Genomic DNA, 72,089 nt, shown 5'->3' with positions numbered 1-72,089 from the left:
CTGAGATCCGGACAGATCCATCTCCTTGAGACATGGAAGCGTCTGTAGTCAACAAAAGAAGGAACAAAACACATGAGCTCAGTAGAACATGATTGTCATCCAAAAAGTAAAATATAGATTATAATCTCACTACTGATAACATAACAAACTATTATCAAAACTTACCAAAATCCCTTCCCAGAGCTTCTCGAGCTTGCTATCCTCCATTATGAGCTCGACGAGGTTTTCAGGACGAAACTTAGAAGGCATATATCTCATTGGAAATTCATCCCAATGCAATAATTTAAGTTTAGGAGGCAAATAGTCAAAGTTTCCGTGTAGCTGCAATTTACCTTCTCTGTACAATCTCAGTCTCGAGTAAAGTTTGAGGAAACGGAGATTGCGCATCCTTGTGAAAGCACTCTTATGCACATAAAACTCATCTATCTCATCAATATCCAACGCTATACCTATAACCTTTTGAGTACCCTGAAAATTGCAAAATATCAACAAGAAATATTAATTTTTTTAACAAATGCTAACTATTTGTTTTCCTCTAAAATAAATGAAAAGATTACGAATATATGAAAAAACTTACAATGCCTTCACTGAGTACATCAGAAATATCTTGTGAATCCATCAGAAATTCCTGGTTTTCAGGCTTCTCAAGGCGAACATCTTTTTTACCCATCTCTTGTAGCAAACGGTGCATTTCCACATGACCCTTTCTTAAATGAATGAGAGACCTATCAGCTAGGTTTTTCAGCCCAACATTAACATTCAAGCCACTATCTGCGAGCAACAACTTCAGGTTTGTGACTTTTGCACCATTGAAAAGGCATGCGACATGGCGAAATATAGCTTTATCTTCGCTGCTTAATCCATCATAGCTGATTCTCAATGTTTTCTCAATTTTCCCATCTATACCATTCTGAAGCCTTGGCAACAAATCTATCCAGTACTCCATATCCCTTCCTCGTAGAGATGAACCCAAAACAGTAAGACCTAAAGGAAGACTACCAACAAGTCTTGTAATTTCAACAACAAGCTCGTCGAAACCTTCAGGTGGAGACTTTTTCCTGAAAGCAGATTGACATAACATCTCTATAGCAATGTGTTCAGATGGGAGACAGACCTCGTAAATGTGTTCAATCCCAAGTGCCCTTAAAAAATGCTTATCGTTTGTTACCACAATGATTCTGCTCCCACTTCCAAACCATTGAATTTGACCAATCAAGGCATCTAGCACAACTTGATCCCTGACATCATCAATGAAAATAAGAACTTTCTTGTTCTTCAGCCTCTCCTCAACCGCACTCAAATGATTTATCTTTATGTCTCCGTTCCCTAGGATTTCAGATAGGAAATTTTTTTGCAAATGCAACTTCATATTGTAGTCGTCCGGATTAGCTCTGTTGAAAATTTCCATACTCTTAGATACGAAAGCCATGTCTATGAAAATGCTACCTTGAAAGTGTCGAGAAAGTCGGTTGAATAAAACTCTTGCAATAGTAGTCTTTCCAATCCCGGAAGAACCCCATAAACCAACCATCCTCACTTCCTCTGCTTCCAACTGCAACAACATACTCAATTTTGCAATATGATCTTCGATGCCGACAAAGTCCTCAGAATCCTTTGCTGGAGTTAAAAGTAGTTTCTCTATAACATCATTGACAATTTTTTCAACCATGTCTGCTTCGTTACCCCTAACAATAAAAAAATATAATGTCAAACACAAGTAACAACGTTGATTCAAGAATCAAGATATATAAGAAGAAGAGAAAAAGAATGGTTCATAAAATCGTACCATATGACAGAATGATATCCAAGGATATTAGCTACATCGGTCAAAGCTTCACTCCATCTTATCTTCACTTCCTCTGTTTCGTCGTGGCATGTCTTTTCAAAGATTTTACCAAATTCACCGGTTTGTTTCCTCACATGGGAAGGATCTAAACGGTAGAAAACAGGTATCACCATTTGACCACACTCTTCCCTGCACTTTACTATCTCCAGCAACTCATTAAGACACCAGCTTGAAGATGCGTAGTTTTTGGAGAAGATAACCACCGCGATCCTCGAATCTTTAATGGCCTGTTTAAGCTCGGGTCCGATGGAGTGGCTTTTCTCGATCTCACTGTCTTTGAAAGCAATGATCAGTTTCCGGTTAAGCTCCTTACGAAAGTGGCTGAGGAAAGTAACACGAACGTCTGCCCCACTGAAGCTTGGGAAAACATCGTACACCCAAGTGCGAGAAGAGGAAGACAAAGCTAATGGGAGAGCCATATATATATATATATATATATAGAGAGAGAGAGAGAGAGAGAGAGAGAGAGAGAGAGAGAGAGAGAGAGAGAGAGAGAGAGAGAGAGAGAGAGAGAGAGACTTGATGATTGATATGCTGAAGAATGTTTTAAGACTTTATAAGTAGTATAACTTAGCAGAAGTTTCCTATCTGTTGACTCTAGTCAAAAAAAAAAAATTGGTGGAAGATTCCTATTTGTTGACTGACTGCACGTTCACACACATATATTTCTCTTATCTTTACATTATTATCTTTCTACTTTTTTCAGTATAATATTTAGAGAATATTTATCGACCGTCAATGCTTAGACTTTTCAATGTAATTGTTTTGTTCTCCTTTTTTGTGTACTTCTGCTAGTGCTCCAAGACTTTCTGGCTGTATTTACTTAACAAAATCTTATTAAGATGTATGCAACTAATGTATATTCTTGCTATACTCACGAGTTTGCTGAAGAGAGGTTTCTAAAGGCTACTGAAGAATTTTCTTTTATAACTGTACAGTGGTTTTACAACCTTTACTGAAGAATTTTGATTCCACTACCCAGAAACTGAAGACTGAATATTATTTCCATTATTGATTCCACTAAAGTGTTCTAAAGACTAAAGACAAGTTTCTATAAAACTGTGCCCCTAAACAGAAACTTTTTTTATAGATTATATTATACAAGTCGCAAAGTTTTCTAACTTTTAACAAGGTTACTTTCATGGGAAAACAGAGAGGTTGCAATTAGTTTTAAGCTGATTCTTTAAAAACTCACTCGGGACAACATCAAGGCTCAACAAAGTAACAAACCTTGTATCAATCACAAAGCACACATATGTGAAGTGAAACACGTGCCCGGCTTAAAAATTATGTGGACCTTGTGCAATATTTTCTTACCTATGTTAGTGAATGACTTTAAAATTTGGACCCTTAATGTAAAATAATTTCAAAAATAAAGACCCTAAATAGTAAACAAATATTCATGAAAATATGAAGACCCTGTGCTCTTGCACCTCTAGCACTACCCCAAAGCTGACACTATTACTTGAGTGAGTGTGCATGTTATAACTCTTATCATGAAACACAGACGACAGAAACAAGTTTTGGATTGGGTAACAAATTGTGAATTCAGCTTTCAGTATGAAGACTACATGGCTTTGGTTCAAACAATCAAAATGTTAGAGAGGAAGGAAATAAGATACTAGAAGCAAAAGAAGGTTGTTAGGCACACAAAAAATGACAAAGTGAAAACGAATTTAACATACTTACTCGCCATTTTCGTAAGGCCTATAATATATAGTTAAGGTTCGTTACCTCGTTGAATGATATCTGCACATAAGGCATGATAAATTAAGAAATTTTTTAATGAGGATCACAAATTATATACCATGAACTTGAACGTATCATCGCATCTATTTTAGTAGAAGTACATTTAGAAAATGTTTGAAAACATAAATAACAATAAAAAAAAAGAAATATAATATTGTTTGAAAACATGGATAACAATATTAAAAAAAAATAAGTAGTGAGATTATTTTATTAAAAAAAAAATTAGAAGTCCATTATATTATTCAAAAACTATATATTTGGACTAGCATTAAAATATACGAAAATAGTCCAATCTAATTAACTAAAAACATCATTTGTCTAAAATAATTATAAAACAAATTTAAAATTTATATACATATTTCAAATCAAAATATTAATTTAAAGTTAATTTATATAAAAAAATTGATTAAAAATATCCATATATTCAAAAATATTTACTAAAATATTTTCCAATTGCAATTATTAAAAACATGTTTTAAATATATATAAGAAAAATAAAATATGATCGTACGTATAAAATACTATTAATTATATGAAAATTAATAGTATTTTAAAATTTTAAAATATAATATATATGATATATTTATATGATCGTACATATAAAATAGGGAAATACTCTAGGATCTCTCTAAAAACGTTTTTGTCACAAATATAGACCCTAATGATCAAAATCACTAAAATGTTTCATTAAAGAGGTAAATATACATATATACCCCTAGGGTTAACTAATCCAAACATTAGGGTTTAGAGTCAATGGGTGGGGATTTGAGATTGAGATTTAAAATTTTATAAAACAAAAAATAAATATTAAAAATTTGAAAAAAGTTTCAAAAAGTATTTTCGAATTACAAAAACAGAATTAGAAAAAAAATTTAAAAAACAATAAAATAAAATAAAAATTTATAAAAAAGTTGGAATTTGAAAACATATATTCTTAAACTATAAAAAAATTTTTTTTTTTTTAGTTTTTATATATATATATATCTAGAGTATTAGGATCATTTTACCTATTAAATGAAAAAATTTAGTCATTTTTCTCCTTGGGATCTTTTTTTGTGATCAAAACTTGAAAATGGTTTATTTAATAGAATTGCCCAATAAAATACTATTAGGAGTTTTTGCAAATATGACTAAAAATTTGAAGTCAAATACAAAACTAACCCATGTTTTTTTTGGGAACTTTGACTTGTCTCTTTAACCCCCAAAGTTCAGATTATTCACGAAAATGCCATTACTTTTTTAATTTTTTTTCTTTTCAAAAATGCATATTTTACTATATCACTCTCATCTTCCTCAAGTATTCACAATATTACCATTGCCATCAATACACCAACCACCATGAACAACCAATTTCAACCTCTTAATGCACCTAAGAATCGATTTACACTCTTTCTTTCTCAATTCTTGTGAACTAAAAACAACATCTCTTTCACTTTCTCTCCATATTCATCCAAAAAACTCAAGATTTTGATTCTAAAATTTTTATGGTTCATAGAGCCATTGAAGCTTACGATTCTTGGTGAGTCACTTTTGTTAGAGATTATGGGTGCCTGGAGAAGATTTATGTGTGCTAAACAAGTTATCTCACTGGTTTAAACTATGAAATCAGTTTTTTTTTCCAGATCTGTTTGTCCAGATGACTTAAATAGAAATCTTCTGGTCAATGCAGAGGTTATTTTTGCAATTGACTTTTAAAAGTGTTTTTATAGACGACTTACATAGAAGTCGTCCATCTTTGTTTGTTAAAAAAAAATTCGAGACGACTTACACGGGTTAGTTTTGCATTTGAGCGTATTGTGTCAGAAATTTGATTTTTCTTGGACGACTTACACGTAAGTCGTCGAGTAGAAAATTAAAAAAAATCAATATTTTGTTATACCGGGACAGCTTACATGGAAGTCGTCTCATGTTAGTTTTGCAATTGAAAAATAAAACAAAAAAATATATATTATTTTTAGACAACTTACACGGAAGTCGACCGTCCGACAACTTACATGGAAGTCGTCCAAGATAAGAAAGGTTTGACCAGAATCTCAGAATAAAATCATGGACGACTTCAATGGAAGCCGTCTAAGATAATTCGTTAAGGAAAAGTCAAATTTCTGACACAATCCGGTTAAATGCAAAAATAACCCGTTTTCCCTAGACGACTTACATGTAAGTTGTCTCGGATTTTTTTTTAACAAACAAAGATGGACGACTTCCATGTAAGTCATCTAGGTTAAAAATCATTTGCAAAACTAACCTAAATGGATGACTTCCTTGAAGTCTGCCAGACGACCTCCATGGAAGTCGTCTGCGTTAATGTTTAATAAACTTTCATTTTCTCTAAAACTATAAAGAATTTTTAACATTTTCTTGTTAATTCATGTATATTAATCAATATTTTAGCTAGTGAATGAAATTTATAACTTAATTTGTGATATTTATGAGGTTACCAACATTCATATTTATTAAAGTTTCTTGCTGATCCGAGAAGACTTCTGTGGAAGTCTTCTACGCTAGTTTTTGAATAACTTGTATTTTTAAGATTATTAAGTAACTTCAAGATATGTAAAACTCATATTTTCAAAATATGTTTTCTCCCTTAGTTTTACTGAATTTGACTAAGTTTTTCAACACAAACTTGTAAAAATTGTGATATGTTTTGACTAGTTACTATTGTTTGTATCCATCTCTTAAGTATGCACCAATGATGATTATTGTTATGAGTGGATAAAATAATTTTTTCTTAAAATGTTGTATCAATGACTTAAGTATCATTATTATTATATGCATCAATGATTTTTTTTTGCTATGAGTGAGTAGAATGGTTAAAATGATTCTTAATATGTTGTATCAATGACTTAAGTATCATTATTATTATATGCATCAATGATGATTTTTGCTAGAAAACTTCCCAAAAGACTTCTAATGAAAATGTTATATCTTTGGACTTATGTAATGGTTTATCTTTTGTGAATTTGACTAAGTGTTCTTGAGAATTTTTTTTCCCTTAGTTGTAATAAATTTGATTAATTTTTTTTTATTATTCTGCTTTGATATTGAAGTTGTATCAATAACTTCAATTATGTCAAGTAATTTTGGCAAGACAATATTGTGGAATATGAACATATTAACCAATTTTTTTATTAATATCTCTTCAAATTTACAAAAAAAAAATCACAACTAAAGGAGTACACATGCAAATCACAAAACATACCAGAAACAAAACTATTATAGATCATTCATCTACAAAGACAAGTTTGGACTCCACTTGATATGGAAGAAAACTCCGTCAGAAAACTTCCAGGAAGTCTCCAGAACTCTTCTAACACATTATATTTTAGAAAACTTTGGAAGACTTATGGGAAGTCTTCTCGAAAATCTTCTTAAATATAATGTGCTAGAAGACTTCCAAGAAGTCTTCCATAAGACTTCCGAGAAGTCTAGACTTTCGAAAAGTCTTCTAGCGCATTATATTTTAGAAGACTTCTTATAAATCTTTCAAAGTCTGCTCCACATCTGAAAAACATGCATTTTAAAAAAAATTGTTCAAATGGCTTAAAAACAAAAAAAAAAATGAGTGGAAGATTAAATAGATCTACTTTTATAGAACATACAAAGTATATATCCAAATGGAAGATGAGAACCATCTGGTTAAAAACGTGCAACAAAAAGATAGATTAGTGAAAAAGACATGAGACAAAAATGAAAAATTCATATAAAGTTTGGTGTTTTCAAGTCAAAGAGATTAGAATGGGTTTGGAGAGTTTTAGTTTGGGAAAAATGTAAGAACTTTATACAACATGAAGTTACCAAATGAAGAAAAATCAGACATAAAAACTTACCAAAACGCTCAGATCTGTTATGAAATGGAGACATGTGAGAAGACTCCATCAGAAGACTTTCAGGTAAGTCGTCCTGGAAGTCTTCTAGCCCATTATATTTTAAACGACTAACAGGTAAGTCGTCCCAGAAGTTTTCCAGATCTGAAAAACATGTATATCCAAATCCAAATCTGAAAAACCTGCATATCCAAAAACGTTCAAATGGTTTTAAAACAGAAAAAATGAGTGGAAGATTAGATATATCTACCTTTATAGAACACACAAAAAAATTACATATCTAAAATTAATAGATCTACCTTTAAATTAATGGAAGATGAGAATCATGTGATGAAAATCCTGTAAAACAAGATAAACTAGTAATAAAGACATGAGACAAAAACATAAATTGATATAAGTTTGGTGTTTATAAGTTCAAAGAGAGAGGTTGGAGAGTATTAGAATGGGGAACATACCATTTTTGTTGCAGCCATTTGAGAGGAAGAGATAGACTGTGTAAATTTTTATTTATATATGTTGACAAGAATTCCAATAAGGTTAAATATTATTGATTCAGAAGACTTTCAAGTAATTCTTCTAATAGAAGACTTACTTGTAAGTCGCCCAGAAGATTTCAATATTTTTAGCGGGAAACTAAAATATTTTTAGCGGTAAACTAAAATATTTTTAGTGTGAGTTTGAAGACTTTCAAAGAAGATTTATAATCGCTAGACGACTTACTTGTTAGTCGTCAAGACCCTAAACATAATCCCTAAACTAAATTAACTAACTAAACACTTCATAAAATCAAATTAAACTTAAAAAATATTTACTATACACAGAAATAAACACATATAGGTAAAATTTAATTTTTCAAAAAATATTTAAGCTTTCCAAAATCTAACCCTAAGAATACATACAATACTACAACATATGTTGTCAAACCCTAAACCAAAGAATATCACGATTAACTACTTTCACTTATCTATGCTGAAAACTATTCAATTTTTTATATCTTAATTTATATTACTTAAACTTGTTTATAATTACATGATTTTAATTTTTCATTTGTCAAAATATTTTTTAAAAAATTTAAAAATTATTTTTAAGATCAACTACACCAAAAGACTTCCGTGGAAGTGAAAGTCGTCTAGACGACTTACAGTATATAAGAAGACTCAGACGACTTTCCAGGGCTATATTTATAAAAATGAGTTCTGTTTTTTTGTTTGGTCACAAGGGGTTGGCTGTAATTTCACAAGGCTTTTAGGTTAGTTTTGCATTTGATTCAAGTTTGAGTATAGTTTTGTATTTAGAATCATGTTTTGAGTCATATTTGGCAAATCCCCCATACTATTAATTATATGATTACTTATATGATGGTACATATAAAATACAATTAGTTATATGATGACACATGTATGATATACTATATAATAGTGACACCAAAAATAAATAGCAACATATTTTTGAAACAAAATATGAAATATTATATAATACTTATAAAAAAGATATTTACTATAAAACAATAATATAACACTGTCTACTTAAAACAAATATATACTTATATAAAAGATAAAGTAAACATTCGTGTGGGTGCATGGGTCAAAATCTAGTAAGACTTAAGATTCAAGCTCAACTTCTGCATCATTTGAATGGTTTAATATGTAATTGTATCTGAAAACAATCCAAACTAAGGGTTTGGGTATTCCAGTCCAAGCAAGATTCTCAAGCTTAATCAACAGTATAGGATAAGATCAGAGAGAAAGAGATGAACGCAGCTGGTGTTTAACTTCATAATGATTTCACGCTGTTAACTCATTTGTACACACATCCATTATCTCAGCTTAGCCAACTGTACATTTTGTAACAAACTGCAAGATCTAGGCTCTATCTTGGCAGAGAAGTACCAGCAATAGAATAGGATTTAAGCCTATAACTAGGTCTTCTATTTCATAAGGTTCTAAACAATCGAGCAAGCAAGGAGAACTTACTCCTCACTGCACTGAACGAGCTCACTGCACTCGGATTGAGAAAAAGAGAAGGAAGAAAGTATGGTAATCAAACCAGACTCCTTTTTACCATAAAGAATAGTAATCATATTTCATTCCTTGTTACCAAATCTCTTGCCAATGATAGGCCGAACATCATCAGCAACAGCCAAAGTCTCCAAGAAAGGAACTATAGTAATCAAACCATCATCAGTTGGATGATCATATGAATAGTAACATGTCAGGTATGAACGGAGATAAAGTCTTACCAGTTTTAAGAATGATATCCAGCAAGATGAAGATGCAAGTGGAGCTTGTAGATGTCAATAGTCTTTCGTGACTAACTAGACGACGAAGTCACTGATGCTGGATGCATTAGTCGTTACTACATAAGGCATGCGGAGTGGTGGGTTACCATGTGGATGCAAGATATGCTGAGATGGAGAAGGATAAACTGAGGGTTTATGTCTTGACGTAGTCGTTGACGTAGTTGCTAAGTCAGTGTGTGTCAGAGAGTGAACCAGGAGGCATGCGGAGTGGTAGAGACCATGTGGATGCAAGATGCTGAGCTGGCGTGGGATAAACTTGAGGAGCAAGTTTATACCATAGAGAAAAAGGCAAGAAATAAACTTGGGGAGCAAGTTTATGCCTTGAAGAATAAGTTCATTTCAAGAAAACGAAAGTGTACTTATTGATATGGAAGTTGTCCATATTCATGTTCCTTGGAGACTAGGGTTTCAGGAACGTGGAGATCACTATAAAAAAAACTATGGAGTCGTCTGTATTCCATAAGACACTGGCTATTATTATAGAGGAAGGGTGAAAATATCTTAGGAGTGTTCTTGGGTCTTGCGGAAGCAGTTGCTGAAATACTGACGAGAAAGAGACAAGTTTGGGTAGATTAGGAATCTTTCAGTAGCAGCTGTTAGGGTGTTAACAGGCTGTGTAAAGCTGATAAACAAGTCTTGTAATAAATTGTTTAGGCGATTTCTAATAAAGCATAGTTGGTTGCTTGTATCTATTTTGTCTCCTTGATTTATCTTCTGCATTACCCATATTCTGATAAACTAGCCTCGAATCTCTAATGGCTAGTTTAAGCTCGGGATCCAGTGATCGGCTTCTCTCGATCTCGTCGTCTTTGAAAGCAATGATCAGTTTCCGGTCAAGCTCCTTTAGAAAGTGGCTGAGGAAATTAACACGGACGTCTTCCCCACTGAAGCTAGGGAAAACATCGTACACACAAGTGCGAGAAGAGGAAGAAGAAGAAGAAGATAATGAGAGAGCCATAGAGACTGGGAGAGAGAGAGGAGCAAGATAATTTGAATGAAAAGAAGGAATTGGTGATTGATCTTCTGAAGAATGTTAAGAGCATATAACTTGGGAGATTGGAGTGTAGCACAACTTGACGGAAGTTTCCTATTTGTTGTCTTAGTTACGTCCACACACATATGTTTCTCTTCATCTTTTCTACATTATTGTATCTGTACTGTTTTCAGTATTAACATTTATTGGCTGCAAGTCTTGGACTTTTCAATGTAATTGTTTTTTCTTCTTTTTTGTGTTCTTCTACTAGTGCTCCAAGACTTTCAGTCGGGACAACATTAAGGATCAACATACATACTAATGAACCTTGTATCAATCGCAAACCACACAAATTTGAGGAAAAAAACCTCAGAAATTGATTAACAACCTTACTGAAATTGAGATACACATTGATAATCATCTGTGAGTGTGTCTGCTATAAGTCTTACTATCATCTACATGAATATAAACAAGCTTTGGATTGGGTAACAGATTATGAAACAGCTTCCAGTATGAAGATTACATGGCTTTGGTTCAAACAACCAAAAGGTTAAGAGAGGAAGGAAATAAGAAACCAGAAGCAAAAGAAGGTTGTTTAAGCAAAACAAAATGACTAGTAAAAAACGGATTTTAACATACTTACTCGACATTTCCTTATAAGCGTATAATAAAGTCAAGGTTCGTATACTTCGTTAGATGAAGTACCTGCCGGCAGTTGTCAATTATAGCCACTTTGGCTAATTCAAGACCCAGAACAGTTAAATTCTTCGTGTAAATTCCTTCGGAAAGAATGCATGAGTCACGATAAAAAACGCTGCGATATGAACTTTCCATTTGGGTCCAATATATCTAGAAGTTGTGATGCATAGATGATGTGGCTCGCAGTGAAGACAAGGACATGAAACAATTCTACCACCCTCTCTAAGAACTTGTAAAGGTGTGGCCTTTGTTTCACGTAGACCGCGTTCTCTTGCGTGTTGAAAAAGACTCTGAAGGAAAATCTGCACCATTGCAAGAGTCGAATGGACCAAAGTTTCTAAATTTGAAACAAAAATATATTTAGTTGTGTAGTGTTCTTCTACCTTTGATGATTTCATTTAAAAGTATGCAATTGATTTATTGCTAGGTTTCTTGCGAGTGATCTATCTATATATCTATCTATCTATCTAGACTCTAGATTATATTTGCGAAGTGATTTTGCTACATGTCATTTCTACAATCAATTTCACAAAACAAATATGACATGGCTACTAAAATTGATGACATGTCGTATAGCTTAATATGACATGGACAATTGCATTTAATTTTAATTTATATTTTTGGTAAACTTTTAAAATATGACAATAACTCATATATTACATTTAATGTCAATTTTATATTTTTGGAATTTTTTTTAGAATATGGGAATAACTCATAAATCATCATTAAAATAAATATATTTAAATATGGCATTATAAATTTCGAAATATAATTTAATTATATATTTTTAAATTATACAATTTTATTACTAAAATTTTCAAAAATGTATACAATTTTTTTTAGAAAAGTACAAAAATTTAATCGTAAAATCATTATTTTCTTATATATCTACAAATCTGAAAAATATTGTTTAATTTTAATTTTTGGTAATTATGCAACGTTTACAAATATAATTAATATATTTAATTAAAATAAATAGATAGAAAAATCTATCTAAGATTATAATTTCAAATATATACATGCATATTCTTAAATATAATTTTTATGTTTAATTAAATCAAATTTATGTTAAAATATTGATACAAAAATAAAATTTACAATATTAACCAAATTTTATTTTAAAATAAAATTTATATTTATCTGTTGAAAAATATTTAAATTTTTTTTACTGCACATGGTGCAGGAAGACACCTAGTCTATCTATATAAAAGATAGTTTATTCCCTTTCCATACGGACGAAACTCAGCGTTTCATTAAAACGCATATAATGGGCTTTCTTTGTTTATTGTGTGATGGGCTCTGAATTTTGGGCTTTCTTTGTTTATTGCGTGATGGGCTCTGAATTTTGGTCCCTGTGATGGCCCTCTAACCCTAATTGCTTGATCAGATATTTGCAGATGTCTCTTGCTTCCTGAGACGGCAATGGTTGACGTCTGAGCTTCCTTTCCTTGACTGAAATGGCCTGAGTTATGTAATTTTGTGTTTAATCCTATTAAGTCCATCGCCCACTACGATGTCTTCAATGCGTCATTCTTATCTCTGAGGCTGTGAATACTTCTCATTCCGAATTCATCCTCTCTTCGTATCTCTTACAAAATATCAGTTCAGGGTAGGTCTGGGCGTTCGAGTACCCGTTCGGGTTCGGATTGGGTATTTCAGATTTCGGTTCCATTTTGTAACACCTCCTAGGTCCCATTCTAATAAATTTACAAGTACGGATCGGATTCGGATATAACACTTCGGTTTCGGATCGGTTCGGATATATCCAAAGTAACCATATATCATTCGGATTCGGGTTATATCGGATCGGTTCGGGTATATTCAAAGTAAAATTTAAAATTTAAAAGTAAAACATAAGAAATATATCATTCTTTGTATATAATGGAGTATTTAAGGTGTTTATTTAAATTTTCAATACTTATTGTTAGATATCATATCCAAATAAATATGAAATTGAATATTTGAAGTACATATTTATGTTTCAAATATTTATATTATATATTAATTTGGACATTCGGATCGGTTTTCTTCGGATACTTTTTCGGGTTTTCGGGTTACCCATTCGGGTTCGGATATATTTTGTAACACCCTATAAGATCCATTGAGGTATTTTTTACATTTCGGATCGGATACGGATCGGGTGTTTCGGTATTTCGGTTTTCGGATTTTATGCCCAGCCCTAGTTCAGGGTGTTATGGCAAAAGCATTGAGAAAAGAAGATGCTATCATGCTGTTATGGTTGGAATACTTGCTGACAAAGAGGTAAGAGAGATTCACTTCTTCCCTTCTCTGGAACAAGTACCTACGAACTGATTTTGTTTTACTGCGCTTGAATATTTAGTACTGTCTATTAACTTCTATCTTTGGCTTTAATCTTATGTATTATTGGTTTTCTTATAGAGGATCAACTTGCTATTGCCAAATAGACTCCACATAGGCTCGGTTTGGGGTAAAACATGATCCATCACCATCAGCTTCTCTACTTGGTAATCACTAAGACAAAAGCCTAGCTGATGTTCCCGTTGAACAGTTGATTGAGAAAGCTGATGCCTTTGCTGCTGTCTTCCCAGGTTGGTTAAGAAGAGTTTTTTTTATTCATAAACATGCTCTCTCTCGACAGAAATGTTTTGGTTTATGTTTCAGCTAGAGCAGAAGTACGAGATTGTGAAGAAGTTGCAAGAACTGAAGCATATATGTAGGATGACTGGTGATGGATGCTCCTGCTTTGAAGAGAGCCAATATTGGTATCACTGTTGCTGCTGCTACAGATGCTGCATGAGGCGCTTCTGATATTGTTCTCACTAAGCCTTGACTGTATCTTTTCCCAAAGAATGATGAGCTATACAGTCAGATCTCTCTTTTAAGCTATAGTTTTCACTGTATCTTCTCTCTTCTCCAATCCCACTTTGTTTCCCATTTTGTTTTCAAACAGATTTATGCAGTCTCAATCACCATTTGTATAGTGGAAAGTGATCAACCTTGCATGAACATCAAATCTTCCTGTTTACTTTCTCTTTGTACCTCTTCTATAGTTTGGGTTCATGCTCATTGCTTTAATATGGATAGTGAGTTCTTTTCATTTTATAACTTCCTCCAAGTTACTTTTGGATTATATCTGGTCCGTTGTATCTTTGGTTTCCTGTGCTAACTAATGGCTTCTCCTGAGAGAAACTGGAATTCTGGATTTGTGCATTTTTAAATGTTAGGTATTTAGGCGTCGTTGTGTAATCCATTGACTTAAGTTTTGAGATTTTTAAGATCACCATGTCTTAATTAGGATGTGTTCTACTCTGAGCCTCAGAGGTATGCTTACACTTTCCAGAACTACATGTTCGTCACGAGGCTGATGCAGGAGAAAGAGTTTACTTCTGGGGTTAAGCCTCTTAGGTTGATGGAAAGGAGTGTCTTCAGTGACAGAATGGTAATAATTCGACAAAATGCGTTTCTTTTTTTAGATTATGTTGTGAAGTTAATGTGTTGTGTGTTTAGGTGTTTGTGAGAGCGGTTCATGAAGCGAAGTGGATGAACGAGATGGAGATAAGCATATACGACTGTTGGTTTGATCATGTAGTCTCCGCTTTACCTGGAGTTGTACCTGATGGGTTTATATACTTGAGGGCGATTCCTGACACTTGCCACAAGCGGATGATGCTTAGGAAACGAGCGGAAGAAGGTGGAGTGTCGCTGAAGTATCTGCAGGATCTGCACGAGAAGCATGAGAGCTGGCTCCTACCGTTTGACAGTGGAAACCATGGGGTGCTCTCTGTTAGTAAACCGTCTTTGCAGATGGATAACTCTCTCCATCCTGATATCAAGGACCGTGTCTTTTACTTGGAAATGAATCATATGCATTCTAGCATCCAGAAGGTAAAAGTTATCTCATTTTGTTTGTGTGCTAAATGTCTAAAGATAAGAGTTTGCTTATAGACTGGTTAATAATTGGTTTTGTAACAGGTCCCTGCTTTGTTTTTGGACTGTGAACCAAATATTGACTTCAGCAGAGATATTGAAGCAAAGAGACAGTAAGTTCTTACTAATATTAATGTCATCATAACTTGAGTTACTGATATGTTCTTGATTGGTATTGTTGAAGGTACACACGTAAAGTTGCTGAGTTCTTTGAGTTTGTGTAGAAGAACCAAGAAACGTCGCAAGAGCAGTCACCGTTGCTGATGCCTCCTCATAATGGAGGTCTCTGGATGGGACCAGAAGGGAAGCATGTCCCGGGTTTAGAACTCCCGTCTCTGGGTTTCAGGAAGGCCGTCTGCGTGAGACTGTCCCCCACTGTTTTGTTTGCTCGGAAGGAGCATTGTCAGGGTTATCATCGAATGTCAATACGTATGATCGGCTTTATGTTTGGTTTGTTTAAGGAAACTTCTCACTACGGCTTTTATACTCTCTCTTAGTTTAGTTATTAACCCTTTTGTGTAGAGAAAGATTTGATGATGTCTGGATAATTTTTATTCTTAATGTGTTTTGTTTCTTGAAATCTCTTATGGTCTGGAGTTTCATTTGTCTCTATATTAGTCCCTATCACAGCCAAACAAATATACATCAAAGGAGTATTTAAAGAAAAAGCGAAATGTGCTTGGTCGTACAAACACTGCATTTTCGTCCTATCCAGGTAAGAGGTCCGAGGTGGATCATGGTGTTACAGCTGCTTCGTCTTTGTAATCTCTTAGCGCAAGAAGCTTGAAACCCCTTAAGTGACATCACATGCCCTTTAACAATGTATGAAGTGTAGAAGCCGTAAAACCGGTTCGAGTTAAACGATAAATACGATGTTAAGGAAAAAATAGACGATTCAAAACCGAAATGGAAACGAAACCATGGAGTCGAGACGAATCTCTTTCCTTAACTCTTAATATTCACTCCGTTAGTGCGACGGATCTGTACGAATATGAGTCCAAGGATAAAACCATGTAAGGTTATCACGCAGCACTCGTGAAGAACCTCTACGAACTAATAATCTACGAAACACTCTCTAGACTTATGCGTAGGAGTTTTTGCTGGTATTTTGCTGGTATTTTGCTGTGAAAAAGTTAAGAAATGAATGAAGATGAGAGGCGATATTTAAAGAGACGGAGACGACCCACTTCCCGCAACAGCTGCTGCACGTGGGCGAGAATCTCGCGGAGATCGAGGGAAGTTGAGTTCCGAAACTTCTTCCTCAAGACTCTCTCTTATCTCGTTTAAAAACTTTCGAGAGGATAACATGCATGACGTTTTTATTTTCTAGACAAACTACTTGTCGTTTTAAATAAAATTGTATGCTGTTTTTTCCCGAAATAAATGGCAAAACGTTGGGCTTAACTTGGTCCAAAAAGAATAGTTCTTATCGGGCCAAAGGCCCTCCACCCAAGCCCAAGCCCAAGCCCAAGCCCAAGCCCAAGCCCACGCCGAGCCGAGCCGAGCCGAGCCGGCCGGACGGCGGCGGCGCGCGCGCGTGGGGAGCCATCTCTTCCTCTAAGCCGTTTGAAACAAGATAAGTGTAATAGCATATATATACAACTCATCCTTGGCTCTTGTAATCGATGTGGGATGTTTCCCAATCCTTCATTAACTTATATCATTTGCTTTGATAACAACTGGCCCATAGGCCCATTTCTTTTCACACTTTCATTAAACCCATTTGGTTTAAATTGATCCAACAATCCCCCACATGAATAGAAATGACTCTAAACATATAGACTAAATGCAGACTCGATAGACTCTAAAAAATATATACTTATTCTAATCCTGACTAGACTAGACAGACTTATCGAGAGTGTTTGCGAAAATTCACTGTGTTTGAGTTGGTGGCATTTTTAAGCCTTGAACCACTCATAGTTAATATCTGTCGGGTTTACTTTACCAGAAGGTGAACATGATGTCTTGAACCAACCGGTGTTTTATGTAAACCGAGACAACAGGCATAACGCAGCTTCATTTTCTCGTAGAACTTAGTTCTCTATTGTGTTCATTGTGGCCCTGAACTATTCCTGGTTTTCATGAGTGAACTTAGAGAATATAGCCTTGCATTCATTCTCCTAGAAACGGCCCCATTTCACACTCATTAGGTGATTGACCATGAAAAGTATTGAGTAATACTCCGCTTAGAAGCTATGGAATCATTAAAAGCTTATGCTTATCCTTTACACATTTGTTAGCACTTTTATCATCTTAGGAGCTGGGAAGAGACTACTTTGTCTCAAGTGCTTTGGTTAGATTCTGTTTGATTTTGTTTTCCCTTTGAACCTACGTCTTGGGATCTCCAGTCATGATAGGTAGGGTTGCAGTCAAGCATCCTCATTCGTTATAGGCTTTAAACCCATTCCTTTTGATGATTTAGCAACAACATCTCGTGGCAAACCTTTAGTAAATGGATCCGCTAGGTTGTCAGCCGATTTGATGTAGTCTATTGTGATTACACCAGTTGAGATAAGTTGTCTAATGGTTTTATGTCGTCTTCTGATGTGACGAGATTTACCATTGTAGAGATTATTCTCAGCCCGAGCTATAGCTGATTGACTATCACAATGTATGCGTATAGCTGGCACAGGTTTCTCCCACATAGGAATATCTTCCAAAAAATTTCTAAGCCATTCAGCTTCTTCTGCTGCTTTGTCTAAGGCTATGAACTCAGATTCCATGGTTGATCTGGCTAACACTGTTTGTTTGGTAGATTTCCATGATATTGCTGCTCCTCCTAGTGTAAAGACATATCCACTCGTGGATTTTGAGTTTTTAGAATCTGATATCCAGTTAGCATCACTGTATCCTTCTAAAACTGCTGGTTCTTTACCATAGTGAAGCCCAAAATCTTTGGTGTAGCGCAAGTAATTGAGTACCCTCGTTATAGCTTTCCAGTGTGTATGACCTGGATTACTTGTATATCGACTAAGTACGTTTACTGCATGCGCTAGATCTGGTCTAGTACAATTTGTCAAGTACATGAGACTTCCGATCACACGTGCATACTCGTTTTGTGAAACCGCTTCACCTGAATTCTTTGTCAAGTGCATTTGGGGATCTAACGGAGTTTTTGCCGTACTATTAGAGTAATTTTTAAATCTCTCTAATATTGTTTGAGCATAATGAGATTGGGTTAAGATAATTCCGTTTGAATTTCTTGTGACTTTAACCCCGAGAATTACATCTACTAATCCCAAGTCTTTCATCTCAAATGTCCCTTTGAGCATGTTCTTTGTTTGATTGATAATGTCTTTATTGCTTCCAATAATGAGCATATCATCTACATATAGACATAGCAAAACATACGCATTTTTGGTAGTTTTGTAGTATATGCATTTGTCACATTCATTTATTTTGAAACCATTTGACATCATTGTATTGTCAAATTTTTCGTGCCATTGTTTAGGAGCTTGTTTAAGCCCATAAAGTGACTTTACAAGTCGACATACTTTGTCTTCCTGTCCGGGAATGACAAAACCTTCAGGTTGTTTCATGTAAATTTCCTCTTCTAAATCACCATTTAGAAAAGCAGTTTTTACATCCATTTGATGGATTTCTAGGTCTCTTAAGGCTGCGATTGCTATCATCAGTCTTATTGATGTTATTCTCGTCACTGGAGAATATGTATCAAAATAGTTAAGGCCTTCCTTTTGTCGGAATCCTTGAACTACAAGCCTAGACTTGTATTTTCCACCAGGTTTGCGTGTCATTATCCATTTATTCCCTAATGCTTTGCAGCCAGGTGGTAAATCCGTTATGTAATACGTATAATTTTGCATAATCAAATCTAATGCACTCCTGACAGCTTCGTTCCAAAATGGAGCTTCTGGTGAAGCCATGGCTTCTGCCAAAGTTTTCGGAGCATTTTCTACTAAAAATGCCATTAGGAAATCTTTTCCAAAAGATTTTTCCTTTCGAGCTCTTTTGCTTCTTCGAGGTTCATCTTTTTCTTCATTTTCTGAAATATCATTTATAGAAATCTCGACGTTTGTCTCAGTTTCTGAGTTCTTGTCATTTTCTCTTTCTTCTCGAGTTCGTTTTGAACCTTGTTTTTCCTTATATGGAAAAATATTTTCGAAGAAATATGCATTTCTTGATTCCATGACTGTATTTTCATGAATATCTGATATTTCAGATTTATGTACCAGAAATCGATAAGCATTACTGTTATGTGCATATCCGATGAAGATGCAATCCACTGTTTTAGGTCCAATAGTGACCTTCTTTGGTGGTGGTACCGCAACTTTTGCCAGGCACCCCCACACTTTGAGGTATTTATACGAAGGTAAATTACCTTTCCATAATTCATATGGAGTTTTGCCAGTTATTTTGTGTGGAATTTTGTTGAGGATATAATTAGTGGTAAGCAACGCTTCCCCCCACATGTTCTGGGGTAACCCAGATTCCTGCAACATAGCATTCATCATCTCTTTTAGAGTTCGATTTTTGCGTTCAGCAACTCCATTAGATTCTGGTGAGTAAGGAGCTGTAGTTTGATGGATTATTCCATGTTCTTTACAAAATGCATTGAATGGACCATCATACTCGCCTCCTCTGTCGCTTCTAACTACTTTAATAGTTGTTTTAAGCTGATTTTCGACCTCGAGTTTAAATTCTTTAAATTTTTCTAAGGTTTCATCTTTGCTATGTAATAAATAAACATAACAATATTTTGTGCAGTCATCTATGAAGGTCACAAAGTACTTTTTACCGCCTCTAGTTTGTAAGTATTTTAAATCACATAAATCGGTGTGAATTAAATCTAGAGGTTTATTAGTTCTTTCAACACGAGGTGATGGCGTTTTTGTGAGCTTAGCCTGTACGCATACTTCACATTTTTGTTTACTTGTTTTGCATTTAGGAATTAGATTTAAATTCATTAATCTTTGTATAGATTTGTAGTTTACATGGCCTAATCTTTCATGCCATATATTAAAAGACTCAACCAAATAAGCAACTGGCTCATTCTTATTCATTGAAACTTTTGGAGCTACAACTTTTGGAGTGACTGTCATTACATTCAACTTGACAAGTCCACCCTTAACATACCCCTTCCCAAATACATCCCATTCTTCCTAATCACGAGCTTATCCGCCTCAAAACTTGTGGCGAATCCATTCTTGCTGAGCAAGGTTCCCGAGACCAGGTTCTTCCTCATGTCAGGCACATGCTTCACATTCGTCAGAGTGACCTCATGTCCAGATGTCATCTTCAAAATCACATTGCCGCGTCCTTCAATTTTGGAGACTGCAGTGTTTCCCATCTTGAGCTTCTCCTCAGTCTTGCTTTTCTGATAGGTGCTGAACATCGCCCTATCGGTGCAAATGTGGGTGGTTGCACCAGTGTCATACCACCATTCCTTGGGGTTGTTGCTTTCAACCATGTTGGCTTCAGTCACCACAGCAACGAGATCCTCCTCAGTGAGATTTGCCTGAGCCTTCTCATCCTTGATCTTTTTGCGACACTCAACTGTCTTGTGCCCCACTTTGTGGCAGTAGTGACATTTCCCCTTGAACTTCTCCACATTCGCATTGATCTCAATACCTTTGTTCTTGAAGTTTTTTCCAGAAGCCTTCAAGGCTGCAGCAGTTTTGGAAGGCTTGGCAGGAGAATAGGCGTGTGCCTTTCCTTTGCCTTTGTGCTCAGCCATGTTGACACTGTGCTCCTTTGTACCGACCTTGCAGCAGTTCGGTTTCTGGATTCCATCTGAAGCCTCGTGATGAGCTCCTCGAGCCCCATCTTCTTCTTCTTGTGCTTCAAGTAGTTCTTGAAATCCGCATAGCTTGGAGGAAGCTTTTCAATGAAGCTGAGAGTTGTGAATGTCTCGCAGATGGACATTCCTTCAGCCGCAATTTCATGGCAAATGAGCTGAAGCGCTTCCACCTGATCCATGATGGGTTTTGAATCCACCATTTTGAAGTCGTGGAATTTTGAGACCACATACTTCTGGCAGCCAGCGTCCTCACCTCTGTACTTCTTGTCTAGTGATCTCCATAGCTCTTTCGCCGTGGGAATCTCACAGTAGACCTGGTACAATGGGTCAATGAGGCGACCCAAAATGTAGCCTTTGCAGATGAAGTCGGAATGCACCCATATGTCAACAGTTGCGAGGCTGTGAACATCATCAATCCCGTAAGGCATAAGGGGCTTGTCCTCCTGGAGGAACTTCTCTAGCTTCATCGTTGCCAGGAAGAACAACATCTTCTTCTGCCACGTTTTGAAGCCTTTGCCATCAAATTGGTTTGGCATCAGTCCTTGAGTGAACACACTAGGGACAGTCGGAGGAGTTTGAACTGCCACCGGACCACTTGCAGTTGCTGAAATTGAACCCGTCTGATAAAGACCAGCACCAAATAGGGTACGGCGAGTGGTTTCATCAGCAGCATTCCCCGCAGGGAGGAAAGTGCTTGTTGTTGCTGCAGTGGTTGACGCTGTGATGTTTCCAGCGGTTGTCACGCCAGTTGCTGCAGCGTTGAGTGGAGTCTGAATGACATCCGAGGTGTCCATGGGAGTGGGGGTGTCGTTCTCGTTTGTCATTTTCCTGTAGAGAAAACATGAAAACGGATTAGTACTCCATTCAACAATTAACATATTATTTTAGAGAAAATAATAGTCTAAAATCGATGTTCATTTTTGGTGTTTGAACCAAATCATATCGATATAAGTCTTTGAAAAACGTTTTGCAAACTCGCTTAAAAGCGTTCGCAGAAACCATTTTTATAGACTTAGAATGTTTCACAAACTCGCTTAGGGAAGCGGTTAACGATTCGTTTAGATAGTGTATCATAAACGTTCGCGATATTGCTAGAAAGCAATCCGCAAAGCGTTATGAGATAAATAGGAAACGTTTCGCGCAAGAGCTATAAAGCAAATCGCAATCTCGTTTTCAAAGAACATATAAACGTTTCGCGGATAAGCACATCGCAAATCGCAAACATCGTTTGAATGAAACCATAACAGGTTTGAATGAATCGTATATGAATAAACATTTTGCGGTAGTGCTACAGAGCAAAACGCAAACCGTTTATCAGAAAATTACAAACGTTTCGCGGAAGTGCTAGAAAGCAAATCGCAAACACGTTTCCAAAATCCGTTTTTATAGATCGTTCGTCAAACCGATAAAACGCTTTAGATAGAAAGCGAAGTAAGAGTTAAGATTGTAGAAGCCGTAAAACCGGTTCGAGTTAAACGATAATATAAATACGATGTTAAGGAAAAAATAGACGATTCAAAACCGAAATGGAAACGAAACCATGGAGTCGAGACGAATCTCTTTCCTTAACTCTTAATATTCGCTCCATTAGTGCGACGGATCTGTACGAATATGAGTCCCAGGATAAAACCATGTAAGGTTATCACGCAGCACTCGTGAAGAACCTCTACGAACTAATAATCTACGAAACACTCTCTAGACTTACGCGTAGGAGTTTTTGCTGGTATTTTGCTGTGAAAAAGTTAAGAAATGAATGAAGATGAGAGGCGATATTTAAAGAGACGGAGACGACCCACTTCCCGCAACAGCTGCTGCACGTGGGCGAGAATCTCGCGGAGATCGAGGGAAGTTGAGTTCCGAAACTTCTTCCTCAAGACTCTCTCTTATCTCGTTTAAAAACTTTCGAGAGGATAACATGCATGACGTTTTTATTTTCTAGACAAACTACTTGTCGTTTTAAATAAAATTGTATGCTGTTTTTTCCCGAAATAAATGGCAAAACGTTGGGCTTAACTTGGTCCAAAAAAAGTTGTTCTTATCGGGCCACCCAAGCCCAAGCCCAGCCGGCCGGCCAGACGGTGGCGGCGCGCGCGTGGGGAGCCATCTCTTCCTCTAAGCCGTTTGAAACATGATAAGTGTAATAGCATATATATACAACTCATCCTTGGCTCTTGTAATCGATGTGGGATGTTTCCCAATCCTTCATTAACTTATATCATTTGCTTTGATAACAACTGGCCCATAGGCCCATTTCTTTTCACACTTTCATTAAACTCATTTGGTTTAAATTGATCCAACATGAAGCACAGTTCGGCACGTTTGTTACTAATTTTTATAACAAAACACAAAGAGTTAGAGAAAGAGGCCTTTGAGCTATGGAAACGGGTAATCATCTCCTTGAAATGAGATTTTGTTATCCGTTTTACCTCTCATGGGATGAAATTGATCGGAATTCTTTAGTTTGTAGAGAAGAAACGTGTGTCTGCAATATGTGTTTACATATATATTTGAATAGGATGGTAACTTAAATAAAATATATAGTTAGATATAAGTAAGACTGGCTTGAGAGTTGTCGGTTTAAAACAAACAACTAAAAACCGGATGATCCACATATATATTTTTGGGTAGTTTGAAGGTCAGATTATCTATATATATATCCATATATAGCAAGTTGATCAAAAAAAAATCCATATATAGCACATAAAACATTCAAGGCAGAACTTAACAAATAGCGTGCAAGTAAGGAATAGAAAGCGCTTCACGCGCCCCCAGTACACGATCTCAGAGGTGAAACCCTAAAAGAAAACCGCAGCTCCGTTCCTCGACGACTTCACCGGCGTAGCCTTTGCCGGAGGGTCCCCACTGCTGACGTCCTCTCTCTCTCCTCCTCTCTTTCAAACTACCATGGAATCTATGAATGAAATCTCGTCGTCAACTCCGCCGAACTCCAAAGACAAGATGATGGAGCTTCCACCGTCGACTTCAGGAGCTTCTTTGGGATCGTCTCTGGCTCTTGATTGCGCCAGTGGTCCAAAGTCACTGCATCTCCAAGGAAGCAAAGCTGGGGCCTCTCTTCCCTGTGCTGACTCTGCTGGTCTCCAACACTCCATCGTCTCAGATTCCTTTTACCACCCCTTCTCTGCCTGGCCTTAACTCCCATGTCTCCAACCCACCTCCGCCGTCTCAGGTTGTCGTTAACTCTGCTCCTTCGTCTCAGTTTTCAACAGAAGAAGCAAGAGACACACAAGTTCCTCCGTCAAACACTGATTCTGGATCTGTTTCTATCCAAGCTGAGACTACTACTCAATTTGTGCCTTTTTTAGGTTCATGGGCTAAACCGCTCATTTTCAAACCTCTTGCTACTCCTCCTGACCCAAGTACGCCAAGAGAATATGACTCTGTGGGAAATCAGCTGGCTTCTCTTTGGCCATCTCTTAATAATGAGATCTTGAACAAGAAACAAAAAAGCAAGTATCCTACCAGAACTTAAAGCAGATTGAACACTCCGATTCCCTTGGGCTGCAAGATTAAGTCCTCAGTCTCGCAATCTGTTCCGGACCGCTTCACCTACGTACAGATTTGATGGTACACCAGAGGTATCAATCCCTTCTAAAGTTCTTAAATTAGGACATGAGAACAAGGATGAGTATATCATAGGCAAATTCCATAGGTGTTCTTTACCTCCGGGTGGACTTGTTCATGCTGTAGCTAATAAGATTTGGGGAAGAAGCTGTAAGATCTCTTGCAAAAAGCTGAGTGAGTCATCCTATATGTTTCATATCCCTCACCAACCTACTCGCCAATGGGTTATTCAAAGAGGAGTTTGGCATATTGATGATTGTTTGCTTTTTGTGTTGCCTTGGACTCCGGAGGGATCCTTTCAAATACCAAAAGTTTCAACTCTTCCGGTATGGGTCACTTTGAAATACATCTCTGATTGCTGCTATTCTAGACTAGGAATTAGTCATGTTGCCTCGGGTCTTGGAGAGCTTATCTTGACACATAAACCTCGTTTGGATCCTACAAACATGGGTGAAGCTAAAGTGCTAGTTGAGATGGAGTTGGATAGAGTTTTTCCAAAGCTTATAGCTCTTGATGATAAGCAAGGTAGTATTTATCTGGTTAAAGTTGAATACACATGGATCCCTTCCACTTGTGAGAGATGTGGCAGCTTAGGTCATAAAGTGAAGAGGTGTCTTATGTCTTCTAAACCTCCAGAAAATTCAGATATCTCAGTGGACGTGACTGCTGACATAGCAATTGTTGATATTGATCACATCTTGCAGCAACAAAATGATGAAACAGTTACAGGAAGTCTCCCTATAACTTCTGCTATGCCTCATGTTGACTCTCAACCGGAGTTGAACATAAACATTCAGGATGTTCCACGCTTGCACTCGGACTTGATAGCGGATTCTCAGGAACCATATGTTTCTACACATGCCCCTATGGAATGCCAAGATATTCAAGTCTCAAAGATCACCACTAGTTCCTCTACCCCACAGGTTCAAGAGGATATAACCAAATAGCATCGCCAACTTTAGCCAAGATTTTATCGCCATTAGTAGATATTAAATCTACTCCTATTTCAGCATCTATCATGGAGACTTCTCCATCCAACATTATCAACAAGGAGGTCCAAAAAACTTTGATTGTTGATCTTTTACACACATCGGCTCAAGCAAGTGGATTTGAGAGTCCTTTTCGGTTCACTGCGTTAGGTGATGTGGAAGAGGCCCCAGATGAACCAATGAACTCGCTCGGTTTGACATGGGGTTTGAGGGAGATTAGACCTCCTATAAAGTTCCAAGATTTGGAAAATAAAACTGCATGAGGGAGAGGTAAGTGCGGTTGTCGCGGCCGTGGTAACACTCGCTAGTAGCTCTTTTTCATTTCTTTTTTGGTTTTGACTCTCTCGTTCCTTGAATGTTTCATAGGTTTGAGATGTTATTCGTCATGAATTGTATTCATGCAAATTTTTTCTCACTAAAAGGTCTACAATCTTATCATGTAAACGTTTTTATTTTAATTGAAAGCCCTTTGTCAAAAAAAAAAATGAATGTTTAGTTTGGCTATCTTTTAAATCTGCCATGCACTATATGTGAAGAAACTTTTAGATTAAAGAATCCGGATCAATTATAAATCAATCACTTAGCTGAATAATGTTAAGTCAATGTATTCATATGGTTCTATTAGAAATTGTATTTAATCCAACTATACTCTTCTGAGGTTTTCCACGACGGTTTACACCAGTTTATACGTTTGTTATTGAACTGTCAAATCATATATATATATATATATATATATATATATATATATATATATATATATACTAGTAGTTTTCCTGCGCTATATGCAGAAACTAGGATAGGCCCGCCCTACGGGCGGGGTATACTTTACTTGTGATTTCGGTTTTTATTTTTTCTTTGATTTGGTGGTTAGTGTTTTAAGTTTGAATTTGCAAGAGATGTGTATAATAGTATTTTTTTTTTTTTTGGTGGTTGTGTTTTAGTATTTTAGGCGAATATGACATTTTAAGTGATGAAGGATATTATATCTATTTTAGTTAATGTTTGATGTTTGCTTATTTTTTTATTTTTATTTGTTCTCAAATATATTTTAATTACATAATACTATTTTAGTTATTTTTTTAATTACATAATACTATTTTAGTTATTTTCTCTTTTTATTAAATTTCTTTATAATGTAAACACATTTTACATTATCTTCGCATATGTCTAAATTTTTCTTTATTTTTTCATTATTCTTATTAGAGATTATAAAGTTGTATTAGCGTGATACGATTTTAATGATTGAAATGGTATACATTTATTAAATGTTTGTTCAATTTTTTTATACATAGTAAGTATTATTCGAGTTTTTATTGTTGTTTTTAGGTTCAATAATCAAAATATTGATTAATTTTTATTTTGTTTATATTGAATGTACCTGTATTTTTAATAAAATTTTATTATTCAGTTTCAGTGTATTATTAGTGATTGTATGAAAAATAGACTTTAGAAGTTTCAGTCGAAGAATAAAAACTGACTTATTTTGTTTTGGTTGGTATACTGAGATTGGACTGTGATGATCGTGTATCTAACCATGTGAGGAAAAATGATTAGGTCCATTCACCAACCTCTGTACCAGTCATGATCTCAGCTTCAAGAATCATGTTAGCATGACCATCATTCTCGTACCATTGCACATAGACCTTGCGTCTGGTTAAGGTTGTAAAAATTTAAAATATAATATATAGTTTTTGGTCTAAATATATATAATATATTTTGAAAAAGCATACACAACATAAACTATTGTTATGTACTCTTATCTGTTGAAAATTTGTCTTATAATAATTAGAAATATTTTCATAAATAAATACATTTATAATAATAAAGTTACATATCTAGCAGAACTTTTATTTTAGTTCTACGTTACTATCAAATAATTAGTCGACAAAGACAAATACTGAACCAAATTGCAGCTAAACCAAAAAAGTAACTTATCTTTATGTATACGCAAAAACCTATCTTCAAACTATCTTCTCCCTTCTCTTCCTTACCTATGATTCCTTCTCTTCTCTCATCTGCTTTGATCTGTGTTTTTTTAAAGTCATACAGCCATCACTGCCAAGCCGTGACCACACCAGCTCCTTGCCACTCAGTCTCTGCCGTCACCATGACCCTACCACCATTTCTCAACCGTGCTATAACAACCTTCATTAGACTCACCATGAAAACTTTGGCATTGACTCAATTTTGTTGCTTTCTATAACTTCTAAAGTACCATTTGATGTGGGACTCGTCATCTCCTACATTAAAAAGATGACAGATACCATATTTTTCTTATTCTTACATGGAATAGCTGAGCAGCATCATGAGGCTGAAGATGGAGAAGTAGCTGCAACAACAAAAAAGAGTATCTTTTAAGCATCCATATTTTTTGCTTTGGTGTAAAACAAAGAGAAGTCTCATGTCGACCTGTTTCTGAATGAATGGAGGAAGATATCCAAATATCCTCCAGCATATGACCAAGGTAAGAGTTGAGCAGAAATCTTGGAAGCAACTACACCTTGCAGAAGGAGCCCAAGAACTTCTTGCATCACAAAAGGTCAGATTAGAGATGACTCATGAGATATAATATTAAAAAGGAACATATGTTTACAATATCAATCTCGGTTCGGTGATCAACCAAGTGATTGATGTTAACATTTCTGCCAAAATAATTAGATCTTTTATAAATATAGCTAAAGCCATAAGATAGCACATAACTTAAAATCGAATAATACGAAGTAGAAGGGAAATTCGTAATGGATACTTGTTACAAAGAAACAACTCAAATGTCAATAAAGAGAAAATAAACAATATATATTGTCAGGAGCGCTTGTACTTTATGAACTCAGTAACGCAAAGAAACCACCGCCAAAACAATGATCTATTTGTTTGATTTTTTTATAGGAACATGCTAATCACCATGAAGGTAATAAGTGGACAAATATACTAAATTCACATAATGAAAACGAATAAGCAAATAAAATATTATATTGTAAGTTGATGTTATGTAATGCTAGCTGGATTATTCCCAAAGAAAATAAACAATATCATTTTTGCAAAATAATTCGATTTTTAATAATTGTAGATAAAATTATAAGCTATCACAAAACATGAAATAATAAATATGGAAATACCAAATGCATACTTGTCCATAAGAAAAAAAAAACTTTATTATTATTGAGAAGGGATATCTGCCTTCCCACTTATGCCTTCCGTGCCTTCTTAGACTTAGCAGATGGTCCTGCGGACTTGCTACATCCACCACCCTCCATCTTACGTCTCACCAAGCCAGCACCGTTGTTGTCATCTCCATTGTCATCGTCACCACCCTATCGAATGAAAACGTTAAATTTATACAAAGCAGAAACGGTAGTGGAGAATATAAGAGTATTACATCTTCAACGAACTCAGGCTGTGGCGCACGTTCACCCTCGCCGAGAATGCGTGAGATGGTAAAGCTTTGATGATTTTCTGTGAAATTGTATGGGCCCACCTTCACCTGAAACGTGTATGACTTTCCTTCCATGTCTCGAACAAACGGAGGAGCATCAGTTTCTTCGGGGTTGACATCATCACCAGCCTGCATTTACAATGGTACGATTCATTGAGTAGATATTCAACTGACAAATAAAGCACAATATAAAATAACGTACCACGAGGTTGGCAGCTTCATGGGCTCTCATGTTATGGAGCTTCGCAATAACTCCATCAAAGGCAACAAACAAACCCTCACCAGTCTCGTCTGCGATTGACATCTCGACACGGTATCTAGTGCATATAAAATTTTCAAATCACACAGTTAGTTAAACGTAGATGATTAAGCTGCTTAGGGTCAGTACATACCGAAAAACCAACTGCACTGGTGGTGTTGCAAGACAGACACGTGAGAGATGAGACAGACCGTTGGAGTTTCTTGAAACATTTTGAACAGGAAACATAGCACCACCCCTTGTCCAATTTGACTCCAGTCACCTTTCCGGCACAAATGAAATCAATTTTCTGCATTGTTATAAAGTCGGATTAGGAATGATAAATCACATTTGATAAAGGACATGACAATCATGCTAACGAACCTGAGACGTAGCAGTGACGACAAAATCATTGAGCTCAGATATACTCAGCTTCTCCACCTTAGCATAACTCTTTAGCAGCGGAGCTACTGGCGGGAGCCCAGTGTCTTGCTCAACCAACCTGTTTACGAAGATAACAATGTCCTTAGGCACTCCCATGCACAGTTCGGAAATACTATAATCAGGATGTTTAAAAGCAATGACACGCAAAATGATACCTGTAAAACAATTGTTCCCCTGCATCTGTTTGCTTGTCGAAATAGATGTGTGTGCCGGATGTGGCGTTCAAAAACAGACGCCCTGCATTATAAGTCGAGTATGAATGATATCGACATCATTTCAGGGCTAGACATGTTTGTATCACACTGGTTGCTTACCTCCCACAATCTTCGGGTTCACACTGGTTGCAACGACAACCCTTGGATCCACTCCCATCTGCTCCAGCTGATTATGAATCTTAACAGCCTGAGCGTCAAAGAGGCTCATAGTCACAGATGTGTCACTGCATCATTGGAAGGCAGAACAGTAAGATGAACGTATTTAGGAAATACAAAACAACTGTGAAGATACTGAAGCTCATAAAAACTTACTTCTCCATCCTAATGGTCGCCATGACACGATTATTGTCCTGAGGAGGGTCAGTGATCGTACTCTTGACAGCAGTAATCTCACCAATAAGATTTGTGAGCAAAAGACTATCAGATATCCTTATATATGTAATCAGAAGAGATAATAAGAGGAGCATTACCCGGTAATTGATTGTTGGAGTTAGCAAGACCAAGCATCTCACTGTAGTTACGGAACAGGAATGATTCAAGAGGTATCGGAACGGCTGGTTCGGCGACCTTCTTGAAAGAGGTGGAGTCGGTAAACCGGATTAGTAGAGAAGAGTCTGACAGGCGATAATTCTGGTTACAACGTGTGACTTCAAAATCGGTTAACATTAACGGTAGCCGGCATCATGGTTGACTGAAAATGAAACAAAACACAACTATGATTAACAAAAAACGGTGAGCAGAACGAAAGCGCCACAGAATCGATTTAACATATAAATATCTATCAAATCTGACGCGAGGACATCTAACAAATGTCATATAATTATCTAACAAATCTTATACAATTATCAATAAAAGCCGACGTGAAGAAACTGACAAACCTCATATAATTATCTAACAAATATTACATCTATAAATCTAACAAATGTAAACTCAAGGCAGTGGAGTTGTGAACCGAGTAATTAAATATTTAAATCATAATCAGCGAAAACTAAAAATTATTATCCAACAAATCTTGTAAAATTATCAATAAAAGCCGACGTGAAGAAACTGACAAACCTCATATAATTATCTAGCAAATCTTACATCAATAAATCTAACAAATGTAAACTCAAGGCAGTGAAGTTGTGAAACGATTAATTAAATATTTAGATCATAATCAGCAAGAACTAAAAATTTGATCGCCGTGCTTTTAATATGGATTCGAGAGGGCGGGTACGTGAAGAGATTCTATCGGAAAAACAAAACCAATGGCAGATCTAAAACATAACCTGAGAGTCGAGCAAGAGCATGTCGACGCCCATGAGTTCTCCACCACGGCAGACGTTTCTAGCCTCCCGGAAGCAAAGCAAGCGCACTTCGACGGTGGAGGAGGAGCCACCAGACTGGAGATCGGAGAGGAGAACCAAAACGTTAGCCATAGCACTGGCTTTTTTTTTTCAGAAGAATTTAGAACGAAAGTGATGTAGTATCTGAGAAGAACAGAAGATACCTTCTTATAGTCGTCTCAAACGCATCGCACATCAAATATCGCATTGCATCCAGATCGTGGTTGATAGATTAATGGAGGGATTAAAGACACTCGTTCAGTTTATGAGGTCTTGCGATGGAGGAGATGGAAGGTCAGCTGCGCAAGGAGAGAAACGATTCAATCTGGAGACGAAACAAAACAACCACCGTAAACCTAATTCAAAACACTGTGTATTGTACAATCTTGTATTGCATGGGCTAAATAGCAAGGCCCAACAAAACAACGCGTCATATAAAGCACGGACTAAATAACGCGCTGCGTTTAAATGCTTGGACACGTGGCGAATAGTACTGAATCTATTTGTTGCGCTGGCAGCCTAAAAAGAGAGTTGTCTTCTTCTTTATGTTATAAGATATAAGATAATAATTTTAAATATAATACATTTTTTTAATTTCAAAAAAAAATTTCTACTTGAACATTATTAGTTTAATATTTAAATTTTAATGGTTTAAAAATCATAGACATATTTTGTGTAGTCTTATTTCTTTTGATTTGATTTAACTATTTTAGTTATATTTTGTTTAAATTTCAATAAAGTTAATATTACATTATTATAAAAAAAATTTGTAATTAAATATTATATTTAATGAGTATTTATATATATATATATATAGTATCATCGAATTTTAATAAATTTGAGATTTTTTTAGTTAAAATATGCTAAACTTGGAAATCAATTTGTTAATTAACCTAATGAACAAATAAATTTAAATAAACTTTTAATCATTTAGTTATCATTTTTTTAGTAGTATTACTCATAGATGTATTTAGGGTTTATGCTAATTTAATTTTAATCAAAATATTTATATATGACAAAAAAAATATCATCAAAATTTATATAGTTTGGGTCCATGCTCATTGGTTTAATACGGATAGTGAGTTTCTTTCTTTTTTAAAACTTCCTCCAAGTGCTTCAAATATTAACTGCCCGACATGAATAATCATATGACTATCTCAAAGAACAAAGTCCTGCCTTATCATACACCAGATATTGCCTTCAGTGTTATTTTTTATAATTTTGATTAGGTTAGCTTTACCTTCTTCGCATTCAATATAACATTCTACTTTTAATAAGAAATGCAGCTCCAAATAATCACTCATTCCACTCCAATAACATGTCAAAAGACTATGATATCAACATAAAAATTACTCACAACCCAATTTTTCCGAACCCAAATATCACAAACCACCTGAATATGGGATCAAATTTTTGTTAAAGAAAACAACATGAAAACAATTTGAAGCCTTCTCAGCATATTAACTCCACAGCTCTTTAATATAGAAACAACTATTTAGTTTTAAATATATTTTATCACATATTATTTCTCTGTACTTTTATTTTAAAACACATTATCTCTCCATATTTATAATTTTCTGAAATACAAAAATCATTATCATACACTTCTCTGCAAATGCAAACCTAAAATACAAACCCAAAATCATACCAAAAATAATAACATATATCACAAGTAAAGAGTATTCCAACCGTAGGCCGACCTTAGTTTCATATATAAATGTCATAAGAAACATCATCTATCATGTAACTTTGCCTACACAGCAGCCTCTCACTTTTAAATGAACCAAATATTTTTAACCCCCAAATATAATAAATAATAATAAAACCGTTCAGACAACGATAGTGAAAGAAAAGTCCTACTCACCAACAAAAAATCTTTAAGAAGTTTGGTGCATCCGTACATATTCCACAAATTTAGTCGTGAATATCAACTGCGAACATGTAAATCTGTGTAAGCTTCGCTTTATTTTGTCTCCTATCAAAATAGAGGTTGAGTGGTATTTGGTAAGTTACAGGCTGATAATATGAGAGAAAATGCACCCTTTTTTTTTTGAGAAAATGAAAATGTACTATAACTTCAAACTAAACATATATATATCTAGTTTCTTATAAAAGCTTCAAGCATATATATGCATTCAAACCTCTTGGATATGAAGATGCGACCGATCATACACAAATAAGGTTTATACATTTGACTACTTTCTGTCAATCTTTATAAAGCCCTTTTTCAAACAAAAAAACCTCGGATAAAAGAAATAGTAAAATGAAAACATTTTTGATGTGTTAGAGATAGAACGTAAAATCAAAAACGTAAGTAGCATTAATTATTGACTTTTAGGTCCACCGATAATCATGACTTAATAGTCACTAATTGCAATATTTGGGATCATCATCGAGAATTTATCAAAGATTGCTACAATTCTAGTTATGTACAATCATTTATTTATATTGTGTTATGAAAATTAGGTACATACAGTATCTAAAAACGTTTTTCATCATTTTCACTTTTTTCAGAAACATCTAAACTATGATTTTGTAAAATGATGTAACCAAGTCTTTATACTATACGGATCCTGCTGCAGTTCGTAATTTGAATTGAAGATCGAGATGCAGAGCAGTACGGGTTGATTATTCACGTATACTTTAGTTTTTTTTTGGTAAAACGTATAATCTTAGTTTAAAGAGTTTTCCATATTTGAATTTCTGAAGAATTGATTACAAAAGAATCACCTATTTAAAAAAATAAAAATAGAAGTGAAAACACATAAGCGTATTAGAACCATGATCAAGTGAGCAGTTCCTTAAGATATTGAATAGTTTTATTTATGTATAAACATTGACTATACAAATGGAAACTGTAAAGTCAAATATAAACTCACTTATCATTGTCTTTTTCTGTTAGGAATCATGTCCCTCTCTCCTTATTTTATTTATTTTTACTTTTAACATATCCTTTTGTTAAATTCTTAAAATAAATATTTTCCAACATTTCTCCTCTTTTACAATCTATAATATATACTCCCTCCATTTTTAATATAAATCGTTTTAGAAAATTTTTTATGTTCCAAATTATATGTCATTTTCGGTTTTTTATGTAAAATTTATTAATATTTAATATTATATAATAATATACCTTCTATTTTATTTTTGGTTGATTTGTGGTTAGGTAAATAATTAATGATGTATAAAATATAAAAAATAATAATTTTTTAATCTAGGTGCATAATTCTAAAATGACTTATATTAATAATCGGATGGTTATCGGTTAATGAAAAGTTTGTTGTTGAGCCAAAAAAAAATAAAATAAAAAATAATCGGATGGAGTATTATTTTGTTTTCAAAAGCATTAAATCTATAATAAATTTGACCATATTTCTTCTTCTTCTTTTTTGTCAACCCATATTTCTTCTTTTATTCTTATTTTAATGTTCATTTTACATGCGCGAGGAACGTTCTAATGTGAACTGAAAAGAGATTTGTGCAGCGTGATGACGTTGGTAACCCGTCAGCATTTCAGTATTACTTTCTTTTCCAATAATTTTGAAATTAATTTTGTTACATATTTTGTCGTATTTAATATTTAACGTGTGTTAAAATTTGTTATATTTCTAAAATAAGTTTGACCTCAGTTATAAATCGGAATTCATTTCACTTTTATTTTTCATCAGAAAGCTAATATTAATTTCACAAAATAACGTCTGATATTGATGTTTATTAAGGTCGAGGGAACAATATGCAATAGTCCACCACGTGCCAGGTCATGTGTCGGTTACGGTCAAATGCCGGTGCCACTATCTAACACGTCACATCCTAATAACCTCACAGTATCCGCCTCTGTTATCTTTATTGTTTTGAACTTTTGACTGGCTCTTCCTTCTTCACACAACGATGACCGGAGACTGACTGTTCCCGGTTACCTGTTTAACCATTAGTCATCGGCTTCCTCCACAAGACTGTTCCCGGTTACCTGTTTAACCATTAGTCATCGGCTTCCTCCACAAGACTGTTCCCACCTTCTGGTCTCTTACTTTAATGCCCCCAAAAGAAAAGTGGCATACCAAAAGAACCCCAATTGTACCTCATGCTGATCAAACGTGGGGGCATGCATTGTATAGATAAGAGTCGCAAGGACTTTAAAGAAGTTCAGTTATGGTAAAAATTTCTTTCATAACTCATCATTTTATGTTTATGATGTTCATTTAAGCAACACAGCCAAGTAATGTTTCCTTACTAGACGCCACTTTTGTAACTCTCCATTTGGGAAGTAAAATGCTTTTGGCCAACTCAACTTTATATATATATATATATATATATATTTCGATTTACTTATACTTAAAAAAAAGTCATTCAAATCCGAAACCTTTTAGTCATTCACACCCTAGAACCATTTCATTCAACCTTTTGATTTTTATAAAGTTTTGTTTATAAAAGTCAGATTCTAAAATGCCATTTTTACTGTAAGACATATTAAATAATATATATTTTCAAACGGCATAAATACGAGAAGACCCAAAAGTCTTAACACCGAAGCGTAGACCGACTAAAAAATCATAAACGCAAAAAGTTCGTTTTCTTTTCTTTCTTTCATCTTCTTCAAGCTCTTCTCTTGTTCTTCGTTTTCTCTTCAATTTTTTGGGTTTTGAATCTTTATTTTTCATCATGTCTAATGAAACCAAAGATCTTAACAACTATCACTATACTTCATCGTATAATCATTACAACAACATCAACAACCAAAATATTTTGAATCTCCCTTACGTTTCTGGTCCATCCACTTATAATGCAAACATGATCTCATCACAAATCGGCTACGATCTACAGTTGAGTCCTCAAGGAGTGTACGAATCGGGTTTCGAGCTCTCGCCATCTTCCACCGAGTTTTTTAATCCTTCGTTTGATCAACAAAATGATTTTCACAATGCGTTCAATTATAACACTAGTAACAAGAGTCAAGAAGTTGTTGGTAGCGGTGGTGCAATCATCGAGAGTGAAACTAGGATTTCTGCATCTCCTTCGAGTGAGGCCGATCATCATCACGACGAAGATTCCGGCAAGAGCCTGGGGGAAAGAGAAGCTGACGATGGAGGAAAATATGATCAACGTGCTCAGAAAGTGTAAGTTTCATACGTGTTTATGGTATAGTGAAACTTTTATATATTTGAATAAGATAGAAATGATCACATGAATCGTGCTCGAACTTTTATTTTAGTTTTATTAAAAGATTTTTTCTCTAATCAAATACCAAAACCTTAATTATTTGAATATGTAAAATGCATTTCTCGTTTTTTTGTATTTTCAGGGCCAGTCTAAAATCAATTTCTAGAAAATGACTTATTTACTTAATCAAAACAGATAAAGATTTTTCAGTAGGAAACTATATAGAGGATTAAAATATCATAAAATGACACCTTTTAGAATATCGTAGGGATTTTTTATGGAACTAAATATGCTTGTGAAAAGGTAATTTAACGTTAAATATGTTTAGCTAGAATGCTAATTATATATATTTGAACGAACGGCAAAAAAAGTATTTCAATCACAAAAGCCAGTATATGTTTCTGTAATACATGGTTTAATATAATATATACATGTGTGTATGTATATATGACATTCTGATTGTAAAATTGTTTATTCATTATTGCTGAAAAATCCACCCCTTAAATAAAACAGAATGACGAATCCCATTTTGATAGAATATCCACCTAAACTTATTTTATTACATACAAACACGGCCACAAATATATATAGATGTCCTACAAATCATGTGTTGCTTAGCATTATTAACTATATAGTTCAAAGTCAATTGTATGGTACGGTATCATTAATTACAAAACGGTCCATCATAACTAAGCATTCATTTAATTGATCAGTAATATATATGGTTCAGAGTTAAAACAAAGAAGAAAGAGGAGAAGAAGCAAAGAGAGCCACGAGTTTCGTTCGTGACCAAGACCGAAGTTGAACATCTCGAAGACGGCTATCGTTGGAGGAAGTACGGCCAAAAAGCAGTCAAAAACAGTCCTTATCCGAGGTAATTTAACCGGCTATTATTCTTCATTATATCTTGAAGAAATAAATAAGTACAATACCCTACAATAAATTAATGAAATGTTGAGCATATGTAGCTTTTAGTTTTGCCTTTGCCTTTCAAGGTCTTTAAATCATTAGTTTCTACTCGTTTTCAATTTTTGTACGATATTCTTAATAAAAACAAGGAAATTGATGTTTTCATAATCTTTCTTTTTATTTAGAAATCTAAACCAACTTAACCATAATGTTTTTCTTATTTACATCCATACAAGGTCTAAGATTTCATTGTATGTTGTATTTTATGTTAATTAATTGTGAATTTTATATTTCTTGGGTTTTTTTTTCTGATTGTTCACATTCAAATTATCAAATTATATTTCTTAAATATCACTTCCATTGGCATCATCAAAATTTCAATTTTTGATATTATATTAAAAATATATTGATAAAGATGCTTTGGTCAAATCATTTTAGGCAATTTTGCCTGCAGTGCATCGTTTCTTTAGTGATTGGATTTCAAAAAGTCAAACTTGTTTTTATTAGTATTAATTTCATTTTCTAACCGACATTATAAATCAAATGCTAAAACTATATATGTCGATAACGAGAACAGGAGTTACTACAGATGCACGACGCAAAAGTGCAACGTGAAGAAGAGAGTTGAAAGATCGTACCAAGATCCAACTGTCGTAATCACAACATATGAAAGTCAACACAACCACCCGATCCCGACCAGTCGCCGTTCCGCATTGTTCTCTGGACCCGCCACGTCTAATTATAACTCTCCAGTTTCTGATTTCATCATCAATACTCCAAGAAGCTTCTCAAATGATGATCTCCTCCGAGTGCCATACGCTGCTGTGAATGTAAACGCTAATTATCAGCAACAACAAAACCAAGAGTTTCAGAATGACTATGAGCTTTTGAAGGATATGTTTCCTTCAGTTTTCTTCAAGCAAGAACCTTAAAGATATAGTTGTACCATTATATAGAAGCAATATGGAATGCATGATAAGTGATGGTGTTATGTAACTTTGCATGCATATATGTATACTTTTGAGACCATAGGATATAATTAATGTTTAATTGTTAGTCATGGATATGGAGTCTCTTTAGAGCTATTAAAATAAACTTCTTTGAATCCTCTATATATTAAAAGAGAAGCAGTATAACATCTGAAGCAGTCATGTGTCATCACCACAGTGAGTTTTAGAATCCTTAGAAAAATAAATTGATCAATCTTAATATATAATAAACTTTTTATTAAACGAATCATAAATTCATTATTAATAGTTTTCATTCATTCATTAAATAAAAATTACGGAATTGCCTAATGTGCTAAAATATATATGAAAATTAATGTTTTTGAATAATAAAGATTTGATCAAATTTAGTGTATTCTCTTTCATATTTGTTATAGTTTAAATAAGAAAATAAATTAAACAACTACATAAACCATATAATAAAAAAATAGATTTTTATGTGTATGTTATATTTTATTAAAAAAAACAACTATAAATTACTAAAACTATTAAAAGTCGTACATTCAAATTTTTGTGATCCATGGTTAAAATTTTTGTTATGTGAGGTACAAATGATTACAAAATCATATAAGTAAGAAGTCTCATTTAAAAAATATTAAGTGTAAAAAATATATATATATATATATATATATATTAATATCGTTTAAATTAAACTATATACCATATAAAATACATAAATTTTTTAGTTTTGAAATTTTCTTTGGACAAAAAATTTCTGTAAAATCTTTGAACGAATATTGACAACTTTATATTTAAATTTGAAACTTAGTCTTGAAATTTTTTAAAATTTTATAAATTACTAAAACTATTAATCACACAATGAAAATTTTGTTATCAGTGATTAAAGTTTTTGGTTATAAAAATATACAAATGATCAAAAACTATATGAGTAGAAAGCATCAATTAATATATATATCAATATTTAAAATACACTATATATATGTTAATGTTAATGTCAATTAAATTTAATTACATACAATATAATATAAAATAGAAAAAGTGATTGTTTGGATTAGTGAAATTTATTTATGTGTTCACACCAAATTAATTATATATGTAATAGTTACTGGATTTTTAATTATTCAATATATCTATTACTTCATAAATATATTAAAAAACATATAATACATAAAAATAGTATATATAATGTTCATCCTGCACAAAGCGGGGGTCTTAACCTAGTAGTGTTCTTATATGAAAAATCCTTGATATGGATCTCTCCTTTTCATTACTTGATTTATATACCAACCAACTAATGAGAAAAAAGACATGCCTCCGGATCTAAATATAGTCAAACAAATTAATCTTTTTTGGTACTTGAAAGTAAATTAAGACTAGACAGATATATCAAACTCGAATATGTTTGACCATCTCACCTAAAATAGAGAATATATGAATTTTAAATTAAAACTAGATTTCCACCCGCACAACCGTGTGGATATATATTTTCACATTTATATATAGATATATGTTTTACATAATTATTATATATTTTTAATGTTACTCACATATTTAAATATTTGTATAATTATGCCAAATAGAATAATTTTATAGTTTTCATGCTGTAAATTAAAATCATCACATATATATGTTGCTTATTATATATTTGTCCTATTGAATTTGCGTTTGATTACTAAACTAAATTTTTTAATGCATGAAATAACATATATGAAAACAATTTTGTATTTAATTTATTATAATCATGATCCGTAATTCAAATCACTAGATTTTTTTAGTAATTTTTTAATGTTTATTAATTTTATATAATAAATTACGGTATATTAAAAAAGTTTAAGATAAGTTAAATTTTTATACATGTATTATATATTTTACTAATATTAACCCATTCTACCAACATATTATATTTTTAGCATATATTTTATATTTATGAAAATAAAATATGTTAACTTATCAATTTAAAATAATTTTATCATATTTTGTTCAATATAAAATTTTTATTTTAAAATGATAGATATTATTATAAAATTGATAAAATAGGATATAATTTTATTCTTTTAGTAACATTTCATTACTAATTACAAAATTAGTTTGAAAATATTTATATTCAATTTATGACAATTAAGATCTTATTATAATCTTTTTCAAGAGATTTGTTAGAATTTTAATTTTTTTTTAAAGAAATTAAAAGATATAAAAGATATTATGATTAAAGTAGTTAAAAATATTATATATATTAGCATTAGTGATATACATTTAATAGAAAATTTAAATGATGGTCCAAATAAAAATATCACTCATCATTAAAGCATGATTTTTATTTTATTAGAAAACAAATTTGAAAAATTTAAAATAGAAATAAATATTTATTTCTAACAAAATATTTAAAAATTATTAGTAAATGTATTTTTGAAATTAATCAATTTCATTTTATTTAAATTTTCGTTTATAAACCAAAACTATATTTAATTTTAATTTCTAATTATATTTTATGATAATTTAAATTAAACTAACTAATTTTCGAAAGTAAATTTAAAAAGATTCTAAGAAGATTTTAAAAAGATTTTGTTACAACATTTTAAATATATTCATTTGTATTTCAAATAAAAAGATAAAAATATTAAAAGATATAATAATGAACTTATGTAAAATATGATATTTTCTAGGAATGGTCCAAACTAAAAAAATCACACATGAAAAAAAGTCATGACTTCTGTTTTAATATATTAGATCCTTTTTATACTTTTAAGCTTCTAACATATATTGTATGCAATGGGTGATTAGCACGGGGAATGGCTACGCTTCTGGTATATAACGAGTTTGATAGGGGCAGATACATATATCTATCTAATTAAAACTCAAGTTCAAAATAGGATTGTTTGGTAATGTGGATAGTAGTTAAAAAAATAGTACTGTTTGAAAACATGGATAATATTAAGTTAGAAAAAAAAGATAATGGGCTTATGCTAATAAAAAAATTGAAAGTCCATTACATTATATTAAAAACTAATAGGTATATGTAACTTGATATATATATTCAAATCAAAATAATAACTTAAAATTGATTTATATCAAAAATTCATTCAAAAATATACATATATTCAAAATTTGATTTTTACTAATATATTTTCCAGTAACTATTATAAAAATGTTTTCAATATATTTAATAATAATACAATACAAAGCCCAATTTCAAACACCAACTTAAATTATGGTTTTTATATTTCATATTAAATTTTAAAATATAATATATGTGATTATTTATATGATTGTACGTATGAAATATTATTAATTATAAGAAAACTTATTTGATGGTACGTATAAAATACGATTAATTATATGATAACACATATTTTGTAACCTATGATAACATATATATATATAATAGTGATTATGGGTGGGCGTTCGGGTTCGTTTTTGGGTCTTTTTGGGATTTCGTGTTCAGTTCAGATCTTTGAGGATTTGGTTCTGATTTGGATAACCAATTTAAATAGGTTTGGTTTAAATATTTGGATAGAGAATTAATAATTATTTAAGTATTTTTGAAGCTTTGAGTATTTTTTAACTATTTAAGATATTTACGTTTAATTAGTTGTATATATTTTCAAGCATTTATGCGAACTTAAAAGTATCATATATATTCTGGATGTTTTTATATATATTAAAAATAATTCGGTTCAGATCGGATTAGGTTTCAATTATTCAAATACCAAAATTTTGAATAATTCGGATATTTAATCAATTATGGTTCGGATTTAGTACTACTTGTTTGGATTGGGATCGGATCGGTTTGATTCTTCGAATTTGAATTTTTTGCCCAACCCTAAATAGTGACATAAAAAGCAAATAGCATCATACATCATTTTTTTTTAAAATACACCCGCACGGGTGTGCGGATTAAAATCTAGTCAATACTATTAAAACAGAAGACCCTTTTTTGAAGTGCCCTCCTGATTCAACAATATTTAAAAGACAATGCCACTGGATTATTTTTAAACTATGATTTTAATTAAATATTTTCTTTTTTATTTTTATTTTCTATAAATCTCAGATAACCACCTCCTAATTCCGTGTGATCTTTTTCCACTACTTTAGTTGATTTACCATTTGTAATTATAATTTAAATATAACTTTCCTATCCTTGCTATATAAATTAACATATATCGAATGTCTATAACCTTTGGTTAACCCGGTTTTTGTAAATTTGTGCGTGCAAACCAACTGTGTATATATCTATGCTTTAGAGGAAAGTTTACAGAAGGCAGAGAAAGATAAAAATATAGAGCTTTGACTCAAACAGGGGAATACAAGGTCACAGAATCTAATGAGAATTGAAAATGTTGGTCACACAAAACCTACGACAATATGTTCCTCGAGCTACGATATTTTATACACGAACTTTGTGTTTTAGTTTGTTTGCTTGGTTTTGATTAGATTTTTTACTTTGGCTTTTCTCTGCAAGCTTCAACACTTACAATTGCTTATTCAGATACAGACGAAACTATAAACTAGCTATGGTCTGTTTTTTTTTTTTTCAAATTCATGACTTTATTTAAAAATATTAAGTTGAATTTTTTTAACAGTTGGGTATAAAAAATAACATCTTTTGAATACATTTGTATATACAAAATTCCAATATTTCTATAAAATAATGAGATTAACAATAAGATTTTTTTTTTGTAACTGATTAACAATAAGATTTTGTTGTTGTAACTTAATAGATCTCGAAAACCAAAAATAGTATATTGTTGTAACTTAATATATCTCAAATAATCTATATCCCTAGAATATTTCTAATTATAAACAATTTTAATATATTTACTATCCTATTAATTTTCTAGCGATAAGAAATATATAAATATCGAATCAAACACAACAAATATAATCATTCTAAACCTTCAAACGCTCTATACCCTGATCTACACTTATGAATTCTGTTATCAAAACCTTTCAAATATGCATGGAGAGATCGGGTGAAAGTGGTTCATACATGACAGAAATGTGAATGGTTCCTATTTCTCTAAACCCAAAGAGCTAAAACCAAACTGAAAATCAAACGGGTATCCAAATATTAAACATTATATAATATTAATTTATATTTGTACAGAATATAATTTACTAATAAAAATATCCACCCCCCCCCCTCCTCCACCCAAATTACATGAATTACCTGGTTTTCAGTGTAACTCAGGTTTTTTTTTTGCGTTTTTTTGGATTTTTTGCTTTAAATCCAAATTAAACCCTAACTATTTTAATTCGGCTCACTTCGGTTTTAATAAAAAATAAAAACCCGACTCGAACTACAGATCACCCAAATTGATCTGATTCGAAAAATGCATGGTTCTCCTAAACGGATCCTAACACCCCAACCCCAATAACTTGAAAACTGAATAACCCTAACTGAGACGAACTTTAAACCTGAATGCCTATCACTATGAAAAGTTAAAATAAATTACTCTCGGTTAAGTATGTCAAAACTCAAAAAAATAAAATTCACACCAGAAATTAGTAACTGTTAAATCAAAAAATTTAACCAAAATATGAAAGCGCGGGTCAAAATCTAGTATACTATTAAAACATGATACACTTCAGTTTTTTTCTACTAATTTTCTATACTTTTACCTTTCAGTCTAAACCGTATTTTTCATTAAAGGTATTTTGAACTTTCGTATAATTACCGGTTCTGGTGGTATAAGTACCAAGATTTTATCAAGATATATCTATATTCAAAAAAAAATTAAATTGTAACAATCTTCAATGGTTATAGGAACTAATCAATGTCAATAAATATAGAAACTAATAAAAAATATGATAAGGAAATAGAATTAGCACGTAATTTTCTGAACTACATTAATATAATTTTAATAATATTTTTCCATTTATTAGTTTATTACTGCAGATAAAATATCATATTTAAAGCAGTAATAGTATAGATACAAATATATCTATTAATAATTTTAATGGATATTAAAAACGGCATTGGAAAATATTTGTAATAAGTACACATTATCTTCATATTGGGAAATACTTAAAATACCAACTACATAATTTAATATTGTCACATTTTAGAATATTTAAATTAAACAATAATATTCCAATTTTATAGTAACTTGAAACCATATATGCGGTAGATTTGGATCAATATATTAATATCAATTATTAGCTTTATATTCTTAACAATTCCGAAAGATATGTTAGCACCAAAATTTTATTTATATATATGGAAAATAAAATCTAAATAACTATGAATGTTAATTCAAAATTATGTTAAATATCTATAGTGAAATATGTCAATCAAAAACGTTGTTATAATCTATTCCATAAATGACGAGATATCTTCTCTTATACTTTTAATGCATTTAATATTAAAATATTTATAATGAGATCTGTCAATTCAAAACTCTGTGCAGTCCAGTTACGAGATATTTTCATTTACCTTTACGAACAAGATATTCCAAAAATAATATTATTTTATAAATATAAGATTTTGAGAATTTATGCAAGAATATTCTATTTTATAGCTTATCGTCATTTATAAATGTACACCAATTTACTATATAAGACATTTAAAGTAGAGGAACAAAGTCACTAAATTTTTATGATGTACGCTTTTTGATGCTTTTGATTTAGTAAATTTATTTTATTTTAGAATGTTAAGATTTTATATATATACATATATTTTTGGTTTGCTTATTCTTGTTTTGGTTTATGTGCAGATGAAATATCATAATGATTCCTCATTTGAAGCCACATAGGATTTTTTTCATATTTTTCAGTTGTTTCATGTGAAATAAATATTTATATTTTATTTAAATTTTAGGTAAATTTATTACCTTCACATTTCATATTTATTTTCTAAGTTCAATCTAATCGTGATTAATTCAATATCACAGGTTTATTTCATTGGAATAGCTACAAAACAAATAGTAGATTAAATATTCCAAAACTATTTAACATCAACTCTTCAGACACTGGATTTATCGGTAAGTTTTATTGACTTCTATTTTCTTTTAATAGTATAAGATGATATAAACACCAAATAAACCATAACTAGTTATTTTTCGTCTTTTCTTTTAGTCTTTTTTGTCTATAGGAATGTCTCACCCCTAGAACCGATCCGATCTTACTCTCCGTCATACGGCTGGAAGAGTATTATATCTGTTAGATCTTTGGTTTGTAAAGGACTACTTAAACGGGTGGGAACAGGGTCATCCATTTCAGTGTGGAATAATCTCTGGATCCCAGCCACTCGTCCGAGACCAGCAAACAAAAACTTTCAAAACAGTTACCCAGACCTCACTGTGGATTCTCTCATTAACTCGGAATCTCGAACTTGGAACCTTCAAGCAATTAGGGCTTTGGTGGATCCTCAGGATGTAAAAATTATTGAAAGCATTCCCTTAAGTAGAAATCAAATGGAAGATAGAAATGGATGGCGTTTCACTAACAATGAAAAATATTCGGTAAAATCAGAGTATCAAGTGGAACGGGTCTATCCTGATAAGGAAAAACCACCAGTACTAAAGGCGTTTTGTTGGGAGGTGAGGTGCCCACCAAAGATAAAGCACTTTCTATGGCAAATTCTTTCAGGTTGTATAGCGGTAATGAAAAATCTCAACACGAGAGGAATTAAAGGGGATACATGTTTTGCTCGATGTGGAGTTGCAGAGGAATCAATAAACCATGTGTTCTTTGAATGTCCTCCAGCACGCCAAGTGTGGGCATTATCCAAAGTACCATCGAATCCCAATATTTTTTCCACTAGTTCTCTCTTTGGTAATATGGATCATCTTTTTTGGAGAGTCAATCCTAAGATGGATGACCACCAATTTACCTGGATAATATGGTATATCTGGAAAAGTCGGAATAATAAAGTGTTTAGTAATTTAGATATTGATCCAACCGAAACACTTAAATTGGCAGAATTAGAATCAGCACTTTGGACCGAGGCACAAGTACTCAACAGTCAAAAGAGGGAACAACAGGTACAAGTCAGACCTACGATACAAACTTCAAGTCGATGGTGTTTTATAGATGGTTCTTGGAAAGATAAGGATTTATTTTCGGGACAAGGATGGTATAGCACCTTACCGGGATTCGATGGTTTATTAGGAGCAAGGAATATAAGGGCATGTCTTTCACCTCTCCATTCGGAGATGGAAGCTTTGATTTGGGCAATGGAATGTATGAAGAATTTAAGACAGTTTCAAGTTACATTTGCGACGGATTGTTCTCAATTGGTGAAGATGGTTTCGGAACCAGAAGAATTGTCAGCATTTGGAAGTTATCTGGAAGATATCAAGCTCCTACGAAGGAGTTTCCTCAACTCAGATATTGTTCATGTACCTCGAACGGAGAATCAAAGGGTGGATAGCTTAGCATGCAGTGCTAGAAGACAACCATCTTTCGCCGTTCACATGGATGCGGAGTTACCGATTTAGTTTACAGAGTCAATATGAGTCTGTGAATGTCTTGTTGTCAAAAAAAAAAAATTATTTAACATGTCACAAATAACCGTAGATTTATATTTCTCATTTCTTTCAATCATTCACAAAGATCAATGGTCATAAAAATATAATCAAAGCCTGGAAAAGTGAAAGAAAACAATACTAAACACACAAATAATATCGAATCCTTTTGGAGTTTTATTGTTTTACTCAATCTTGGCTTTTGATAGGCTAGATGGCAGCAGGAAGAGGAATAAATTTTTAGCTTTATATTCTTAGCAATTTCAAAATATTATTGGTTTGCTGATTTTAGTTTTGGTTTATGTGCAGATGAACTATCTTAATGATTCCTCATTTGAAGCCACGTATGATTTGATCATTCTTCATTCTCTTTAGTTTTTTCATGTCAACTAAATAGTTATATCATCTATAAAATTCAGGTATATTTATTACCTTTATATTTCATATTTATTTTTTAAGTTATATCTAATCGTGATCGATTTTTTATCACAGGTTTATTTCATTGGAATAGCTAGTAAACAAATAGTCGATCAAATATTCCTAAACAATTTAACATCAACTCTTCAAATACTGGATTTATCGGTAAGTTTTATTGACCTCTATTTTTTGTTTAATGGTATAGATGATGTAAACACCAAATAAACCAGAACTAGTGTTGCTATTTTTTCGTCTTTTCTTTTAATTCGTACTAGATTTTGACCCGTGCAACCGCACGGGTGTTTGTTTTCACATTTCTATACATAAATTATTGCTTTAGAACATAAGTGGTATATATTTTTAATGTTAATCATATACTTAAATATTTATATAACTATTTCAAATACAATAATTTTATAATTTACATGTTATAATTAATTAATTATTTAAACTGTATGTACTTACCACTTCTTATTATATATTTATCTTATTGTATTTGCATTTAGTTATTAAGCAAATTCATATATTAATGAGAAAATATATTTAAAAATGATTTTGTATTTAATTTATGCTAAATTCTGACCCGTCTTTCAAAACTGGATTTCTTTTTACCAATATTTTTATACTTATTCATTTTAGATAATTTATTATTGTATATATAAAAGTCTAAGATATGTTAATTTTTAGATATGTATTATATAGTTTGTTAATTTTAAGCTGTTCTATCATCATATAATATTTTAAATAAATAATTTATATTTATGAAAATAAAATTTATAAATGTATCAATTGAATATAATTTTATCAAATTTATTTTAGTATAATAATTATATTTTAATATGATCATGACTATAAAGTAGATAAAATAGGATATAATTTATTTATTTTCATTTTTAAACGATAACTTAAAATACATTAAGTTATTGTTTAAATATTTTTACACAGATTTATTAGAATTTTTAAAATATAATATATAAATATATATTATTACAAAGATTTTATATTATTAACTTTAAAGAAATACATGTTAATTTTTATACATGTATTATATAGTTTGATAATGTTAACCCATCTTACCAACATATTAGATTTGATTCTTGAACATAAATATTTTATAATTACGAAAATAAAATATATAAATATATAAATTTAATACAATTTTACTATATTTAGCTCAATATAATAATTTTATTTTAATATGATTGATTATGATTATATAATAAATAAAATTTTATAGATTTTTTTATTTTTAATTTTATATAACTGAATATATTAATGTATAATAATATTTTAAACTAATTTTGAAATTAGCGAAAATATTTAAATATAATTTCAAAAATGAAAATCTTGTAAAAATCTTTTTAAACAGATTTGTTAGAATTTTAAAATAAATATATTTATATTTAAAATGAAAAGATATCAAAAGATATTATGATTAAAATATTTAAAATTCTATTTATTATTAGTCTGAACTAAAATGTAATATGAATTTCTATGAATATGTCCATTAGGTCCATTTTTTAAAAAATCACACATGAATCAAGGTTGTGACTTCTGTTTTAATATATAAGATTTCTAATTTCTTTCAATTATGTTATTTAACATGTCAAAAATAACAGTAGATTTATATTTCTCATTTCTTTCAATCATTCACAAAGATCAGTATTCAGTGGTCATAAAAATATAATCAAAGCCGGGAAAAGTGAAAGAAAAAATCCTAAACACACAAATAAAATCAAATCCTCGAGGATTTTTCTGGTTTCACTCAATCTTGGCTTTAGTTTGTTAGATGGCAGCAGGAAGAAGAGTCACTCATTCTGAATTTTCAAAAGAAGAAGTCAACTTTGGATCAATCCTTCTTCCATTCCCATATTGTAAAAAAGTCAAACATTTTCATTATTGTTTATTACTCTTAACCATGTTAATATATGTAATTTTTTCAAAAATATTATATTCGAAACTTTCTAAACTATATAGTAAATATTCCTAAAAATCTTTTGAATTTGTTTTGTTAATCAATACAATAATATTTAAATATGAAAACCATATTTTAAGAAGTATATTGTCTTTAAGAAGTATATTGTAAAGTCCGTGTTTTATAAAAACAGTAACATAAAAATATTTTATTTTTCATTGTCTTTATTTTTATCAAATAGTATTATATGCAATGAGAAATATCATTGTTATTATATTTGTAAATATAATGGTTTAAGACAATAATTGTTTTAATATATTACTTTTGTTGGAAAATAAAATAAACTTAAAAAAACTAAGCTCTTCAAGATTAATTTTATAAATACAAATATACAAAATTTTAGATCCTGTCTCAACATGAATAAATATTTTTAGTACATAAAAATCAACATAAATACAAAACTATTAGGTTATCAAATTTTAAATACATAATCCCATGGTTAACAAATCTTTGTCTTTTTTAAATAAAATTTTAAAAGGTGACAAATCTCGCGATTTGAAAGAAAGTTCAAATATATAAACAAATATGAACTTACAAATATTTGACACATTTATATGACACTTACAAAATAAAACAATATCAGTGTTTTTAAAGGGCGGGTAAAATCTAGTGTTTCATAATTCTTTATCTTTTGAAAAACTAAAATAAAGATGTACTAAGATGTAAAAACGGTTTTTTGGATTCAATAAATTGAACATTCATTCGAAAAAAAATATATATATATATATATATATATATATATATTCTCAACTTGCAGAAGTTGACTCCTTTCATAGTGAATTATCTGTTTCTCATCATCATTTCATCTACCCTTCTTGTGTTCAACAATGAATCACAAGGCAAAGAAGTCTCTAAAGGGAAATATGCAATAGACTTCCTATGTACCCCAGTGGCTTCTGCTGGCAATGGGCTGTTTCTATCTCTCATGCAACTCATACTCCGCAAAGTTCTAAAGAAGAATACATTATGCGTTTTCATAAACATGGTTTTCTATCAGTCTCTGGTTGCAACATGTGAGCTTGTGGTTGTTGTTTTTTTCTTTTTGCAAGCAGGGAGTGGAAAACTTTAAACAGTGAAAATGAAAAGCTACAAACTATGTGTGGTTTCATATGTCTTGACTCTGGTTTTCACAGCTATTATTTGGCATGTCTACTTAACTGCTATTGTGGGATTGATCCCATGGTAATCTTCTTTGTTCTCCAATGATATAACAACCGTGGGACAACCTATTGTTCCCATACTAGCAGTGGTTGTGAATGACACAAAGAAGAGATGTACATGATTCAGAATAGTCTGTGAGTAGTTAGTGATCTTTTAAGTTATTCCTACAATAAGAGAAAGCAGAAAGGCTAATGCATATGTCATTTATATGAAGCCTTTGTCTTTGTTTGTTTGTATTTTGATTTGCAATAAACTACTGTTTCTTCATGCATGTATGCCAGAGAAAAATATACAGAATGAGGAAATTCAAAATTTTCAGCTAGAGACTCATTAAGAGTAGTCTACTACTACAAGCAAAGCAAGATGATAAAGTGGAGATATTATTTAGGATTTTGTAGCTTGGAACTGGTACTAACTCTTAGAGTTTCAATCATTCCAACATAATGAGCTTTCGGATATTTATTTAATTTTGCAGTTTCAGCCATTAAACATAAAACTGATAAGCTAATACTTAAACTTGTAAAGAAACAACGAGATAGGAGAATGGCCAAGCTGGTATGTCATTGGTTGTGTTGGATCAAAAGTTCCATAAATCCCATATAGATGAGTCACCACGAGTCTGTTGTTCCAATACCACAGCTCGTTGGTGAGCTTCTGTAAACATGGCGGGATTGAACTGATCATTAACCATTTTCTGAAGTTCGAGACCTGCGATGAACCGTGCCACCAGTTGAAGCTCAGAGTCCTGAATATCATCGATCCGAGACCTCAACTGGAAAAACTCAGTGGCGTATTCATCAACCGTACGTGATCCCTGACGGATGTTGTTGAACTTTTGTAACAGCAAGCGGTTGTAGTTGTCCGGAAGAAAAACTCTCTTCATGTGTTTCTTCAGTTTGTCACAAGAGTCAAGCTTCTCTTTGCCGTAACAAGAGCGTTGGAGCTTGAAACGATTCCACCAAGATGCAGCTTAGCCACGAAAACTTGTTGCCACTAAAGACACACGATGTTCCTCAGGAACTTTCTTGAAATCAAGAATCTCTTCCACTTTAACCAACCAATCAAGAAAAGCTTCTGCTGATGAGGATACTCCATGAAACTCAGGAATTGAGATTATGAAATCTGAAGAATCCCAATGATGATGATGGTTTCTCTCTCTGTTATGATGCAGAGGCAGAACATCTTCATGAGCCAAAACACTGTCCTCTGATTAAGTGTCTGAGCAGTCAGTGAGGACGAGAGGAGGGTCCTTGCGATCTTGAGAAACAGTTGGAACGTCGTGGTCAGCTCTGTTGGCTGATGCAACCATATGGGGTAAGGTTGTAACAGCCCGATCCCCCGGCGTCCGACCGGGGTTATCGAAGGGGCGTTATGGACACGTGTCTACTCATTTAGACAACCCTACGTGTCCCGTTACTGGTCCCGAGAGACGAGCGCATAACCTTCTTTGAAATACCGTCACACCCACATCCATATACTTCTACTTACAGTCCTGCGCACAGGGAAAAAAATGGAAATGGAGGGGTGAGCAACAAGTTACTCAGTGAAGTGGTTCTAGACCAGCCTGCCCGCATGACACTCTATACTACTCTATGCGGGAACTAGGACTGACTAGCCACTACAATCAGTTAATGCATTTTTATCATTTCCTATCGTCATCTGTAATTTCCACATTCACTTCCATTCATTTCTAACAACCTAGTGATCAATCAATACAATGATCTCACTCATTGCCACACACGTCAAACCCTAGACTTCAACCGACTCATCTTCCCATTCCAACTCAATCCTATGACACCTTTAACTCCCTGTTACCCGACCATGATCTAAAAACCCTACAATGCACATCTTTTTCATCTTTTCATCCTTTTCCTCTTTTCATCCTTTTCATCTTTTCATCCTTTTCATCAGTGGGTAGCCCCAACTAGACTACTACCCCATATTCATGTGGATTGGCCACATCTCCTATGGGTAGCCTAGCGTGGACTACTACCCCACTTACTTTCCTTAGACTCTCTATATGATCCCACCCATGCTTAACCTTAACGTTATTCTTCTATACTTTCACTTATCCTTTCACATCCTTATCATTTACACTTATCCCTTCCCATTTTTCATTTACTTTCCCTTTTCACTTAGACTTGTACTTGGACTCACTCACTAGACGCCACCCGTTATCGGTGTCACACACAATACACATTGCACTCAAGTTTCACTTACCATATCAATAGCAATTAGTAGTCATCTATCATCTTAGCATTCATTCTTTCTAGCACCCTAGCTTTATTCACAAACCATACATGGGACTAAACATCCAAACATACAAGCATCACTCATCAACCACAACATAGATCAGTTCATCAAGTCCCGTTAACAGTATGAGGTTCTTATGCATCATGATTCACTCATCTATCATCCTAGCAGTTATCCTGTTCTATCATCCTAACTCTCAAACAGGGTCTAAACAACCTAACTCCAACATAAAGGAGTATACAGAATCATGAGAGAAAGTTGGGTTCGAGACACTCCACCTTAGTCTAGATCTGGATCTGGATCTGGAAACAAGGATTTAAGAAGGTTGAGATCTGGTCACCACCACCATTTCACGGCGCCGGCGAGAGGGAGAGAGAGAGAGAGCGTGCGACGGCGAGGAGAGAGAGAGGGTGACGGCGAGGAGAGAGAGAGAGCGACGCGCGGGAGAGAGAGAGAAGAGAGAGAGGCGGCGCAGGAGAGAAGGGGAGAGAGCTCGACGGCTAGGGTTTTCGGCCTCCGGGAGTTCTCTGCAGAGCTTCGCTTCAGATTTGTGATGAGGCAAAAAGGGAGGCTGCATCTCTTTTTATAGGAGAGGGGAAGGGAAGCCCTAGGTTTTTGCCAAATGGGCCGTAGAGAAGCCCATATTCTTTGGGAAATTTTATGGGCCAGGAACCGGGCCGTTACAATCCTCCCCCGTTAATCGGAATTCGTCCCCGAATTCCAAAGCCCACATCTTTCAGACCAATCGTTCGTTACCGAAATGAATTCACACATTCACACAACAATCAAGGGAGGCATACAAAGCATGATAACTCTACTGGAATCTTTAAAACCAACGAATGAATGTCATAAATAAAAGGAGTAGGACTACAATAGTTTGTAAGAGAAAACCCAGCACATCTGCACAAAACACAGAATGCCGTAACGAATGGAAAGAACACCAACTCCAATAACCAATAAATGAAATAAAACCAATAGCGAAACACGTGTCCTACTCCTACGAATCGTCCCTAGTATCTCGTCTAGCCACATTGACATGGCGAGGGGCAGCGGGTCTCGGATCCAAGGTCTTCATCGCCCTCTGCGACGCGATCATACTCGGCCGCCGCCTCACTTTCCGCCAACCACTCCTCCGCGTGCAGTGCTTGGTTGGCCATCCTTCTCACCAATGCAAATTCCAGAGGCTCCAGAACTCCAACGAGCTCTTCACGAATATCTCCACGTAGTCCAGCCTTAAACAGATGACACCACTCCTCGGCTGGCTTCGGTTGGCACCTCTTGGCTGTATCCAAGAACTCCTCCAGGTAATCTCTCACCTTGCGTGGCTTCTGAACCATCTGGACCAGTACGTCACAATCACATGTCACTGTAGGAGGTTTTCGCGGACGCCCCCGCTTTCCCTTAGCGAGTTCCCCGACCGGCACCTCATGACCATCGACGTCCCTACCCGGGTTTCCTCCTTCCATGCTCGAGAGAGCGGCCACATCGGCTGCAATCTTCTCTTCTGCCTCCATGGCGAAGCCTGCCATCCGCCTCACTAGCGCGAACTCCAGGGGCTCCAAAACATCCCTCAACTGCGCCTGGAGTTCCTTACGAAGCCCGTTCTTATACCATACGCACCACGTCTCTGCATTCTTCGGTTTGCACAGCTTGGCTTGGTTGATAAAGTCCTCGGTGTATCCAGCGACTGATCGGTCCTCCTGAGCATTCTTGATCAGCACTCCACACTGGCACTTCCCGGTGAACACCCTTGGGGGTCCCCCTGCTGCACTTGGCGGCTTGCATGGACGGCCACGCTTCCTCGGGGGCCCCTCTTCGGTTGCAAGCTGGAACCTCGCATTGCCCTGCAGTAGACGTTCCTCCATAGCCATCCTCTGGAAATGTGGCATCAACACCTTATGCCTCACAGTCTGCTCGTGCGGGTACCTGAATGGAAACTCCCTGTACTGCTCTTCAGGATCCGTAAACATGGGTAGCACCAAGTTACCCTCCATGTCATAGTTACGCCTTTGGGCATACTCCCTGGTGTTCCTCCGTCCGTAGTGCATACGCGGCATCCTCCACTCGTAATGGTCAAGCGAAAACATCCTGCAATAAAATTTCAATCAGAACCATAATAGAAGTATGGATATCGTGGGATTTTCAAATAATCTTTCACAATCCGAAAACACTTAGTAATAACGAAATAATTTTTTTTTTTTTTTTTTTTTTAAAACGTCGGAAATGTTGATCCCTTAGGACAGAACTAAGGGATCTTAACCCGCTCTGATACCAATTGTAACAGCCCGATCCCCCGGCGTCCGACCGGGGTTATCGAAGGGGCGTTATGGACACGTGTCTACTCATTTAGACAACCCTACGTGTCCCGTTACTGGTCCCGAGAGACGAGCGCATAACCTTCTTTGAAATACCGTCACACCCACATCCATATACTTCTACTTACAGTCCTGCGCACAGGGAAAAAAATGGAAATGGAGGGGTGACCAACAAGTTACTCAGTGAAGTGGTTCTAGACCAGCCTGCCCGCATGACACTCTATACTACTCTATGCGGGAACTAGGACTGACTAGCCACTACAATCAGTTAATGCATTTTTATCATTTCCTATCGTCATCTGTAATTTCCACATTCACTTCCATTCATTTCTAACAACCTAGTGATCAATCAATACAATGATCTCACTCATTGCCACACACGTCAAACCCTAGACTTCAACCGACTCATCTTCCCATTCCAACTCAATCCTATGACACCTTTAACTCCCTATTACCCGACCATGATCTAAAAACCCTACAATGCACATCTTTTTCATCTTTTCATCCTTTTCCTCTTTTCATCCTTTTCATCTTTTCACCCTTTTCATCAGTGGGTAGCCCCAACTAGACTACTACCCCATATTCATGTGGATTGGCCACATCTCCTATGGGTAGCCTAGCGTGGACTACTACCCCACTTACTTTCCTTAGACTCTCTATATGATCCCACCCATGCTTAACCTTAACGTTATTCTTCTATACTTTCACTTATCCTTTCACATCCTTATCATTTACACTTATCCCTTCCCATTTTTCATTTACTTTCCCTTTTCACTTAGACTTGTACTTGGACTCACTCACTAGACGCCACCCGTTATCGGTGTCACACACAATACACATTGCACTCAAGTTTAACTTACCATATCAATAGCAATTAGTAGTCATCTATCATCTTAGCATTCATTCTTTCTAGCACCCTAGCTTTATTCACAAACCATACATGGGACTAAACATCCAAACATACAAGCATCACTCATCAACCACAACATAGATCAGTTCATCAAGTCCCGTTAACAGTATGAGGTTCTTATGCATCATGATTCACTCATCTATCATCCTAGCAGTTATCCTGTTCTATCATCCTAACTCTCAAACAGGGTCTAAACAACCTAACTCCAACATAAAGGAGTATACAGAATCATGAGAGAAAGTTGGGTTCGAGACACTCCACCTTAGTCTAGATCTGGATCTGGATCTGGAAACAAGGATTTAAGAACGTTGAGATCTGGTCACCACCACCATTTCACGGCGCCGGCGAGAGGGAGAGAGAGAGAGAGCGTGCGACGGCGAGGAGAGAGAGAGGGTGACGGCGAGGAGAGAGAGAGAGAGCGACGCGCGGGAGAGAGAGAGAAGAGAGAGAGGCGGCACAGGAGAGAAGGGGAGAGAGCTCGACGGCTAGGGTTTTCGGCCTCCGGGAGTTCTCTGCAGAGCTTCGCTTCAGATTTGTGATGAGGCAAAAAGGGAGGCTGCATCTCTTTTTATAGGAGAGGGGAAGGGAAGCCCTAGGTTTTTGCCAAATGGACCGTAGAGAAGCCCATATTCTTTGGAAAATTTTATGGGCCAGGAACCGGGCCGTTACAAAGGTGGCTGTAAACTCTTCACAAACTTGTTGTACTACATCAGCCACTCTAGTTTGCAAAGTGGCTTGAAAGTCTTCAAAAAGTTTCTCTATTGTAGCAGCACCAGCTACCCTACGGTGCAAAGTGTCTTTACATTCTTCACAAACTTTCTCTGATGCATCAGCATCAGCCAGCGTACGGGAAATAGCATAGAAAGGTTCTTCATTGAAAAAGCAAGACCAATCTCCCACGTTGTGCTTCTGTGTATGTCTCGAAGTCATATGGGATCGTTGAGGGAAGTATCTGATACCAACTAATGAAACAAAGAGAACCCGTAACACACGCTAGCTGTCTGTAGTAAATAAATAGTAAGGTGTCGATCACAAAGCGTATAGGAATTGTTTATATAGGTGAAACCTATAGTAGAAATAATAGAAAATAGGAAAAGCTTTTGAAATAAGAAAATTCAGAAAAAGAAAGAAACCTATCGAAGAAAGGAAAACATCTTAAAAAACACCAAACAGGAAAACTTGATGAAAGACAAGGACCGGCTGATTTTGGTTTGGTTTATTTGGGTTTAAAAATAGATTGGACCGGTTGATTTTTTATCAATTGCTTAAACCATCCCGTTGGTTACGATCTGGAATTCTTTCCTCTGAGTTTCTCTAGATGAGTAAGAATCTCATTCATGTCCGGTCTATCTTCAGGTCTATAGCTTGTACATAACAAACACAGCTTCAACAGATCTTCAATGCCCTCTTCCTCCTCTCGAGAAACAATAGACGACATGATTTCTAAATCAAGAACCCTAATAATCCCTTCTGATCCATCTCCAATCGCCATCTCCACCAATTGACGCAGACTCACGACTCCTGATTCATCATCGTCCAACGAGGTTGGTCTCCGTTTCGTCATCAACTCCATTATCATGATCCCGAAGCTGAACACATCGGCTTTCGTTGTCATCTTTCTCATATAAGCAAACTCTGATCATGGACAAAAGAGAGAAACAAGGAGGAAGAAGTTTGTTAGAGATGAAAAGATATTTTGGATTACTCGGTTAGTTACAATTTGACTAAACCGATATAAACCATATATACAATTTAATTTAATCAGTTAACCAAAGAGTGTGTGGATAAATCAAATAACGGTTTTGAAATCTGTACCTGGAGCCAAGTATCCAATCGTGCCTTGGAAGGTAGATGCTGTGACGCTTCCATCTTCACGTAACCCTAGAATCCGAGCGGTTCCGAAATCGCTGACGTGAGCAATACCATCTCCGTCGAGGAGTATATTCGCCGGCTTCAGATCGCAGTGAACGATCGGGAAGCCAAATCCAGAATGAAGGTAATCGATTCCGCTAGCGATATCAACACATAGATCGATTCTCTCTGAGAAGGATCCGATTGATGCAGAAGAGTTGTGAATCGCATCCTCTAAGCTTCCCTTTTCCATGTATGGAAGCGCCAAGGCTTTCATCTTCCCGCTCTCCCAGGCGAACCCTAAGATCTTCACCAGGTTCCGATGCTTTAGTTGGCTCAGTGTTTTGGCTTCTGTGTAGAACCATTTATCTGATTCTGCTGAGAATTGCTTCAGGTTCAATACTTTTACTGCAATCGCTGTACCATCCTCTAGCTGACTACACTGTGCTTAACCTGCTTGAACCGATGATGTTGGCATTGTTGAAAGAATCTGTTGCTTGTTCCAGCTCTTTCGGGTCGAATCTTTTTAGCTTCAGAGCTGAGTCCAAGTCTGGCATTGGAGACTCTGATGAGGTTTCAGTCTTTTTCTTGCAACGGGCGACAAGAAGCAGTAGTAGAAGGAGAACCGCGGCTGATCCAAGAACAATCATGATGATTGCACTTCTCTTTGAGAAGTGGTTTGACTTCTTCTTGATCATCATCATACATGGCTTGAGAGGCTTCTTTCTGCCACAGAGATCTGTGTTTCCCATCAGATCAGATGCGTTGATGTCTTTGAACACCCCGGATTCAGGAACATGGCCTTTGAGGTGGTTTGAAGCGAGTTTGAGATGTTTCAGGATCGGAAGATTGGCGAGACTCTCTGGAATTTCACCTGTGAGATTGTTATTAGAGAGATCCAAGGATACTAACTGTGTGAGGTTGTTTCCAAATCTCTTGGGGATTTCACCAGAGAGACTGTTTCTTGAAAGGTTCAAGCGTTTGATCATATCCATGCCTCCTTGTTCGAAGACTTGATCTGGGATCTGACCTGTGAGATTGTTCCTCGAGAAATCCAGTAAGAAGACGTTTTTGCAGGCCTGTAGAGATCTTGGGATAGACCCAGAAAAGAGGTTGTTCGAAAAGTCGATTTCTTGAACCATTTCTAGCTTTCCAAGCTCATCGGGGATGGTTCCTCTCAATAAATTGTTTGAGAAGTTGAGATTAAGCTGTAAGTTTCTCATCGAAGATATCAGCTCCCCAGGGATGGTTCCGGTGAGAAGATTGTCTGAGATATCGAACGTGTTGAGATGCGAAAGTGACTTAAGGCTTACATGGATAGACCCGTTGAACTGGTTACCATGAAGACCCAAGTAGGTAAGGGATTCGAGTTTCCCCAACCAGATAGGAATTGGGCCTGCTAATTTGTTGTTAGATAGCTCGAGCACTGAGAGTTGCTTCATTCCAAACATTTCTTCAGGAATTGGACCTTTGAGTTCATTTTTATCCAGCGCAAGCCCCTGCAGTAGTCAGATTCGATATCTCCCTTGGGATTCTTCCCACGAAATGATTTGTGTGAAGTTGCAAGAGAATCAACTCTCTCAGATTCCCAATCTCTCGAGGAATTGTTCCAGTGAGAGAGTTAGAGAATACTTGCAGTATCCTGAGTTTCTGAAGCTTCCCTATTAATGGCTTCAGAGTTCCGGTTAAGTTGTTCCGTTCCAAATTAAGAACTTCCACGTCTGAGCAGTTAAAGAGATCATCTGGAATTTCCCCAGTAAACCGATTCGGCCCAAGAGAAATAGCAGTAAGATTTGTCCGTCCTAAACCTCTAGGAATCTTGCCAGTCATTTGGTTAAAAGACAGGTCCAAGACTTTAAGACCAGTGCAGTTACTTATGCTAGAAGGTATTGGTCCGGTAAGAAGATTGTCGTGCACTGAAAGGTTCTGAAGATTTGAAAGAAGCCCTAGATTCGCTGGGAGCTTACCGGTTATATAATTGAACCCCATCGTTATCGCTGTCAAGTTTCTCAAGTTTGTGATTGACTGTGGTAACTCCCCCGTTAAGTTGTTTGAATGAAGCGTAAGGACTCTCAGTGATTTCAATGAACCGATTTCTTCCGGAATCGGTCCAACCAACTGGTTTCCTGATAATCCCAAATTCGTTAACTGCGTTAACCGAAACATGGAGGATGGAATCGGAGAACTTAGTTTGTTCTTGTATAACCGGAGTGACTCCAGCTTATCCAAATTTCCCAATTCCGTTGGTATTCTCCCGGTTAACTGGTTACCATACAGCTCAAGTTGGATCAAGCTTGTGCAGTTTCCTATCTCAGCCGGTATCTCTCCTTTCAACAAGTTATTATATAAACCGAGAACCTGTAAATTCTGGAGATTTCCTATCTCTCTCGGTATTTTACCGGTTAATTGGTTACTACCCAGGTCTATCACCGTCAGATTAACCAAAGTACCAACTGATACTGGAATCAAACCACTAAATTGGTTAACGTCTGCTACAAACACCTCCAGATGAACCAAATCTCCTAAGCAATTTGGTATCTCCCCGGTTAAGTTATTGCTTCCTATTCTAACTGATACCAACGATCTAGTTTTGCATACTGATTCAGGAACATTACCGGTCAACAAATTATTTCTCATATCAAGGGACGCAAGATTCTTAAGTTCCCAAACCTCAGAAGGAATCGAACCAGAGAAATAATTTAAGTAAAGAACTATCTTGTTTAGCTCGGTTAATTTCCCGATTTCAGCCGGTATTTGGCCGGTAAAATTGTTGGAAGTGAGATCAAGAACCTGGAGATAGGTGAGGTTTGCTATGGCTGGAGACAGAACACCTTGAAGTTGCTTCTCCTTAAAGGAAAGGGAGACAACATGACCGGTATGATCGCAGGTGATTCCGGTCCAGTTGCAGTGTCGTACCAGACCAGTGGTTGTCCAGTCTGCCAATGCTCCTAGAGGGTCGCTCGGAATGCCATTTTTGAAGGATCTTAAAGCTTTAATTTCTAGTTCATTGCTCTGTTTTGCTAGTGAAAAGCCAGATAATAAGAAGAGAGTTAAGATCAAAATTGTCTCTGAGAGTGATGTCATTGTGGAAGAAGATATAGATTTGAGGGGTCATGTCCTGGATGTGAAACGGCCAAGACGCAATATATAATGTTCATAGCTTAAACATAATTTGATCAAGTTGCATTTAAACTATAAACTCACTAAAAGCATTTCCACTCAGTACACATGCTTAAACGTCTCTGTGTTTGTATTATATATTCATTGGAGATCTATATAGATACATAACCAAATCATAGTCCATGGTTATGTAGTCTTTTCGAGTTAGTTTTGAACCGTTTAATAAAACACAATGTTTCTACGAAACTAAATAAATCTATCCCGACTCAAATATGTGGTAGTTTATGTTAGCGTCGTCCGTAAAGTTCAAACAATCAAACTCAAAATGTGTATGCGGTTGTAAAAGATCAACAATAGATTCTCTAGATGCTTTTTTGTTAACCCTGCCGGATTTCACTCATAATTTTTCACATGTTAGTTATTAAACTTTTAGAAAGTTGATTTAAGAAATAGCATTTCATGCTAAAAGAAATTTGAATCTGGAGTTGACAAAAGAGAAAGAAATTTGAATATGAAGCATAAACAAAACCCACGTTATTGCGCTATTAAGAGAATTTCCAACCTCACTCCATAATTTATTGCAAGATGGAGTGAAAAATGGAGCGAAGAAAAAAAAAATTATATTATTCTATTTATGGAGTAATCATTTTTTTTGTTTCTTCATCACTCTATTTTCTACTTTATTTTGTAGTAAATTATGAAGTGGGGTTGGAAATACTCTAAGATGCTGACTCAATCATCACATAAGCGCAAGTATCCCCACAGCCTGTTGGATTCGAACCTGTCACGTTTTAATTTTATTCTGCCCTTATTTTTTGAAATTAATTACAATACCATGTCATTTCTGTTTTTTAAGTATTTAAATTTTAATTTAGCCATCTATAAATTCAACCATTAGGAATCATCCAATTTCATGGCCAATCACATAGCAGTTTAGAATTATGGCTGCAACTGGATGCACATATTTTGGAATAGAATTGTGTGGAATAAGTCATTCATGAAGATTCCACAAAAATGTTACCATTTGAGATGAATTAAAAATAAATTGCAAAGAATAGAATGGAATGAAATATGTGGAATGCAATGGACTGTAGTTGAAAAACATTCAGCAACAAAAAGTCTCGTGAATGTAATAAATGAAAAGAATGAAAAAAAAAATAAGATTTTAATATTAATTAGAGTTTTTATTTAATTTAAAATAAATTTATTTTCATTCCACTACATTCCTGCAAATAACTACCATTCATGTTAAATAGATACTTATATTTTAGTTCCATCAGTACTATTAAAACAGCAACATGACCAATTGATAAAAGGTTATGTCCAATTTATTATTTTCCTATGCAACATATATAAAAATTAAACAATATATTTTATAACTGCTTACCTTTATTCCTATATTCTAGGATCCATAACTACCATGTTTACAAGAGTGTACAAATAAACAATTAATTGATATACGTTTGATTCAAATCTGCATAATAACTACATCACTTTTTTTAAAACATCTACACATTTTGTTACAGACAATATATGTTATAACCACAAATAATACTTTACTTATACATTATACATTAGTTTATCCAGTGAATTAATATCTACCTTTATTCTTACTATTATGACTACTAATATTTTAAATCTAAGTTTATGCTTTATATTTACTAAATCTGCCCTTTTAATAAAATAGATAATATATTAGTATAATATTATCTACCATTGAAATAGTTAATATAAAAAGTATTTTTTATTTACCAAATATAATTAGAATTTTATTTCATTTTCATGAAATGCAAATTATTTGACTAATTTATCTATAAAATTAGGATTTCGCCTTTAAATAAACAAATTATAATTATCATGAAATTAAATTAAGTTTAAATTAAAAAAATAAAAGATCATTAGATTTATCTACGTTTTTTCGGGTTGGGATTTTAACCGGATTTTATGTAGTTTTAAATAGAAATTTTATAATTTAATCCAAAATCTGAGCTGGATTATATGTAGATACTCGATTTACCATTTTTATCGTCGATTCAGATCAAATATGAAAATATCGCGAAAAGATCTAAAATTATATTATAAATTAAATTTAGCAAAATTTAGCAAAATTTAGATAAATACAATAAATTAATATTTTTGAGTATATAGGTCGGATTGAATCGGATTCAAGACTCATACTTACAGGTAAATTCAACATTGGTTTTCCGAGTATGAATATTAATATTATATTAATAATTCAAAATGCTAAAAAATTCAAAATATCATGATTTTATTAAAACCTAATTACATATTTCGTCATCAAAATTATTTCTGTTAAAATGTCAAAAATATTATAATCTGCACAATTATAATACTTTCTTTGTAACATTTAAATGTAAATGATAATAAATATATAAATTTATATCAAATAAATTTGATTTGTTTTGGAAATAAATCCGTCCTTTGAAAGTGCACGGGCATACGAGCATATGATTACAAAGAAACGGACATACATGCATATGATTATAAAGAACCGAGTATATGTCGGGTCAATTTTTTAAATTGCTATTATTTTATAAAATAGTCTTTGATTAAGATTTATACACAAATATGATTATAAAGAAAAACACAAATATGATTTAAAAAACATAAATATAAAATTAAATTTTTAATATATATATATATATATATATATATATATATATATATATATATATATATATATATATATATATATATATATATATATATATATATATATATATATACCCGCCCTTTTGAGGGCGGGTCAGAATCTAGTTTATTTTTATAACTGCTACTGTTCCATTTACTCGTATTCCATTTTTTTTAAATTCATCCTATTCCTCGTATTCCTGTAACTTAAAACCAGTTATATATATCTCTCCAATCACAAGGTCCGAAACAGTATATTATAGTTTTCAGACGGTCATACCTATAACATAAATCTTAACATTCGTTATATTATCAGATAGATGATGTTATCTTCATACCAAAACAATCGTTTCAGATATTTTTCAGATTTTTCGAATCTTTTTAAGATCCTAAATACCCGAACAGATGTGGACCCATTACATCCATATCGGGTCCAACAACCTTTTGATATAGATTTTTAACGTTATTGTACAAAAACATGGTTGATGAAATATTTTTAGAAAACTCATTTTTAAATATGAAAATATCTATCAAAATATATACGATTGAAAGTTTAGTATATAATCTGAGATTTTAGTGGGAAAATTTATATATGATATGATTACGCTATTATAAAAGAAAGAGGAAGTTAAAATATATACATATATGTTGTGTAACTTCTCTTACTTTAAATTATATATTATATGATAAAAGTGATAATATAAAACATTAGTTTCAATGCTTTTACAATTAAAAGTCAAAATGGTAAATATAGTAATAGTAATGATTAAGATTTAGGAGTAGTATTTGAATAAATAATGGAATTGAATAAATTATTGTTAGAGAAATATATGGTAACATATTGTTAGTTTAAGTTTAAGGTAAGACCAAAAAATAATGAATTGAATAAAAGGGTCCAAACAACTTTGATAGGTAGATTTTTTAAGACTCTTTTCCTTTTAATAGTATTGATATTATATGGTGTCAGAAATAAAAATAAAAATAAAAATAAATTCTTATGTATGTATCGAGGCATCCCATATACGAGATATGGACAACGTGTTTCCAGATACCATGCTTACTTGATCTTTTGACCCATTTAACAAAAACATTTTAAATTCTTCCGCAAACTAGTGCTAATGCTTACTTGACGACCTTGACCCATACTTAATTTTCAATTTATCAACTGACCTTGACTCATTCAACAAATATTAAATGTTATTCGAATACTATGCTTACGCGTTCCCTGATTTAAAAATAAGACACACACAAAGGAGTCAACAATGAAGACATGAGAAAAATGGACCTGACTTTCATACACAATAATCTGGGTGTCCATAGAGAAAACACTACTACCTCCGTTACATAAAATCAATTTTGAAATTAATACTAAGGTAAAAGTAAGTATAACTATAAACTGTTTTGGAATTCTAAAATGATATTTTTATGTAACAAAAAAAAAATGCTAAAGTGACACATTTAAGAAACAGAAGTATCTTTTTTTTTGTAGTTGTGATTTGCTTTGTATATTACATATATCTAACTTTTCAATTTTCTTTGTTTAGAAAAAATATTAATATTCGAAAATCCGGATATCCGAAAATATGTAAATATTTGCATATACTGACGAATATCTGTAGATATCTCACATTCTTTGTTGAGTTGATTACACCCAAAGACACTTTTTGTCTTTCTTTTACATTGAGAGACACTTTCCACATTTGACACACTTTATGGTGGGGCCTAGGCGTTTTTTTGACAAATTTACCCTTAATGAGAAGGAAAAAATGTTTGTGGACATGGATACTTGAAAATTTGTGGACATAGGTACATAAATGTTTGTGGACAAAACAAGTTGTGGACGAACAATTTTAACGAACATATCTCTTATACACATCTACATCTTGTATAAATGATATTGATTATATAGAACGAATGATATCGTTTGAACCAATAAATTGTGGATATACAAATTGTGGACAGGTTGATATTGATTATATAGAATGAATGGTATCGTTTGAACCAATGAATTGTGGATATACAAATCATGGACGGGTTGATATTGATTATATAGAATGAATAATATTGTTTGAATCAACAAATTGTGGATATACAAATTGTGGACGGGTTTCTGACCTTAATCTTGCTGATAAAAAAGTTCAATTTAATAGATCAGCGCAAGATTATATCAACAACCAGAAGAGAAAACACTAATAAAAAACAATTCAACATCAATAGTCTTCAAATTTGAGGATTTATGTGGATTTAATTCAATCAAGCCAAGAACTTTAAAATTTAGATAAAGCTATCTCGTTAAAGCCAAGAACTTTGTGGACAAAAAATATGCGTGGACGGAAGATGTGTGGATGAGAGATGCGTGGATGGGAGACGCGTGGACATGAGATGCGTGGACGGGAGACGCGTGGAGCCACTTACACCACCACTGTAACTACCCTCACGTCTTACACCACAGCCTCCATAACCACCACCGCTTCCACTGCGGTATCCATCGCTTCCTCCACCGTATCCACTACCACTGTATCCACCACCATCTCCTCCACTTGAGTAGCCACCTCCACCAACCACCACCATTGTATCCACACTCACGCCTTCCACCATCACCTCCATAACCACCACCGCCTCCATTGCGGTATCCATTGCTTCCTACACCACGGCCTTCATCGCAACCTCCATCGTTTACGGGACTAAATTTTGTTCATAGGAGAGATTGAGATCGAGGAATAGAGATCGAGATTCTGAGATTGAGAAATAGAGATTGAGATTCCGAGATTGAGATAAAAAGATCGAGAAAAGACAAAAGTGAAAAAGAGTATTAATGACAATTTCAGATGGAGAAGGTTAGGGTTCAATCTCTTTAATCTCTCATGTCTGAGTTCAACATCTGGATCTAGAAAATGTCAGGGGAGAAAAATTTTTCACGATTTTGTATAAATTGAAGAGATAAGGTTTGGTTATTAGTTAGAGAAAAAAAATATTGTATTTTAGAAAAAAGTAAAAAAGCAAATCAATTTGGTTGGTTAGAAGAAAAAGTAAAGATGTTTCTTGTTGAGGGTTATATTAGTAAACCTAGCATAAAGAAAGTGTGTTGTATCACAATGTGACTCTGAGTGAAATTAATAAGACAAAATGTGTCTCTGAGGGTAAAAATTTCTTCTTTGTTTAACACAAATAACGTAGAAAAAAATAATACACTGTTGTTCTTAAAAATATTTTCGTAATATGTTTCATAATTTAAAACTAGTTAAAAAGACGAAAATTAAGAAAAACTTATAGTCGTCATAAAGATTTGATTTTTCTTTCTTAATTTATTATTTTATAAATAAAAATATGAATAAAATTTATCAAATGATATGTTAAAATAATAATTATATAAACTCTACATTTAGTCTAGATATACATGTCTCATATATCTATCGGAGCACGGAGGATATCCGTCTTTTAAAAGTTTGGTACTTGTAATTTATTTCATTTTAACGGATACTAGTTTCATTTTATTTTATTTTTTTATTTTTTTTTTGAAAAAAGAGCTAGTTTTATTTTATTTTTTACTACAAGAAGTACGGACATCAGAAAATTTTAGATTAAATCGAAATGAATAACATATCAAATCAAATTTAAGTGATAAAATGTCAGGCTTAACAATAATATGTCCCCACAGGAAAACTTTGGCGTTTAGATATAAAAACAAAAGAAAATTAGAAAAAAAATAGAGCAAATTAGCTCAATATACTCAAAAGAGTGGGATACCATTGAATTGGGGGAAAATGGTAGTGATGGGGGGAAAAAATTGAAGGGAAATAGGGTATGGGGTGCAAATAGAGGAGAAGTTGTGTGTAGGGAGTACAAATACTCAAAAATATTCTCAAAAAAAGCATTCTTAAAAAAATATTAGAAAAATCTTAGCTGAGGAAACGAACACTGGGGGAGACAATGGCAGAAAGCCCATAAAATATCTCAATAATTTTAAATTAAACTGGACCGGCCACCTAACCTAACAAACTTTTGGGTTGCATATGAATGTGGTCGCATCAGGATGTTGCTTTAAGCATTCCCCGGTTTTCATGCCCCCATGCACTTGTATCCTATTCATATATCTGATGTTTGATGTTTCCAGACATGTTTCAAGACATGCACGCATGAGATCATGTTGAAAGAGGCAGAAGGAATTGCAATGATAAGGACATTTTTCACTCCACAAGACTGTCCCTCGTACTTCTGATGTGGAAATGGGTAAATTACTGAAAATAAATATCATATCAGCCGTAACCTATTCGGTTTTTAATGTGGCTGTCCCACACTCTCCAACTTCAGTTGTGGATGCTACTTCTGATTCAGTTATGGCTCTAAAAGCTACCACAATCAAAGCTAGTTTGTAAAGTGGTTTGAAAATCTCCACAAAGTTTCTCTATTGTAGCAGCATCAGCCACCCTACGGTGCAAAGTGTCTTTACATTCTTCACAAACTTTCTCTGCCACGGTGTGGAGAAAAGTGTGGTTAGATTCTTCATTGAATGTGTGAGACCAATCTCCCACGTTGTACGTCTGTGTATGTCTTGAATTCATGGGATCGATGTAAAGAACCCGTAACGCTGAATTCAAGTATAAGAGCTAACGAAAGAAGCACAAGACTAAGGTGTCTATTACAGAGCATATAGGACTTGATTATATTGGTGAAACCTATAACAGAAAATAGGAAATGCTTTTGAAATTTGAAAATTAAGAAAAGTAAGAAACCTATTGAAGAAAGGAAAGCATCCCAAAAAACACCAAACAGAAAACTTGATGAAAGACAAGGACCGGCTGATTTTGGTTTGGTTTATTCGGGTTTAAAAATAAATTGGACCTGTTGATTTGCATCCAATTGCTTAAACCATCCCTTTGTTTCTTGTTGCTAAAACTTCTAGGTCATGGTTCGTTAGTCGTTACTATCTGGAACAGATATCGTCTGAGTTTCTCTAGATGAGTAAGAATCTCATTCATATTTTGGAGTTTGTCCAGAAGAAACTAAACTTCAACAGATCTCCCCAGGCCTTTCCCGAGAAACGATATAGGACTCGATTTTTGAGTCAAGAACCCTAATTATCCCTCCATTTCCATCTCCAAATGATGCAGAGTCATGTCTTGTGTTTCTTCATCAGTCAGCAAAGTCTGTCTCTGTTTCCTCATTAGCTGCATCATGGGCCTGTTTGTTTCTCCATCTGTCATCTCCTGATCCATCTATATGATCCATCTAGATGATCCATCCAGATTTTAGGAGTTGTTCGTTTCTTTATCCAGATGAGCCATCTAAATGAACCATTTGGATGAATTTCATCTTTGTTTTTCATTTCCATCCAGATGAGTGTAATAAACAAATTACAAATATACCCTTGTTTTGATCTAATCATATGTTTGATATTAATTTTAACCATACTAATTTTTTTATTTAGTCTAAAATATATTTACACTTAAATTATTTTAAAATTAGCATTTTGACAACTATAAATTTTTATTTCATATTAATTTATTTATTTTTATTTAAATTTGCATTAAAATTAACTACAACTACAACTTTTAATATAACTCATAATACAAACTAAAATTTGAATAAAATTCTAAACAACTTAAAGTAGAAATTCAAAGTGGAATTTGCGGGAAAAACGCGTTTTTACGGTTTTGGCGGGAAAACGTAATTTTACATATGATGCGAGAAAATGCGTTTTTGCGGTTTTGGCGAGAAACCGCATTTTTACGGTTTTGGCGGGAAACCGTGTTTTATGGTTTTGGCGGGAAAATGCATTTTTGCGGTTTTGGCGAGAAGCCATGTTTTTACGGTTTGAGCGGGAAAATGCGCTTTTACGGTTTTGGCGAGAACCAGCGTTTTTACAGTTTTGACAAGAAAACGTAATTTTATGATTTTGGCAGAAAAAACATGTTTTTACGGTTTTGATAGAAAAACGTGTTTTGCGGTTTTGGCGAGAAAATGTAATTTTACAGTTTCTGGGAGAAAATGCGTTTTTGCGGTTTTGGCGAAAAACAGTGTTTTTACGGTTTTGGCGGGAAAATGTGATTTTACGGTTTTTGCTAGAAACCACATTTTATGGTTTTGGCTAGAAACCGCACTTTTATGGTTTTGGCAGGAAAACACGTTTTATTGGTTTTGACGGGAAAACACATTTTTGTGGTTTTGGCAGGAAAACACGTTTTTGTGGTTTTGGCAGGAAAACGCGTTTTGCGGTTTTGGCGGGAAAGCATGTTTTTGCAGTTTTTGCGGAAAAACGCAATTTTACGGTTCTGGCGGGAAAACGTACTTTTACGGTTTTGTGGGGAAATACATTTTGCGATTTTGGCGAGAAAATAAGTTTTTGTAAGAATCTGAGTTTTTACGATTTTGGCGGAAAAACGTGTTTTTGCGATTTTGGAAGGAAAACGCGTTTTTGCGGTTTTGATGAAAAAATGTGTTTTGCAGTTTTTGTGGAAAAAAACGTGTTTTGATGTGAAAGTGCATTTTTGTGATTTTGACGGAAAAATCTGCTTTGGTGAGAAAGTTCATTTTTACGAGAACAATTTTTGCTAAAACTGTATTTTGTGGTTTTAGCGAAAAAATGTTTTTTGTAGTTTTGGTGGAAAAATGTGTTTTTCATGAGTGACAAAATAATATTAGGTTTAAGTTTGTAATTTGACAAACTCATCTACATGAGTGACAAAATAATATTAGGTTCCAATTTGGATTAGCCAGCTGATTTTCAAAATTAAGCCTAAATTTTAAAAATATATTCAGATGAACCATCCAGATGACTTGTATCTTTAATGCCTAAACGAACAAAACTCTCATCTTCATCCAAATGGTTCACGTGAATGGAGAAACGAACAGCCCCCATTATGACCCCGAAGCTGAACAGATCGGCTTCTGTCGTCACGTTCTTCATATAAGCGAACTCTGAATCTCTGATTATGTATAAAGAGAGCGTGTATGTGTGTGTTTACGCTCAGGAAAATGGATCAGTTACGGTTTTGAAAGTTGTACCGGGAGGCTGGAGCTCTATGTATCCATTATCCAATTTGCACTCAAAGGCCGACGTAGAAGTTGTGCTGATTCCTGAAACACCCGGACCATTAATTTTAGAAGATACATTGAAATTTTAAAGATCAACATTGAGAAATTTGTAAAATTACATCAAACTCTTACAGTAATTTAATAGTAATTGTTTACGAACAGTTTTGGTGATTTTTAATTAGTTTTGCTGAAGTTTGTATGTGTTTTTAGTGACTCAAGACCGTTTTGGTGTTCTTTGTTATTACTAACTCTAGGATTTAAGATTTTTTTTTTTTTGATGATACATCTATTATCTTAAAATATTCTTCGGTGTGTATTCAGATGAGGTTTTAAAGTGATTTGTATAAAAATAATAAATTCACTGTTATTCAAATATTAATTTTAAAAAAATTATTTAAAACTATGTTATTGAATTTTAAAGTACTTTAAAATTTATTGTTATTAAAAGTATTTTAAGTTGTGATTTTTATAAGTTTTCTGGTGATATTCTAGTGATTCGGTGGAGTTTTGTAGTTAAAAATAAAAATCTTTTATGATTTTAGGTGAGACTCAAAGTGGTTTAACAGAATTCATAGTAAATCCTTTAGTTCATCTAAAACTCATTAAGTTTAATCCCTTATATAAAAGAATGAGATATATGTAATATATACACTGATTAGTCTTAATAGCTAACATGCCGAATGGCCGTTTGACGTAAAAAAAAAAAAAAATAGCTAACATGCCTAAAAGTAGCAATGCAAACTTGAAGCATTAGAATAAGAGATCGAGTGGGGACTGGAACGGAAGGAGAGACAGAGCGGGGACTGGAACGGAAGGAGAGACCAGAGAAAAGCTGAACAAACGACAAATAGAGCAAGCAAGAAATTAATTCTTCATGCTGATAATTTCTCTCAAGAAGCAGAGAAAGCCCACTAATCTGAGTTGGGACACTTGTCCGAAACAAAGATCTGGTTTTCTTTTGAGCGGAACCTTGTGGTCGGGTGGTAGTGGATGGGCTTGGGCTGCAAACACGTTTCTCGGTTCAATCTTCATGTTGAACGAAATTAAGTCACATTGTTCTGGTCATCTAAGACAGATATGTAATAGATTATTCTGAAACCTTACTACCTCCTCTTGAAGGAAAGTGAACCGCAAAGCACAACAAAACGAAACGAAAGGAACAACATCACCACTCTGAAACCTTACTACCTCCTCTTGAAGGAAAGTGAACCGCAAAGCACAACAAAATGAATAGATTATTCTACATGTAATTGCTAAAGTGAGAATCAAATTCAGGACAACAAGCAACACCAAATCTAAAAATGAGGGGAGATGAGATAACAAGAATTGAGGTCGAAAAGACTTGAATTTGGAGGGAGCTCCCTCCACCCTACAGTAAGAGACCCATATGACATGAGTCACAAGCCAACCCCACACCAAATAAGCCTTCCAGTTAGATGGCCAAAAGTTCCATTAAAGGTCTCGTCGGTGATATACGAAGCCTTGCTAAATTTGGGAGAACTTTTTTGAATCCGGAAATAGAGAGGGAGGAGAAATTGTTGCTGTTACTACAGAACCATCCCTCGTCGTTTTCGAGATCTCTATTCTTGAAACAAACTCACCCAAGACTGCAGAG

At 34.0% G+C, this 72,089-nt stretch overlaps 4 protein-coding genes and 1 pseudogene across 4 annotated transcripts in view; 3 read left to right on the top strand and 2 right to left on the bottom strand.

Annotated features, from left to right (window-relative positions):
* The window catches only part of LOC125588642 (disease resistance protein RPS6-like), a 5,875-nt gene extending 2,564 nt beyond the window's left edge, over nucleotides 1–3,311 (bottom strand). Inside the window, exons 1-4 of the mRNA XM_048760205.1 lie at nucleotides 1,787–3,311; nucleotides 578–1,685; nucleotides 166–468; nucleotides 1–42 (exon numbers count right to left, since the gene is read on the bottom strand). The exon at nucleotides 1–42 is cut by the window's left edge and continues 381 nt beyond it. Coding sequence (XP_048616162.1) covers nucleotides 1–42; nucleotides 166–468; nucleotides 578–1,685; nucleotides 1,787–2,265 — 1,932 coding nt within the window. The 5' untranslated portion in view covers nucleotides 2,266–3,311. The remainder of the gene's footprint in view (nucleotides 43–165; nucleotides 469–577; nucleotides 1,686–1,786) is intronic.
* Nucleotides 3,312–13,562: 10,251 nt separating this feature from the next.
* LOC125584551 (deoxycytidine kinase-like) lies at nucleotides 13,563–17,046 on the top strand. The gene is made up of 3 exons (XM_048753239.1): nucleotides 13,563–13,655; nucleotides 14,671–14,814; nucleotides 14,883–17,046. Exons 1-3 carry the CDS (start codon nucleotides 13,563–13,565, stop codon nucleotides 15,318–15,320), a joined length of 675 nt encoding a protein of 224 aa, XP_048609196.1. The 3' UTR covers nucleotides 15,321–17,046.
* Nucleotides 17,047–23,964: 6,918 nt separating this feature from the next.
* LOC125584550 lies at nucleotides 23,965–25,589 on the top strand. Its single transcript, XM_048753234.1, has 3 exons — nucleotides 23,965–24,126; nucleotides 24,179–24,531; nucleotides 24,587–25,589. Exons 1-3 carry the CDS (start codon nucleotides 23,965–23,967, stop codon nucleotides 25,587–25,589), a joined length of 1,518 nt encoding a protein of 505 aa, XP_048609191.1.
* Nucleotides 25,590–35,646: 10,057 nt separating this feature from the next.
* On the top strand, nucleotides 35,647–38,453 carry LOC106407727 (WRKY transcription factor 8-like). The gene is made up of 3 exons (XM_013848601.3): nucleotides 35,647–36,400; nucleotides 37,174–37,317; nucleotides 37,930–38,453. Exons 1-3 carry the CDS (start codon nucleotides 35,946–35,948, stop codon nucleotides 38,282–38,284), a joined length of 954 nt encoding a protein of 317 aa, XP_013704055.1. The 5' UTR covers nucleotides 35,647–35,945; the 3' UTR covers nucleotides 38,285–38,453.
* Nucleotides 38,454–56,876: 18,423 nt separating this feature from the next.
* On the bottom strand, nucleotides 56,877–63,437 carry LOC106410187 (annotated as a pseudogene).
* Between the last annotated feature and the right edge of the window lie 8,652 nt (nucleotides 63,438–72,089).

This window comes from Brassica napus, chromosome A2 (assembly GCF_020379485.1).
Source record: "Brassica napus cultivar Da-Ae chromosome A2, Da-Ae, whole genome shotgun sequence".
NCBI classification, from domain to species: Eukaryota; Viridiplantae; Streptophyta; class Magnoliopsida; order Brassicales; family Brassicaceae; genus Brassica; species Brassica napus.
This window is presented reverse-complemented; position numbering and strand designations above follow the sequence as displayed.

Bases quoted from the DNA above. Each gene is read 5' to 3' on its own strand.
- LOC125584551 (XM_048753239.1), top strand. From the start codon at position 13,563: ATGCCCAGCCCTAGTTCAGGGTGTTATGGCAAAAGCATTGAGAAAAGA. The intron at 13,656-14,670 runs GTAAGAGAGATT...TGTCTTAATTAG, and splicing joins GAATACTTGCTGACAAAGAG to GATGTGTTCTACTCTGAGCC. The intron at 14,815-14,882 runs GTAATAATTCGA...TTGTGTGTTTAG, and splicing joins GTGTCTTCAGTGACAGAATG to GTGTTTGTGAGAGCGGTTCA.
- LOC125584550 (XM_048753234.1), top strand. From the start codon at position 23,965: ATGGAATCTATGAATGAAATCTCGTCGTCAACTCCGCCGAACTCCAAA. The intron at 24,127-24,178 runs GCCTCTCTTCCC...CCATCGTCTCAG, and splicing joins TCCAAGGAAGCAAAGCTGGG to ATTCCTTTTACCACCCCTTC. The intron at 24,532-24,586 runs GTATCCTACCAG...TTGGGCTGCAAG, and splicing joins AACAAGAAACAAAAAAGCAA to ATTAAGTCCTCAGTCTCGCA.
- LOC106407727 (XM_013848601.3), top strand. From the start codon at position 35,946: ATGTCTAATGAAACCAAAGATCTTAACAACTATCACTATACTTCATCG. The intron at 36,401-37,173 runs GTAAGTTTCATA...TATATGGTTCAG, and splicing joins GATCAACGTGCTCAGAAAGT to AGTTAAAACAAAGAAGAAAG. The intron at 37,318-37,929 runs GTAATTTAACCG...TAACGAGAACAG, and splicing joins AAAAACAGTCCTTATCCGAG to GAGTTACTACAGATGCACGA.